Below are 72,089 nucleotides of genomic sequence, written 5' to 3' on the forward strand. Positions count from 1 at the left end.
CTAAACAAGGTAGTTGCTTCTCTAAGAGGAATTCTGCAGAAAGCTGGCTAAAACATTTTCCTTACTTCTCTATTTTTATTGCCCCTATTGAAAGACACCTGGCTCCCAGAGTCTGCAATGGGGCTTAACATACAGGTACATTTTAAGTGGTTCCTAATATGATGGGCAGAGGAGGGGTTATTAGCGCTGGGCTGTTCCAGTGACCTTCTCAACCAGGGCTTGGCTCTTACACGTTCTCAATTTTGGGCCCCCTTAGCGACTTCTCTCATGGGAACTTCCAGACCACCTGTGTGCTTACTCTTGGAAAATGCATCAGCTTGTCTTTTATTCACTCTCTTTCAGGTAGCAGACTGGTCCTCCCTCAGTTTTCTCTCTCTCTCTTTCTCTGAACTCCTAGCTCAATGATATCTTCCTCCTTTCTCTCCAGGAGGACAGACACAAAGCAGCTCTTTGCTTAAGGCTTGAAAACTCAGTGTCTCTTTTCACCTAATTGGAAGGAAGTATTTTTCCGTTCACTTCATTTTCTCATTGGAAATTTTGCTAACTGGAGCTGAGGAGCTTAGTTTGCACACTGAGTTGTTCATTAATTAACAGCCTCCAGGCCAGGTTGTCCTTATCAGTACTTAATATCTAACTCAGCACTGGCTAAACCAGAAAGAGTGCTGGAAATTGCTGGTAGCTGCTGCTATGCTGGGAAAGGACCTCTAAGGTGGTAGCAGCTCTCTTTTCTGGGCTGGAAGCTATTCTGAAGACTAAGACTCTCCAAGGACTGTAAGCTGAAATGTTTGGGGATCCTTAACAGAGATCAGGGATGGCCACCAGTTTGCCAGTTTCTTGTAATGATGAAGTAAGACAAATATCTCAAGATTTTAAGAGACAGAAAATAGTCAAAAGAGGTTTTTAAAAATTATTTTTTCCAACAAGTCCTTTCTATTTTCTACTCAAGAAAGCACTAAGTAATTGCCAGCTATTGCCTCACTGGTTTCTCCATCCTCTGCTGTCTGGTTGTGATAGGCAGAATTTTGGCCCCCAGATTTTTGATCCCTGCTATTACTCCTGTGGTTATGCTATATTAATTGGCCAAAGAGACTTTGCAGATGTAATTAAGGTTACTAATCAATTGACCTTAAAATAGGGATACTATCTGAGTAGGTTCAGTGTAATTATGTGAGCCCTTAAAAGCTGAAGGCAGAAGGGCAAGGCAGAGAGATTCCAAGCATGAGAAGGATTTAATGTGCTGTTGCTGGCTCTGAGATAGAGGGGCCATGTGCAAGGACCAGGGAGAGGCCTTTCAGAGCTAAGGGTAGCTGACAGTCAGAAGAGAAACCTTAGTCCTACAACAGCAAGAGACTGAATTTTGCCAACAACCTGAATGAGCTTGGAAGTGGATTCTTCCCCAGAGCCTCCAGAAAGGAATGCAGCCTGGCTGACACCTTAACTTAAGGCTTGTGAGACCCTAAGCAGAGAACTCGGTTGACTTATGCCATATGCAGACTTTTGACCTACAGAAACTGTGAGACATATATGTGTTGGCTTAACCTTCAAAGTTTGTGGAAATTTGTTGCAGAAATAGAAAATGATTACATGGGGTTTCTGTTTTTTTGTTCAAAAGCTGTGAGCAGTGGAGACTCTAATTTCTTAGGAGGAGCTGACTAAGCAAGGGTCTTCATGGCAAGGTTCTGTGGGCAGACTTGGTTACCATGCTCAAAGGGGCGAGGTGGCTTGGCCTCTTGTTTTATAATCTAGATCTGTGCAGTCCAATATGGTAGTCACTAGCCATAGATGGCTTAAACTGAAATTTAAATGAATTGAAATTAAATAAAATTTAAAATTCAGTTCCTCAGTTGTATTAGCTGTGTTTTAAGTGTTCGATACCCCTATGTGGCTAATGGCTACTGAATTGGAAGTCACAAATACAGAACATTTCCTTTATTGCAGAAAGTTCTATTGGACGGTTCTGGTCTAGATGATTAACAGTGATGACATTCAACTGCAACTGTTCTTTTTCTCATTTGGGGCACTGAGAAGTAGGGTTCCTCTCCTCTTTCGTAGAATTATCACAAAGTAGATGCATGCAAATTTCTCCCAACTGCAGCAAGAAATGGATGAAGTTTGTGAAAACTTTCATGTCTCTACTTTCCTTATCACTTGCATAAATTATCTCCTGGAGATAAAAAGCCCTGGACTTTCAGTAGAACACTTTAAGTATACCAACGACAGGGTATTAGGCATCACTTCTTTCCGGATGAAGGAGGGGTTACTGTGAGACAGACGGCCAGAAGGCCCCTGGCTCTGACTGCAGGATTTTCTAAGGGTCTCCTGTATAGTAAGACAAGGTAGCTGCTGGGGCAGGCCAATAAGGTACCCCCTGAAACAAATAAACCCCAAAAGGCTATAGCTGTTAGACTGTCCTCCTTCTGTTGGTTTCCAATGCCCCAAAATGACACTAACCTAAAGGGGAAAAAGAGCCTTATTCTCTCAGGAGACTGAAGCATCTTCTGCCTCAGGCTCAAACAACAAAAGCTGAGCCATAAGACTTCGTGGCAAAACACCCTTGTAACTGGTGGTTGTGGACTAAAGCTTGCAGGTGATGCAGTTGGAGAGGTATGGTACAAGCCAAGGGAAAGGACCTAGCTTTGGGGTTAGAAGACCTGACTCTGAATCCTGTATCCATATTGCTTGTTACCCTGAGCTAGTTAATGAACCTTTGTGAACCTCACTTTTTTCATCTGGGACACAGATGAAACAATTGGAGGATAACAACTTCTGATTCTTGGCGTTGTTGTAGGGTTATTGTGAGGATTAAAGGAGAGAATTGTATAGATTGTATGAGACATGGGAGTTGCTCAGGGAATAGTAGCCAATGTGGTTACTCACACGTGTGTCAGCCCCGGGTTACATCAGGAAAGACCTTTCATCCAATACCCTGGCCAGTTACATATGTGGTCTTGTCTCTGTTCCCACCTCAATCACTGCTCCTATGACCAGAGCCTCACACGAGGCAATCTGACAATTGTACTCCTCACCAAAAACCCTACAATTTCAAACACCCCACTCGCTCACCTCTACTCAATACATTCCTCTGAACATCTGATTCCCTATGGTCCTTGCATATCACTAATACCTCCAGTCCATTATTTCACTGGAAAAATAGAAGCAGCCAGAAAAGAGCTTCCACAAGTTCCTACCACCACATCTTCCCACCTTCTGGCATCTGTGCACATAGACTCTGCCTTTCCTCCTGTTGTGATGGGTGAACTGTGTGTGCTTCTATCTAAGTCAGCCTCACCACCTCTGCACTGGATCCAGCCCCTCTTCCCTACTCTAGAATTTCACTCCTGCAATTATCCTTCTCTCCTATATCTTTAAATTTTTTTCTTTTTCACTGGATCATTTCCATTGCATCAAATATACCTTAATATTTCTCATATTAAAAAAAAAATCCCTCCTAAGCAACCTAAATGTCCATCAACAGATGAATGGGTAAAGAAGATGTGGTATATATACACAATGGAATATTACTGAGACATGAAAAAGAAGGAAATAATGTCATTTGCAGTGACACGGATGGACCTAGAGATTATCAGGCTAAGTGAAGTCAGACAGAGAAAGACAAATATCATATGATATTGCTAGCATGTGGAATCTGAAAAAAAAAGATATAAATGAAGTTATTTACAAAACAGAAATAGATCCACAGACATAGAAAACAAACTTATGGCTACCAAAAGGGAAAGGATGGGAGGGATAAGTTAGAAGGTTGGGATTAACACATACACACCACTATACATGAAATAGATAACCAACAAGGACCTACTATATAGCACAGGGATCTATACTCAAAATTTTGTAATAAGCTATAAGGGAAAAGAATCTGAAGAAGAATCTATCTATCTATCCATCCATCCATACTGAATCACTCTGCTGTACGCCTGAAACTAACACAACATTGTAAATCAACTATACTTCAAAAGAAAAAATCCTTCCTAGATCCCTATCCTTCTTCAGCTGCTACCTCTTTTCTCTGCTTGTTTTATAGCGTCCTTCACTGGTGTTTCCTCATCCCCCTGAATTCTAAATGTCAGTGTCGCAGTGTTTGGCCCTCGGAACTCCACTCTTCTCTGCCTACACTCATTCCAGGGGAATGGACACAGTTCCATGACTTTAAACACCTTCCATGTGCTGCCGGATTTGTATGTCCTGCCTGGACCTCTCCCCTGAACTGCAGACTCTTATGTCTAACTGCCTTCTTAACATCTCTACCGGATACCCATTAGGCATCTTAAATTTAATATGTTCAGAAATGAACTGTGGATATTCATCCCTCAACTCCCAAATCTACTCCTTCCATAGTTGTCCGTGACTCAATAAATGGAACTCCGTTCTTCCATTTGTGCATACTAAAAATCTCAGTTTCTCCTTGGTCCCTCTTTTTCTCTCTCATATCTCATCTAGTCCATTAGAAATCAAGGGGAGATCAAGAATCTGGAAAGGCTATTTCAACCAGGCCAGAGAAAAGTCCTGAGTCACCAGAGAATACTCCCCTCCAGTGATTAGAATTATTACATACATAACTTAGGTGTATTCAGCCTTAATTCAGCAAATATATTTGGAACATTTACCACATTCCAGGCAATGTTCTAGGTGATAGGGATTTAACAATGAACAAAAAATTTCATGGAGCTTAGCTTCTACTTCAGGGAGACAGAAAACTTGTCAGATGGTTAAGGAAAAATACTTTAGGGTAAGGGGACCTAAAGTGAAGTCAGGGTGCTGTTTCAGGTAGGGTGGTCATCTATGACTTCTACAATAAGATTCCAGTTAGGCATAGATATTTAGGCATTCAGCATAGTGAGCCTTGCAAATATCTGGGAAGAGATTATTCAAGCAGGAGGGGAATTTGCAGAGGTCCTTAGGCAAAAGCACTCTTTGGGTATCCCAGGAGCAGGATGAAAGAATCTGTGGAGTGAGTGAGGAGGGTAGTGGTGGGACACGACAAGATCAGAGAGAGAGTGGGGGTGAGAGCACGCAGGTGTAGCCCAAGAAAGACATCTGGGCTTTTATTCTAACAGGTAGGAAGCCAATGGAGTGTTTTGAGTGGAAATACATGATGATCTTTTACATTTAAAAGGATCAGCCTGACAGCCTGATCTGTGGCAGGGAGACAGTGGAAACCGGGAGACCAATTAGGGGGCCTAGTCCATTAATCCAGGTGCAGGAAGATGGTACTTGAATTAAATGGTTACTGTGGAGGTAGTAGGAAGTACTGGATTTAAAATTTATTTGAAGGTAGAGCTGACAGGGTTTGCTGAACACACGGTAGGTGCACAATTTATATTTGTTGAGTGATGGATACACACAGTGTATTCTGGGGTGAGGCAGGACTTTTCCCTGACCTGGTTGAAATATCCTGGACATTGACACCCACACCCTTTGCTCTCTCTCCATGATTATTTGCAGCCCTCTGATGACTACTTTGTTCCACATCCCCTGACTCTAGGGAGGGATGTCCTAAACATTGAACACTGGGTTATTGTCACTGGAAAATATCTACAACTCTAACTTAGTAAATTGGGATTCTGTATATTTGCAATTCTCTTGCCAGTTTTCCTCAATTGGATCATCTCTCTTTATGCTGATAAAGTTGAGCTCCAAGTCTGAAAACTTGAAGCCCAAACTCTGGAGCATGGTGGTCCCACATGGTCCTTTTACACTGTCGGCCCATTCTGACCCATTAATTGGAATTCTTGTTGAGAGGCTTCTCTCATTTTAGCAATACATGCTTCTCATGACTCTTTGAATTCATATTGTTAAATTTCTAATAGGTAGAATAATATTACTGGGTAGAAACCCAGTTATCACTATCGGAGATTTATAGGGTTCTTCTTTACTTCCAAGCCCTTTTCTTCAGTTCCAAGGGCAGCAACAATGCCTACCGGGGCCAGGACAAGGGTGAGGTAAGTGAGGAGCCTAGAGTGCAACATTTAAGGAAGTGCTCACTCTCAAGGCCACGTAAGTGCAGGTGGGCACATGGGAATGAGGGCCACCTGAGACGTTGTGATCTGGGCACCTCAATTGCCTCACTCCAGTCCTGGCCCCTCTGCCTACAGAGAAGCATTTTGGTTTATTCACCAGGCAGCTGTAGCATCAAGAGAAGACCAGTTCCCCACTGTTTGGCCATGACTGTGCAACAGAAATCTGCTCTCAGAGAAAGCAAATGGCATGGAGAGGAGCCATGTTCTGGGAAGCTCTGCCAATTTAGACATTAAAACCAGTGGGAAAATGGTGACAAACATTATGGAGTTTTGCTTTGTAATCCACTCAACAAGCCACTGGCATTCCATTTGTTGAGGGCTACCTGGATCTAGTCATTCTATCTATGGCATTTCTATCTTGTTAGCAATTCCTCAGATACAGCATTTAAAAAACGTTTATTCTCCACTCTGTGCCTTCTTTTTACTTGTTACAGAAATTAGCAGAACAAATAATGGCTGCAGTGTAAATGCTTTGGACAGTCAGGTAAGGGCTTATTTTTAAGGTTGAGTTAACAACTTCCATTTTCAAAACAAGCCCAAACTGACTGAGTGATTCTAAATTAGCTCCATAGTTTTTACCCTTAGCCACTGATAATGCCACTATTAATTTCAATTATTTAGAGGCAACATTAATATGTGTGAAACAAGAACAGCAATAAAGACAGAAAGGAATAAATTACTCACTGCAAGACAGAATGACATTTTGACTGGCACAGAGATTTTTTTCTTTCACACACTTTGTGCTTTGACATTTCACTTGGCACAAACATTTCACAAATTCTTGACCTAATCTGATGTACTGTTGTTTAGCAATTGCTGACATGACATGTTCTAACCTCAAGCTCACTGGATTCCAAATGTTACCTTTTCCTGTCAATCAGGGTTGGATGACCTCCAAAAAACAGTCCAGGCAAAAGTCTGTGTACCTAGGAGGTTAAGTGTATTTGCTCAGAATGGAGAAAGAGTAGCTTGAAGTAGGATTTGGGGGAAAGGCAGGAAAGGAGGTGTCATTCAGGGAATTGTGGGGTGAAAAGAGGCCAAAGACTGATCCCTAGGGAACCTTAACCACTTGAGAGAGATAGCCCCAAACATAAAATACCTAGGAATAAACCTAACAAGAAATAGGTGGGGGGCTTCCCTGGTGGCGCAGCGGTTGAGAATCTGCCTGCTAATGCAGGCGACACGGGTTCGAGCCCTGGTCTGGGAAGATCCCACATGCCGCGCAGCAACTAGGCCCGTGAGCCACAACTACTGAGCCTGCGCTCCGCAACAAGAGAGGCCGCGATAGTGAGAGGCCTGCGCACCGCCATGAAGAGTGGCCCCCGCTTGCCGCAACTGGAGAAAGCCCACGCACAGAAACGAAGACCCAACACAGCCAAAAATAAATAAATAAATAAATAAATAAAATTTAAAAAAAAAAAAAAAAAAAAAAAAAAAAAAAAAAAGAAATAGGTGGGGCACATACGACAAAAATATAAAAGTTAGGAATAGAAGAGGTTTAAATAATCGAGAGAAATACATTTTCTTCCAACAAAGGAAAACCGTATTGTAAAAAAATGTCACTTCTTCTCAAATTACACTTTAAGCATTACTTGACTGCCTCTAAGCCTCACCGCCTGTGGATACTGGAAAGAGGTCACATTCTTATTATTACTCAGATTTGCTATCTCATTAGCTTCTGTTGACATCTTCTGCCTCCCAGGTCTTTACTGAAGAATAAACCAACTTACAATGCTCTGCTTGAACTCCTTTTTCAAGGGCTCTATCATTTAGAAATGCTTTCAGTAGCAAGTAATAAAACAACCCCACCAACGGTGGCTTAAATAATAAAGATTTTCATCATCTCCATCATTAGACCAGAGACAGGCAGTTCCAGGTGTGATGCATTGACTTCCTGAACAAAATCATCAAGGACCTAGGCTTTTTCTATGTTTCCACACTTGCCAACCTGCGAAAATTGCTTTTGTTGGAAGAACCACAGCTCCAAGCAAAACGTCCACACGTAACTATGTTCAAGGCAGGAAGAAGGGTCAGGGGCCAAGGAATTTCTTTTTGCAAGCCTGTGTCTTTTTATCAGACATACAAAATTTTCTAGAACCACTCCCAGCAGACTTCCCCTTACATCCAATTGCCTACAGCTGGGTCATGCTGCCCGTCAGACTAGACCAATCACTGGCCAATGTGGACTGCAATTGCTGTGATGCGCTTTGACCAAACATGATTCATTCATGGGTGCTGGGAGCATGGCTGCCGGAACAAAACTGTGGTTCTGTGAGCTATGAAGAAGGGGACGGGATGTGGCTGTTGGGTAGGCAGCCAACAGCATTTGCCCCAAGAAGCAATACCCACAGGCATTTAGAGAGGCCCCTCACAAGAGCACTGCTCTGCTGGCTTCTCCAGACTCTTCTTTGATCTGCAAGGCACACTCTCCCAAGTGGTTGCTCCCAGTCGGGAGTGTCCAGGCTGCATGACCGCCTGCAGCAAGGAGGGGCAGGGTGGCCTTCTCAGCAGTGTGCAGTGTGTTGCTTGGATTCCACGGCAACACTGCTGGGACCAGTCTTGCACATGTGCTCCCAGAAACAGCTCCTGCAGCTCCTGCCTCTAATCCCTCTTCCATGGTGACTTCGTGGGAGTCCCTGCCGGTGGGCTCCCTCCTTTCTCATCTTCCTTCTCCCACCTCCATTTTAGAGGCTGGAACCTAAACATCATTTTGTAGCCTTCTTTTCAGGGGAGGGTAGTCATGTGTGTGACAGTTTTGCGTAATGCTACGGAAGTAGACATTTGCTGGGGGTTTCTGGAAAAATCTTTGCTTTCCTGATAAAGGCCTCAGCTTCACCTTGGATCATAGGGCTACTTAAGTGTAACATGACCTCAGGCAGCGTATTAATGGGATTTTTAATGTGTGGGGGGATGACAGCAAAATTTTTCTAAAGTTTACCTGGAAGAAGGCACAAGTGAGAATAGCTGGAAATATGAGCTTTATGAGGGCAGGGATTATACAAAAGTAATTTCCTTATTGTTTCTTCCAATGCTTTTATGATTTGAAGACTTCCTAATTCTGACATCCATGAAATATTATTCTCATTTTTTTCTGGTTTCATTTTTTATATTAAAAAAAGTATGCATCAAAAATCACTCTAAGCAAATTTGTGAGGCAGTCGACAAACTGGGAAAAGTCTCCCTATCTCAGCATGGTGACACAGGAGCATGATATCAGGGGGTGGGGTGCAGGCTAGTGTTACTGGGGTCTGGGGTCTCCTTTCTACCATGGGCTGGTGGTAGTATCATCCCCCAATACTACTGTTGTCATTTATCTCCATTTTGTCAATAAGGAAATTAAGAAGTTAGGTAATTTGCCCAAGATCAAGTGGGAGGGACTGAAATCCAAATCCAGGTGTTGTTAATGATAAAAAGCCAAAGTCTGTGCTGTCTCTACTACACCTCACTGCCAATGAATACTTAACTGAGAAAAGTTAACTTTCCACTGAATTAGAAATAATCAGAGGAGTGCTGCAGAAGAGGGCGATTTGAGAGATATGGAGAACAGGAGGGGTATATATTAACAGGGAAAGATGAAAATGAAAGTTATCTGCACACATAGTCCAAATTGGGTCTGGGATCATTGGGAACAGGCAAAGTAGGAAGGATGGACCGCAAATCCGTGTTGCTTGTGACCTGGATTGAATTCTTGGTCAAACATAGCCAAGGTAGTGTATGATGGAAAGTCCAGACCTTTTATATCTAACAGATCTTTGTTGAGCCCCTTTCATCACTTACTAACCACAGGTCAAAGTGAGGATGAAACTGAATCCTTAAGTAATCCAACTACAGCCTCTACCAGATTGCAATTTTCTCTCCTCAAAGGATCCTGAGGTTGGGGCTCTTGCTCCCAGTGTTCTGATTCCTGCTAGATTGCACTCCCAGACACCAGTGGTATGTCCCAGAGCTACATTTAAAGCTGTAGGTATGGAAGCTTTTGTTGCCAACAAGAACCCAATAAGCACAATTTAATTCTGGTTGCAAGTATCCATCAAAACTCCATGCATTTAATACTCCACACTGTTTTCCCTGGCTTGATATTGCATAAAGATTGCACAATTGCACCCACAGCCCTCCAGAGAATAGTATTTTTTATAAGTATATTATATTTAAACAGGAGTGGCCATTGTGTATTGACGAAGGTAAAATGTAATTAAATAAAAACGATTACGCTCACCATGGATAATTTCTATCGGCCCTATTCATATGGGTGAATAGTAAAATCCACGATGGGATAGTTCCATTTAAAACTAATGTTGCTCAATTGATGGCCAGCTTTTCAAAATCTTAACTTCAATCACTTTCTTACTCAACACAATTATAACCATAAGTAATTCGAATTGATTAAATTTGAAAATGAAAAATTCAATTTATGAAAGTTAATAAAGCACAGTAAAATGTGGCAAATTTATAAGTACAGATCAGATAACACATGGAAATTGGCTTATATAGTTTGCAAAGAAATTCTTAATACAAGTAATATGATATATATAATACCAGCTTATCAAACTGATCAGTAGACAGAACTGAAGATTATCACAATAATTTTTTTCATAAATAAAAGTGACTGATATGAGAATTTATATTATTTATCCTCTTCTTTTTTTAAAAAAATATTTATTTATTTATTTGGCTGCACCGGGTCTTAGTTGCCGCACACGGGATCTTCTCTGCGGCATGCGGGATCTTTTTTTTTTTTCAGTTGTGGCATGTGGGCTCTTAGTTGCTGCATGTGGGATCTACTTCCCTGACCAGGGATCGAACCGGGGCCCCCTGCATTGGGAGCGCAGAGCCTTAGCCGCTGGACCACCAGGGAAGTCCCTAACCTCTTCTCATATTTAGTAATGAATAAGAACATGCAATTAAAAATGGCCATATTCTTTCCTAGTTTAGTGTATTTGCTTATTATTTTACAATCGCTGTGTTATTGCTTTGATGTCTGTAAAAGCTTTAATTTTGCTACAAACCTTGAAATTAATTTAGAAACAGTTTGATGTTCAATTTTTCAGTAAACAATTAAAGAAACAAGCCGGTAAAACTAATCATAATGCATCGGTATGAACATATTTAATGAGTGTGTATGGGTGGAAAAACATATTCTTGCTTCAGATGGTTCTTAAATATTTATAGTACCATATTTAAATATGAGCACACATATCCTGGTACATAATAGGTACTTAGGAAATGTTTGCTGATAAGGGATTAATACACTTTATCAAGCAAATAAGTGCACATTATCATGTCATACCCATACTCTCTAAAAATCATGGAATTTTAAACATTAAAAAAGTATTCTAATGATGTTGGCGTATTTATTCAAGGGAGTAAGGCACAAAGTCCTCAGACAAATGTGACCTCACATCTGTTTGTTGCACAGCATGTCAATTCTAACCACCTTTTCCAGACCCCCTCCCATTTCTGCACCTGTGAACTTAAATTCCAATATTATTAGAAAGGTTCCATCCTTCCCCTAGGGAAGCCACATTTTTCACTTCTTATTTTAGAAAGAATCTCTGTTGGATTAGATGCACTTGTACAATTTTCTCTGGCTTTTCAAAACTTCTTATAAAACTTCTTCCATCATGGGCTCCCAGACCTGAAAAAACCCTCTAAACTCAATTATACTTTCATCTCCCAGTTTGTCCTACTGCTTCTTAGTGGGTCATAACTTTTTCGTTTCCTACATTCATTTTAAGTCTCTCAAATCCATACAATTTTGACTCAGACTTCATTCGAAATGTTTAGTGACCATCCATCAATCCAACTTCATGTTGGTATTTTTAGAGTTAAAAAGGACTTCCTTTATTTAACTAGCACATTGGCCTAACATATGTTCGTGCTTGAGGACACAGAAAGCATCACTCCTGCAGGGCGTGTCACCAGGGACCACTATGGACCCCGAGCCAAAAGGGCTCCTGGTGGCTGGGGTAGGGATGGGGTACAATGAGCAGGGCTAGAGCATCTGAGGAGTCAGCCAGGAAGAGCTTACATCAATTTCTGAAATATCAGTAGAATTTACTCAAGATTCTTACTTTTTTGGGGGGAGGGAGGGTGGTCATGGGACGTGCCACATTATGGAGCCCTTGGCTTCTGCCTCTCAGCTTCTCTCCTGAGGACCTTGGGAACACCCACGTAAGTGCCAGACAGTGTAGTTCTGTCCTACTCACAGCCTATGTACTAGATGCTGAATTGTCCATTCATTTCTCCCTTCCCCCTTCCCCACAGGCCCACTTTCATTTAGGCACCCATCTCTCCTTCCCCACTTCCCCGACCGCTCACTGCCTCAAGGAAGCTGACCCTCCTTCGGTTCCAGGGCTGCACCTGATTGGCCCAATGGGACTCTCATCCCCTTTGTCAGGAAGTGGGTAGTGAGCCAATGAGGCTTACTGTGACTTCTGGGGAAGGACTTCTTCGATTTCAGGAAGAGCTCCTAGCAGCAGTTGGCTTTCTCTTCCTACAGCTGTTGTTACTCACAGTTGGGAGGCCTCCAGCCTGAGGAGGAAGCCAAAGCACAGAGGAGCACACTGATGGAGGGCAGAGGAGGTGAAAGCATCCCTGCTTTTTCACCCATAATTTGGGAAGGCAGTCTTTGTCCTTTTCCTACCTCCTTTCCTCCATGAAGAGTGACTTAAAAAATTACCGTAAAATATACACAACGTAAAATTTTACCATGGTAACTATTTTTTTTTAAATTTTATTATTTATTTATTTATTTTTTAAACATCTTTATTAGAGTATAATTGCTTTACAATGGTGTGTCAGTTTCTGCTTTATAACAAAGTGAATCAGTTATACATATACATATGTCCCCATATCTCTTCCCTCTTGCATCTCCCTCCCTCCTACCCTCCCTATCCCACCCCTCTAAGTGGTCACAAAGCACTGAGCTGATCTCTCTGTGCTATGCGGCTGCTTCCCACTAGCTATCTATTTTACGTTTGGTAGTGTATATATGTCCATGCCACTCTCTCACTTTGTCCCAGCTTACCCTACCCTTCCCCCTCCCTGTATCCTCAAGTCCATTCTCTAGTAGGTCTGTATCTTTATTCCCGTCTTGCCCCTAGTTTCTTCTGACCATTTTCTTTTTTTTTTAATATTCCATATATATGTGTTAGCATACGGTGTTTGTTCTTCTCTTTCTGACTTACTTCACTCTGTATGACAGTCTCTAGGTCCATCCACCTCACTACAAATAACTCAGTTTTGTTCCTTTTTATGGCTGAGTAATATTCCATTGTATATGTGTGCCACATCCTCTTTATCCATTCATCTGCTGATGGACTCTTAGGTTGCTTCCATGTCCTAGCTATTGTAAATAGAGCCACAATGAACATTTTGGTACATGACTCTTTTTGAATTATGGTTTTCTCAGGGTATATGCCCAGTAGTGGGATTGCTGTGTCGTATGGTAGTTCTATTTTTAGTTTTTTAAGGAACCTCCATACTGTTCTCCATAGTGGCTGTATCAATTTACATTCCCACCAACAGTGCAAGAGGGTTCCCTTTTCTCCCACGGTAACTATTTTAAGTGTACAATTCAATACCATAAAGTTCATTTGCATTGTGGTGAAGCCATCACCACTACTCATCTCCAGAACTTTTTCATCATTCCAAACTGAAACTCTATACCTATTAAACATGAAAAGGGACTTTTATATAGTATGTGTGTATGTATGTATTTATTTATTTTAATTGAAGTATAGTTGATTTACAATGTTGTGTTAGTTTCTGGTGTACAGCAAAGTGATTCAGTTTTATATCTATCTATCTATCTATCTACCTATATAGATAAATATATAGATATATATAGTCTTTCTCTTTTCCATTATGGTTTATTACAAAATATTGATATCTTGTTCCCTGTGCTATACAGTAGGACCTTGTTGTTTATCGATTTTATATATAGTAGTGTGTATCTGCCAATCCCAAACTCCTAATTTACACCCCCTCCCCTTTTTCCCCTTTGATAACTATAAATTTGTTTTCTATGTCTGTGTCTGTTTCTGGATTGTAAATAAATTCATTTGTATCATATTTTAGATTCCACATATGAGTGATATCATATATTTCTCTTTCTTTGTCTGACTTCACTTAGTATGATAATCTCTAGGGCCATCCATGTTGCTGCAAATGGCATTATTTCATTTTGTTATGGCTGAGTAATATTCCATTGTATATATGTACCATATCATCTTTATCCATTCATCTTTCGATGGACATTTAGGTTGCTTCTGTGTCTTGGCTATTGTAAATAGTGCTGCTATGAACATTGGGGTGCATGTATCTTTTTGAATTAGAGTTTTCTCTGGATATGTGCCCAGGAGTGGGATTGCTGGATCATATGGTAACTCTATTTTTAGTTTTTGAAAGAACTTCCATACTGTTTTCCATAGTGGCTGCACCAATTTACATTCCCACCAACAGTGTAGGAGGGTTCCTGAAAAGGGACTTTTAATCCCACTGGATTCCAGGGTATAGACTGGGCTCTTGCTTCCTGGAGGAGGAGGTCACAGTGTGTTTGAATGTCATACACAAAGGGGTGTCTCTCTCTCTGGCTTTTCCTTCCACCCATCTAGCAAGAGGATGAGCTCAGTCAAGGCCCCCTCCCTGGAGGAGGCCTGGACATCTTGGTCCCTCCACTTCTACTTCTATGAGAAAGTACTGAGAGAAGGCTGGTGGTTAGTTGGACCAAAAAGAAAAAGAAAAAGAAAAAGAAAAAAAAATTCATTGTTTACCTGAAATTCCACTTTAACTGGGCATCCTATATTTTTATTTGCTAAATCTGGCATCCCTAGGTAAGGAGAATGCAACCAATTGATTGTGGTGAGTGGAGGCCTTGAAGGACCCCTGGTGGCAGCAGTGGACCCCAGTGCATGGCAATAAGGATTGAGCAAGAAGCTGGCTATCTCAGCAGAGACCAGCATGGAGAGAGGATTGTGGGCCCAGCTGACCCTCTATATCCTCATTCCTGTTGTCAGGATGGGACATAAACTACACCTCACATCCCACCTGAACTTAGATTTTGGGGGGCGGGGATGGGGGAGGAGAACAGAGAGAGAATCCTTAACTGGTGGGTATTTTTTTTTTTTTTTTTTATAGAACAGATTTTTTTTTTTAACACTATTTTTATTTATTTATTTTTATTCATTTATGGCTGTGTTGGGTCTTCGTTTCTGTGCGAGGGCTTTCTCTAGTTGTGGCAAGTGGGGGCCACTCTTCATCTCAGTGCGCGGGGCCTCTCATTATCGTGGCCTCTCTTGTTGCGGAGCACAGGCTCCAGACGCGCAGGCTCAGTAATTGTGGCTCACGGGCCTAGTCGCTCTGCGGCATGTGGGATCTTCCCAGACCAGGGCTCGAACCCGTGTCCCCTGCATTGGCAGGCAGATTCTCAACCACTGCGCCACCAGGGAAGCCCTAACTGGTGGGTATTAACCCAAAAAGAACTGAGGGGGGAAAAACATGAAAGTGACTGAGTTATTCTGCATTGGCAAGATTGAATAGACATGAGAACTTAAGAAATAAGTTCATTTATAATGTAATCAAGTCACATTTTCACATCTAAGTCTGGGAGTGAAAATTTGTTCCTGCTACAGATTAAAAAATGGGACTGATGAGAATGTCTCCAAGGTCCCTTCTGCACTGACAATTCCATAGCTATAGAGATGAGGCTTGAGGCCCTGAAAGGAAAAGTAAGACACGAGTTAGACAAGGGTGGGAATATTTCAAAACCCCTATTGAGGGCCTGGTTACAGGAGACCCAGCAAATGAGCCTGGGTGGGAAGAGGCTTGAGGAAAATCATAACCATTGTGTGTTTAAGCTGTCCCTGTGTTTTGAGTTTGTTACTTCTTAAACATTTAAAGTTGAGAACTTGCTGGAGTTAATTATTATTAACAGTGAGAGGCAGCTGATTTATGCTGATTAAGCTGATTTAAGAGCTGTTTTCTTAAGAGAACTATGAACGGGCTTTCTAGGGAACCAACTGGTGAACAAGCATGTTTTTACAGGGAGAGCCACATAGGACTCTTGACCCAGGAAGTCTGAAAGCCGAGGGAATTGCTGCAGAGTACACCATGTTCAGCTTCCTGCTTAAGCAAGCAGTATGTGCTGCAAGCACAGGGTGTTCCCCCTGCTTCCAGAGAAGGTGAAAGGCTTCATCTGGGGCTTCCCTATCCCTGCAGAGGAGAATGTTTACCTAGACAGTGGGGAAGACACATACCAGGCAGGAAGTCAGAAGGAAAACCTTCCTAAGAGAAGCAGGGGTTTAGCCAGTTTCAGGAGGCTTGATAGAATGACAGTAATCAGGGACTTCCCTGGTGGCACAGTGGTTGAGAATCTGCCTGCCAGTGCAGGGGACAGGGGTTTGATCCCTGGTCCGGGAAGATCCCACATGCTGCGGAGCAACTAAGCCTGTGTACCACAACTACTGAGCCTGTGCTCTAGAGCCTATGAGCCACAACTACTGAGCCCACGTGCCACAACTACTGAAGCCTGCACACCCTAGAACCTGCCTGCTGCAACTACTGAGCCCACATGCTGCAACTACTGAGCCCACATGCTGCAACTACTGAAGCCTGCGTGTTCTAGAGCCTGTGTGCTGCAACTACTGAGCCCATGTGCTGCAACTACTGAAGTCCATGCACTTAGAGCCCGTGATCTGCAGCAAGAGAAGCTATCACAATGAGAAGCCCGTGTGCTGAAACGAAGAGTAGGCCCCACTCGCCACAACTAGAGAAAGCCCGTGCACAGCAACGAAGACCTAACGCAGCCAAAAGGAAAAGAAAAACAGTAATCCAGTGGAGGGGCTGGTGGAGGAGAAATATCTCTACCTGGGGCCAAAGAGGCAGTTTTGTGCTCCTGCCCAGTAGTGCTCCACACTTATCTGCCGTCAGACGGCAGGCTGTGCCCTGGCAGGAGCAGGAGTGAGCAAGGCTGTTCCTACCCAGTAAGGAAGAGATGAGTCACAGATGTTGGTGAACAACTCCCTTTGGGGCAACCCTGTGGCCTGACACAGACAGCAGGGGTGAACTGTCATGCTGGAGCATGTAGGCAAGCAGGACATGGCTGACACCCACCAGTATATATCAGTCCTACTGATCAATACTCATACCTACAGAGTTATATATAAAGGAGTGAGTGAGGTAGAAGAACTCTGCCATGTATATCTTTTTTTTTTTTTTAAAGAGGGTGGGGGTGGGGAGGGGAAATGGGGAGGTTAGTGGTTTTTTGTTTTTTTAAAATTAATTAATTAATTAATTAATTTATTTTTGGCTGTGTTGGGTCTTAGTTTCTGTGCGAGGGCTTTCTTTAGTTGCAGCAAGTGGGGGCCACTCTTCATCGCGGTGCGTGGGCCTCTCACTATTGTGGCCTCTCGTTGCAGAGCACAGGCTCCAGATGCGCAGGCTCAGTAGTTGTGGCTCATGGACCCAGTTGCTCCGCGGCATGTGGGATCTTCCTGGACCAGGGCTCGAACCCGTGTCCCCTGCATTGGCAGGCGGATTCTCAACCACTGCACCACCAGGGAAGCCCTGCCATGTATATCTTTATTGGCTTTGAAGGCCCTTATAAAATCCATGGAAGGCTAAAGTAGAGGCAGGCAGAGGTCATAATCATGTCACACTGCATTTTAAAGGTTGCCACTTGTGAAGAATAATGAGGAGTGAAAACTGAAGTATTGGCTACTCCTGGTATTAAGTAGCAGGCTTTAGTTTTCTAGATTGTGGTTTTTGATACCAGAACTTCTGGCAGAGATTTTGAGTGCTTTGCACTAAATCTGGGAAGACCTGTTTGACAGGAAATGCCTACTTAATTGAGAGATTCCACCCAAAATTGGAAAGAGTGGGGAGAAATTGGTCTAATAACACCATGGAACCAAGTGTCATGGAAGATAATCACTATAGCACAAAGGGAATATGAAATCAGAGAAATTTTCAGGTGGAAGTATCCAGTAAATGGGTTAGAAGCAGTGTCCATAGGCCTTGAGATCTAGTCTGTAAGGTGCAGAATCAGGGAAACAAACAAAATGTAGTTAACATTTTTACACAGTGAGGTAAACATAATCCCATAGATATGAGGTGCAGTGGGAAGCAATGGCTAGTCCAGGCCTGTTATACCCATGAGAAGAGCGTCAGGAAGGCTAAAGCCAAGAAGGAGCCAAAACTTGTTGGAAGAAAGGACTAAAGACAAGCAAAATATTTAAAAAAAAACTATGTTTGGAACAAGAAGTACATAGAGGGCGTAGGCTTGCTGTTTGGGAAATTTAGTGCAATATTTGCAGACGAGAAAGACCAAGGGAAAATATATAATAAAGGTAGTGGATCAATAACTTATAAAGCAAGCACAAAGGTTAAAAGATGAAAGTAGCAAAATTAACTAAAATTACAATAATTAGTTAAGGGATGCATGAAATAAAAAGATGTAAAATATGTCATCTAAAGTATAAAATGTGGAGGGGGTAAAATGATAAAGCTTTGGAATGTGTTCAAATTTAAGTTGCTACCACCTTAAAACAGGTGACTATTTACATAGAATGATATATGTGAACCATGCAGTAACCACAAGGAAAAAACTTAGAGTAGGTACACACAAAAAATGAGAAAGGAATCTAAACATAATGTTAAAGAAAATCACAAAAACACATGGGAAGAGAAAAAGAGAAGAAGAAAAGGACAAAGAAGAACTACAAAACAGCCAGAAAACAATGAACAGAATGGCAATAAGCACATACCTATCAATAATTCTTTAAATGTAAATGGACTAAATTCACCAATCAAAATACATGGAGTGGCTAAATGGATAAGGAACAAGACCAACCTATATGCTGCCTCCAAGAGACTCACTTCAGAAGAAAAGACACACACAGTCTGAAAGTGAAGGGGTGGAAAAAGATATTCCATGCAAATGGAAATGTGGAGTAGCTATACTCATATCAGACAAAATAGACATTAAAAAAAGACTTAATGATAAAAGGGTTAATCCAGAAAGAAGGTATAACATTTACAAATGTATATGCAACTAACAGAAGAGCACCAAGATATATAAAGCAAATATTAATGGATTTAAAGGGAGGAATTGAAAGCAATAAATAACAGTTGAGGACTTTAACACCCTGCTGACACCAAATGGATAGATCATTCAGATAGAAAATCAATAATGAAACATGGAATTTAAATGACACATTAAACCAGATTGACTTTATACACATGCATGCACACACACATGCACACATACACACACACACACACACACATACACACACACACGACATTCTATCCAAAAGCAGCAGAATGCACATTCTTCTCAACTGCACATGCAACATTCTCCAGGGTAAACCACATGTTAGGTCACAAAATGAGTCTCAATAAATTCAAGAAGATTTGAATCATATCAAGTATTTTCTCTGACTACAACGGTATTAAACTAGAAATCAGTCACAAGAAAAAACAAAAAAACCCACAAAAATGTGGAGATTAAACAACATTTTACTGAATAACTAATGGGTCATTGAAGAAATCAAAGGAGAAATTAATCTCCTAAAAAACCTAGAGATAAATGAAAAAAAACCTAGAGATAAATGAAAAAAAACCTAGAGATAAATGAAAAAAAACCTAGAGATAAATGAAAAAAAACCTAGAGATAAATGAAAATAGAAATATAGCATACCAAAATCTAAGTGATGCAGCAAAAGTGGTTCTAGGAGGGAAGTTCATAGCAATACAGGCCTACCTCAAGAAACAAGAAAAATCCCAAATAAACAATCTAACTTTATACCTAAAGGAACTAGAAAATGAAGAACAAATGAAGCCCAAAATTAGTAGAATTGACATATATACACTACCAAATGTAAACTAGATAGCTAGTGGGAAGCAGCTGCATAGAACAGGGAGATCAGTTCAGTGCTTTGTGACCACCTAGAGGGGTGGGATAGGGAGGGTGGGAGGGAGACGTAAGAGGGAGGGGATATGGGGATATATGTATAGGTATAGCTGATTCACTTTGTTATACAGCAGCAACTAACACAACAATGTAAAGCAATTATACCTCAATAAAGATGTTAAAAAAAAAAAGATCAGAGTGGAAATAAGTGAAATAGAGACTAAGAAAACAAGAGAAGATAATCAATGAAAGTAAGAGCTGGTTCTTTGAAAAGATAAACAAAATTTACAAACCTTTAGCTATATTGAGAGGGAGAGAGAGAAAGAGAGAGAGAGAGAGAGAGAGAGAGAGAAGGGAAGGGAAGAGAAAAGGCAAGAGAAGACTCAAATAAATAAAATCAGAAATTAAAAAGAAGATACAACTGATACCACAGAAATGCAAAGGATCATAAGAGAGTACTATGAATTATATGTCAACAAATTGTACAACCCAGAAGTAGATAAATTCCTAGAAACATACAATCTTCCAAGACTGAATCATGAAGAAATAAAAAATCTGAATATACTGATTACTAGTAAGGGTGTTGAAACAGTAATCAAAAATCTCCCAACAAACAAAAGCCCAGGACCATATGGATTTACTGGAGAATTCTACAAAACATTCAAAGAACATTTAATCCTTCTCAAACACTTCAAAAAAATTTAAAAGGAGAGAAAGCTTGTGCACTGAAAACTATGACACTGATGAGAGAAACTGAAGAAGACACAAATAAATGGAAGGATAATCTGTGTTCATGGATTGGAAGAATTAATATTGTTAAAATGTCCATACTACCCAAAGCAATCTACAGACTCAATGCAATCCCTATCAAAATTCCAATGGCATATTTAACAGAAATAGAACAAATAATTCTAAAATTTGTATGGAACCTCAAAAGATCCTGAATAGTCAAAACAATCTTGAGAAAGAAGAACAAAGCTGGAGGCATCATGCTCCTGATTTCAAACTATACAACAAAGCTATAGTAATCAAAACAGTATGCTACTGGCACAAAACCAGACACACAGACCAATTGAGAGCCCAGAAATAAACCTATGCACATATGGTCAATTAATTTACAAAAAAGGAGCAAAAGACATACAATGGAGAGAGGATATTCTCTTCAATAAATGGAGTTGGGAACACTGTACAGCCACATACAAAAGAATGAAGATAGACCACTATCTTTCACCACACACAAAAATTAACTCAAAATGGATTAAATACTTGAATGCAAGTCCTGAAACCATAAAACTCCTAGAAGAAAACATAGGTGGTAACCTCATTTATAATGGTCATAGAGATGTTTTTGTGGATATGACTCCAAAGGCAAGGGAAACAAAAGCAAAAATAAACAAGTGGGACTACATCAAACTAAAAAGCTTCTGCACAGCAAAGGAAACCATCATCAAAGCAAAAGGGCAACCTACAGAATGGGAGAAAACATATGCAAACCATATATCCTATAAGGGATTAATATCCAAAATATAATGAACTCATACAACTCAGGAACAACAAAAAGCCAATTAAAAAATGGGCAGAGGGAGGCTTCCCTGGTGGCGCAGTGGTTGAGAATCTGCCTGCCAATGCAGGGGACACAGGTTCGAGCCCTGGTCTGGGAAGATCCCACATGCCACGGAGCAACTAGGCCCGTGAGCCACAACTACTGAGCCTGCACGTCTGGAGCCTGTGCTCCGTAACAAGAGAGGCCGCGATAATGAGAGGCCCGTGCACCACGATGAAGAGTGGCCCCCGCTTGCCGCAACTAGAGAAAGCCCTTGCACAGAAATGAAGACCCAACACAGCCAAAAATAAATAAATAATTTTTAAAAAATGGGCAGAGGATTTGAATAGACATTTTTCCGAAGAAGACACACAGATGGCCAACAGACACATGAAGATGTTCAACATCACTAATTATTAGTGAAATGCTAGTCAAAACCCAGTGAGTTACCACCTCACACATATTAGAATGGTTATCATCAAAAAGACAAGAAATAACAAATGTTGGAGAGGATGTGGAGAAAAGAGAACCCTTGTACACTGTTGGTGAGACTGTAAATTTGTGCAGCCACTATGGGGAACAGTACAGAGATTCCTCAAAAACTTAAGAAAAAAAACTATCATATGACACAGCTATTCTACTTCTGGGTATTTATTCAAAGGACATGAAAACACTAATTTGAAAAGATATACACACCTCTATGTTTATTGCAGCATTATTTACAATTGCCAAGATAGAGACACAACCTAAGTGTCTGTTAATAAATGAATGGGTAAAGAAGATGTGGTATATATATAATGGAATACTACTTAGCCATAAAAAGAATTAAATTCTGCCATTTGTGACAACGTGGATGGACTTTGAAGGTATTAGTGGTTACCAGAGGGGAAGGGGGTTGGGTGGGTGAAACAGGTGAAAGGGTCAACTGTAAGGTGACGGATGGTAACTAGACTTGTGGTGGTGATCACTTCGTAGTATATGCAGATGTCGAATTTTAATGCTGCACACCTGAAACTAATATAATAAAAAAGAGGTTAATCCCAGGGAGACAAGTTGAATTGGAAGGTGAAGGGTATGGGAAGGTTTTCACTTTACATATTTCTGTATTCTTTAATTTTTTTTTTTTTTTACAAGAATGTGTTTTATATATTACTTAACTGAAAGAAACATTTAAAAATACATTTTAGGGACTTCCCTGGTGGCACAGTGGTTAAGAATCCTCCTGCCAACGCAGGGGACACGGGTTCGAGCCCTGGTCCAGGAAGATCCCACGTGCTTTGGAGCAACTAAGCCCGTGCGCCACAACTACTGAGTCCGCGCGCCTGGAGTCCGTGCTCCGCAACAAGAGAGGCCACCGCAATAAGCCCACGCACCACAACGAAGAGCGGCTCTTACTCGCCACATCTAGAGAAAGCCCGCATGCAGCGAAGAAGACCCAGCGCAGCCATAAATAAATAAATAAATAAATAAATAAATAAATAAACACACTTTAAAAACTGATCGGGCAAAGCAGAATGAGTTTAGTGGTTCGATTTAAAAATACTGAAATAAACTCATTCTTAGTTTAAAAAAACGACCGAGGAAGAATACACTGTCTGAGTGTTGCTTCTGTCTCCTCCAACAAGAGAATGCTTTTCAAGCTCCATAGAGTCCGACAATACACAGAGGAGAAGGAAAGATAAGAGAAGTGATACAGGCTCCAAATACTTACCTGTCAGCGTTGTGCTTGCTGAAAAATTGTTGTTAATTAACTTGGTGCAAAAGATGAAGCATGGCGAGGAGATGAAAGAGGCCTTTACACAAAGGGATTTGAGTACTTATTTTAGACGATTCTCTTTATGTGGACTATCCTCTCCTAGCGCTCTGGGGAGTATCTGCCCAGCTTAATGGGTGTTCTTGCCCTCCCAACTGCAAACCCTCTTAATGCCAGATTACAGAGAAAGAGCATAACAGAGTTAAAACTGCACATTACGATCAAGGTCAAAAGTCCTGCCAACTTCCCATTCTCAAAGGTAGGAGCGGAAACAGTGGGAGAGCGATAGGAGGTCCTCTGGTCCTGGGGGCAGGGGAGGGGGCTACCATGTCATTCTCTGCTAAGCTGACACCTGTTCTCAGCAGGTGACTTAATCACTAATCCCTTAAAATAGCAGCTTGTTCCCTAAGCATTCTGGGTTCCCGGTAAAAAAAAAGGCTCTTCAATGATTTGTTTTAAAGAGCCATACATAGTCATAGTATGAAATTTGGGAAAACATTTTGGAAAACACACAGAATTAAAAAATCAAATTTGACCTCATTTTCTAGAAATAGACTCTTAATATTTTCTTTTATAATGTTTATTATTTTTCTCTGATAATAGTGGGGCATACATAGGATTCAAATTTGGAATATAGAGAAAAGCTTACAGAATAAAATAAAATTGCCTGTAATTCCACTACTACTGATATTTTGATCTTTTTCCTTCCAGTCTTTGCACACACACACACGTAAATTTTAAATAAAATGTAAATCATATAGTATATGTAGTTTTGTATCCTATTTTTTGTACTTAATGTTGTATCATGAACATTTTCTTTATCATTAAGTGCTATTCAAGAGGATAATTATAATTGGTCATCTGCTATTTTACTAGATGCATTAGTCACAGTTCATCTAACCGTTAGACGGAGTGTTGGAATTTGACTTCTTTCTACTTCTTTACCATTTGAAGATAATGCCATTATAAACATCCTTACATGGAAATCTTCACTTAGGATCAGTTTCTAAAGGTTGAATTTCTAGGTCAAAGACCATGGACATTTTTAAGTCTTTCAATACATATTGCAGCCTTGTCCTTCAGGAAGGCTGTGTCCTTTCACACTCCCCCAATGGGCAAGCCAGTGCCCATTTCTTGTCAACTGCTATTAGATGTGTAGTTTCTGTCTGAGAGGCCTCCCTGCTTTGTGCAATCCCATCGCACCACTGCCATCTTGTGTTCTCCCTCTGTGGCTTTTCTAGGAGGGAGGAAACGTCTGGTCCCTGGACTATTTGAAACGTTCTCCCTATATTCCTCTGAAGATCTTAACTGCTCCGTAGTTATTTCTAAGTTTGCTTTGAGGTGATATGGGTCCCCCTTGTTTGACCAGCTGAGTAACCCTGTCCTGCACTCAGCTCACACCTTGTCTCCTCTGCAAAGCTTCCTCTGACATTCCAGGCTGGTTTAAGAACCTCTCCTTGTTACTCCCCTCAGTCTTTTCCCTGTCAAAGTTCTTGTCACATTGTACTGTGTGCTCTGCTGTCTCCCCTCCAGATGTAAGCTCCTTGAGGGTACGGGCGTGTGCCTTTTCCCACTGTATCTTCAGTGCCTGATTCTGTACCTCGCAGATGTGGATATTCCATAGATGCTGAATACATGCTTTATTTTAAAAATTCTTGAATGTTCACCTCTATTTCCATACCATGTATTCTATCCTATTCCCCCTAAACATTTACTGAGAGTTTTTCTGATTACATAAGCATCTTGTAGTTCTATTTATTTATTTAATCTTATTTTTCTAGCTTTATTGAGGTATAATTGACATGACATTGTGTAAGTTTAAGGTGTACAGCATGATGATTTGATACATTTATATATTGTAAAATGATTATCACAATAAGCTTAGTTAACACATCTAACACCTCACATAGATATTATGGTGAGGTTTTTTTGTGGTGAGAACTTTTAAGATACATTGGGTTGGCCAAAAAGTTCATTTGGTTTCCATAAACTCTTACACAAAAACCTGAACGAACTTTTTGGTCAACCCAATAACAAGTGAGATCATACAGTGTTTGTCTTTCTCTGTCTGACTTATTTCACTTAGCACTATGCTCTCAGTTTTCATTCATGTTGTTGCAACTGGCAGCATTTGTTTCTTCCTTATGACAATAATATTCCATTATATACATACCTGTATATACTTTTTCTTTATCCATCCATTCATCAATAGGCCTTTAGGTTGCTTGTCTTGGCTATTGTAAATAATGCTGCAGTGAACATGGGAAAGTAGATATCTCTTTGAAATAGTGATTTCATTTCCTTCTGATATATACCCAGAAGTGGAAATGCTGGATCATATGGTAATTCTATTTGTAATTTTTTTGAGGAAACACCATACTGTTTTCCATAGTGGCTGCACCAATTTACATTCCCACCAACAGTGCACAAGAATTTCCTTTTTGCCACATCTTTACCAACACTTGTTATTGTCTCCTGGATAATAGCCATTCTGACAGGTGTAAGGTGTTATCTCATTGTGGTTTTGATTTGCATTTCCCTGATTATTAGTGATGGTGAGTACATTATAATGTGTCTGTTGACTATATTTGTTCTTTGGAAAAATGTCTACTCAGATCCTTTGCACATTTGAAAATTGGATTATGTGAGGGGTTTTTTTTTTTTGCTATCAAGTTGTATGTATTCCTTATATATTTTAGATAGTAACCCCTTATCATACATATGATTTGCAAATGTTTCTTCCCATTCTGTAGATTACTTTTCATTTTGTCAATTGACCATTTCTTTTGCTGTGTGGAAGCTTTTAGTTCGATGTGGTCCCACTTGTTCATTTTTGCTTTTATTGCTTGTGCTTTAGATGTCATATCCAAAAAATCCTTGCCAAAACCAATGTCGAGGAGTTTTTTCCCTATGTTTTCTTCTAGGAGTTTTATGGTTTCAGGTCTTACATTCAAGTCTTTAATCCATTTTCAGTTAATTTTTGTGTATGGTGCAAGATAGTGGTATAGTTTCATTCTTTTGCATGTGGCTGTCTAGTTTTCCCAACTCTACTTATTGAAGAGACTGTCCTTTCTCCACTGTACGTTCTTTGCTCATTTTTTATAAATTAATTAATCATATGTGCATGGGTTTATTTCTGGGCTCTCAATTCTGTTCCATTGGTCTGTGTGTCTTTTTTTGTACTAGTACTATACTGCTTTGATTGTTGTAGCTTTGTAGTATAGTTTGAAATCAGGAGATGTGATACCTCCAGCTTTGTTCTTCTTTCTCAAAATTGTTTTTGCTATTTAGGGTCTTTTGTGATTCTATAGGATTTTTAGGATTTTAGGATTGTTTTTTCTATTTCTGTAAAAGATGTCATTGAAATTTTGATAGAGATTGCATTGAATCTATAGGTGGGCTTGGGTATCTAGCAGTTCTTTTTTTTTTTTTTTTTTTTTTTTAAATATTTATTTATTTATTTATTTATGGCTGTGTTGGGTCTTCGTTTCTGCGCGAGGGCTTTCTCTAGTTGCGGCGAGCGGGGGCCACTCTTCATCGCGGTGCGCGGGCCTCTCACTATCGCGGCCTCTCTTGTTGCGGAGCACGGGCTCCAGACGCGCAGGCTCAGTAGTTGTGGCTCACGGGCCCAGCTGCTCCGCGGCATGTGGGATCTTCCCGGACCAGGGCTCGAACCCGTGTCCCCTGCATTGGCAGGCAGATTCTCAACCACTGCGCCACCAGGGAAGCCCCTATCTAGCAGTTCTTAATCATCTTTTGATAACCTAGAGTTGACCTTAGGGCACCAAAAAAGGAAGAAGGGAAGGAAAAAGAATGAGGAAAAGAAAGAGGGAGAGGAGATATATAATAGAATATAAAGTTTTTTTTGTGTGAATTGACAGTGGAGTCTTTTTATTTATTATTTATTTTAATATTTATTTATTTATTTGGTTGCACCGGGTCTTAGTTGCGGCAGGTGGGCTCCTTAGTTGGAGCAGGCAGGCTCCTTAGGTGTGGTTCACTGGCTCCTTAGTTGCAGCACACGGGCTCCTTAGTTGTGGCATGTGAACTCTTAGTTGTGGCTTGCATGTGGGATCTATTTCCCTGACCAGGGATTGAACCTGGGCCCCCTCCATTGGGAGCTTGGAGTCTTAAACCCTGCACCACCAGGGAAGTCCCAGAATATAAATTATTATACTTTACATTTCTGTATGATTTTACAGTTTACAGTGTTCTTTCATACACTTGTGGAAATTCTAAGTCCCTTCCCAGAAAGGTTGGACCTTCATGCTGGATGCTGTGATAGTACACTGTATCTTCCATAGCACCTCTTGCGATTGTTGGCATATCATTATTAGTGTTCACTGATGTATCCCCAATACCTACCAGAGTGCTTAATGCATTGTAGCTATTTAGTAAATATGAACTCTGAGAAAAAGCATTATTATCTCCATTCAAAGACATATCATTAGAGAACTGACATTTTAATCTAGGGAGTTGGATTCCAAGTTTGGTGTTCTTTCCATGTCAGCTAATGTAGTGGACATTTTTTGCCCATGGGAAAAAATGGAAAGGGAGAATAATTGAGAGAAAGAAGAGAGGGAAGAGAGGAGGAGAAAATCATAGAGATGGAGAGAAGCGGTCTGAAGTTGACACCTGATGATGAAGGGAGGATAAATGCAGAGCTTTGATGCACATAGGATGTAGCATTTGTGGCTCCATCAAGCTTAGTAAACCAAGATTCCATTCAAAACTGAAGTATTTTTAAAACAAGTCAAACATGAAAATTCAATAGTACTTCCCCCCATTACAGCTTTTTATACTCTCAAGCTAATCAGTGATTGAATTTCCACAGCTTTGAGACTGCACCAAGTGGTAGTGGGAGAAAGGGTTCTCCCAGTGATGTCCTCCAGAGAATACATGGACAGGATCAAGCTGCTTCCTCCTGGCTTCATACACCTGAGTGTACAGGTTAGATGAAGCTTTTCTGGAGACAGGGAGATGTGCCCTCTGGAGTGGTACAGATGAAGACCAACAAATGCTATGACATAGATATCACTACTTTTCATCTGTAGCATTTTTGGAAGGCAGCAGAGCATAGAGGTTAAGAGCATGGGCTGTGGAGCCAGAGCTTGAGCTGGAATCTTGGTTCAATCACTTCCTTGTTGTGTAATCTCGGGCAAGTCCCTCAACCTGTCTATGATCTATTGATAGTTTCCTCATTTGTAAAGTGGGAATAATAAAAGTACCTAACCCACTGGGATGCTGTGAAGATATAATGGGATAATGCATGTAAAGGGCGTAGAACAGAGCCTGGTCCATGGCCAGCACTTAATAAATGTTGACTATCTTTTTTAAGATTGCCTTCCAATTGCAGACATGGAGGAAAATGTCTGCAGTTCTTTTCAGTAAGCAGTGAGCATTGGGCCATTTTCCATTGCCTGGGATCCTCTAAGAATTCCTAGGCACCTGAAAGCACACACAAGAACATACCTTATGGTATGTTCTAGGACTAGGGTAAGCTAGTCCTAGAAAATTCAGCAATTGGAGTTCAGTACTTTCTTAGACACACTAATTACAAATGATCTAAGTCAGAGCCAGTAAGTAGATTCTTTGGCCAGCATGTTATCCATTTGGTGGTATCTATCTTAACTATCTATCTATCTGAATTTCAATACTTTTAGTCAGGGCATGTACTACGCAATCTATTGACACATTTGTTACTTGCTGGAGCAGACAGATGCCCCTATTCTAGATTCAACTCACCAACAATTTCACCTACTACTGGCATTTATTTGTCATTGGTAAATTTTTTTTGTTACAGTGGGCTACATGCTCCTCTGCAACTCTTCTCTTACCCTAGGTCCCCATTGAATGCCTAATACTGTCTGAGTTTCTCACCAGTGCTTACCAGGTCCTCCATGACTTGGCCCATGATCACACTTCCATCTTCCTCTCTTACCCTTGCCCACTCTTCCATCTATTCTAGCCTCAAAACTTTAAGTTCCAGCCATAGGAGCTAAGGTGGTTCATGGCACTCTTTATGCATATATTCACCTTCTTTGCTAATATTGTCTCTTCTCACATCATCTGCCTAACACCTCCTAATATTTTGGGACTTAGTTCAGGCCTTATATCTTTTTGGAATGTTTTCTGATCCCGTTGTGCTGGATCAGATTCTCCCTTCAGTTTTCCCATAATACTCTGATCAAATGTCTATCCTAGTCCTTACATATTGTGTCATAATTTATGTACTGTGTTTTCACCCTTATACCTCCTTGACAATAGAAATTATGTCTTATCCACTTTCCAATGCCCACAGTAACTGATATATACTAGGCCCTCAATAAATGTTGAATGAATTCCTGGATGATTATGACTAAAGATATAAAAACAAGCAACAAAAAACATGAGAAATTTATGAGACACTATTAAAAAGGCAGACAAAACCAAAAGGCAGAATTAAATACACTTTCTAGAAATGACATTATAGTTATTAAAATAAAAGACCTAACAGATGGAATAAACAGCAAATCAGACAGAATCAAAGGGAAATTGATGAACCGAATTGCAGCACAGAGAAGCTAAGACATAGAAAACATGAAAGAGAGCTTAAGACACACACAGACATATATACATACACGTGTGCACACAACAAGAAAGACTAAAGTAAAATGAATTGTAGAAAAAGAATATTTGAAGAGAATGGCTAACAATTTTCTAGTATTGATAAAAGACAGGAATTCTCTCATTCAGGAATCATGAGTCTTGACAAGATAAACAAAAAGAAAAATCCACACCCAGACATATGAAAATGAAAAACATTAGAGAGGAAAATGTCATAACTGCAGAAAGTAGACTTCACCTACAGAGAAATGATAATTAGAATGACAGCAGACTTCTCAACCATTACAATGGAAACTAGAACACAATGGTAGACTAAGAGTTAACATGGCACAGGATTAAGTAACCAAGTACAGATCTGAGAGCCTGGGGCTATATTTAGAAGCAGAAAGTGATATCGTTATGGCTTCATCCATAACTTAGAGGAAGTCCTTAACTGGGCTCACATTTGGGGGAAAGAAGCAGATTATGATATCCACATCCAAGGACTCCCTCTCTCACCTCAGAGGCAGCTTAGGGTATGAACTAGAAATTGCATCCCTCTAATGTGCTGCTTATATGGCAGAATGGGCCACCAGCAGGATGGTGGCAGTAATTTTGCCTCTCTCTCCTGCTGTTTCAGGGCCCCAGTATGGGTGAGATGGAACCTAATGTTTGGCTATTAGGAGATGGCCTCACACTTGCTTCCTTTAAGGAAAACAAGGAAATCTTATGATTGCTTATCTCCAGGCATACTGTCCTCTCCATAGTCCAGAGCCAAGCCCCTCTGCTGGAGATCACCTTATGTTAATTCCGATGTGACTCCAAATCCTCTCATTTTCCTCATGAACCATGATGTGCAAGAAGTTATGAAACATAACCTGAGCCAAGACTCTTTTAGGGAAGGAGGATTATGTATGAATATGTATATCTGCCTGGGAAATTTCCCATTACCTAGTATTAAGATTTATTAGAAGGGGCTGATCAATCCAGGCAAGTTCAGTTGGTGGCACCCCACAGGTACAAGAGAGTAATGGCACTCAACTCTGTTAGACTGGTGATTCCTAACACCTAGTGTGAAGACTCTCCTGGCAGGCACATTAAGACAGTTTTCTGGACCCTTTCCCCAGAGATTGTAATTCAGTAGATTGGAGTGGGGCTCATGAATTTGCATTTTTGACCAGCTTCCGGCTGATGCAGTGCCGCTGGTCTGAGGATCCGACTTGGAAATTACCATAAAAAAAGATGGAAAAAAAAGTGGGGGGCTGAGGGGGATGGTGGAGGAGGGAGATACTGAACTGCCAGAGTCCCTACAGCATGTATTTGTATATGAGAGAGGCTTTTCTTTTTTTGGGGGGGAGTGGGTGAATCTATGAAAATTCCCAACTTTTACTCTCCCTTGCCACATAAAGATTGTTCTGGCTTTGCATCCTGCTTCTTGCTATCCCCTGCACAATGAGGGGACTAGTTCCTTAGAGTTTAGAGGCGCAGAAATTGGAGACCAGGGGATGAAGAGAGAGCTGGAGAGGGAAAGGGTGGAGAGACAGGAGGCTCAGGGCTCAGTGATGGAGGACGAGTTTTCTAGGCAGTTTTGGGGAGAGATGTGGGAGTAGCTGTGGGGCATAAGGGAAGTGGATGAGAGAAGAAAGGAATTTCTTTGAGTTCCATAGTCCTCAGGGTGCCAGAGTGTGATCTCAGGCAGCCCACAGGTATTTGAGAAATGCAGGAAATAACTCAAGTTATTTTGAAGTTACTTTCTGATTGTTGGATGGCATGTCTTAGGGTGTGACACCGCTCTGAGTCTTTGGCTTCACTAGGGTTACAATAGCATGATAGTTCTGATGCATCACATTTGTGACACTGGGGGGCCCAGGTGGGACCACCCAGTCCCTCATCCTCATTAAGACCCTCCATGTTTCTCAGTGGGCCAGCTGTTGCAATGGTTTCCTCTTGTTACCCCACCTTGAGACCCTCTTCCCTCTTCCTCCACACACAGCCATTAGGCTAATCAGCCTAAACTGGAATTCTGATAACAATAGCTAGCATTCATTGGCTTCTGCCATAGAGCCCTTGGTCCCCTGGAACCTCAGATTCCCTAGTGATATAGGCTCTCATGTTCCCTCCAAGCCTCTTTTAGTGGCAGGATTGTTAAATGTTCCATCGACTATAGATTTTAACCAAAATTTCTTGCAAGGCATTCAAGGCTTCATAGTCCTTGTTTCAACCTACGCTTCTAGTGTTCTTTCCAGCCACATGTACCTCATACTCCACACCTCTGTTCCTTGGACATTTACTTACAGTTTCCCATCTCTATGCCTTTGTACATGCAGTTCCTGCCACCTGGAATGATCTCCTTACCGCTTCTGTCTAATAAGATCAACCCATGTTTCAAGGCCAGCTCAAATGCCTCCCCTTTAGGAAACTTCTATGGTCATCTCTACTCATCCCTCCCACTATGGAACTTTATTTGTACTTCCCTGTACTACAAACTCTACTGATACTGTAGTTGTCTTAGTCTTATCTGTCTTTCAAGACCTGTGCTGTCCAATATGGTAGCCACTAGCCACTTGTGGCTATTTAAATTAATTAAAATGAAATAAAATTTAAAATTTAGTTCATCACATTTCAAGTGCCCAATAGCCCATGTAGCTAGTAACCACTGTATTGGGCAATATGGATAGAGAACATTTCCACTATTGCAGAAAGTTCTAGTGGACAACACTGGGACCATATACCATTCACTCCCTCTTATGTTTGTTTGTTTATTTATTTATTATTAGATTTTTTTGGATGTGGACCACCTTTAAAGTCTTTATTAAATTTGTTACAATATTGCTACTGTTTTATGTTTTTGGTTTTTTGGCCACGAGGCATGTGGCACCTTAGCTTCCGGACCAGGGATCAAACCCATACCCCCTGCATTGGAAGGCGAAGTCTTAACCGCAGGACCGCCAGGGATGTCCGTCCCTCTTATACTTATTGAATAAAAGTCAGTTACATTGAATCAACTAGAATTTTACTGGTTATTTTGTCTTGATTTCTCACCCAGAACTGGAGCTTTATATTTTCAGCTTCTAAAAAAGGCATGTGGGGCTTCCCTGGTGGCGCAGTGGTTGAGAATCTGCCTGCTAATGCAGGGGACACAGGTTCAAGCCCTGGTCTGGGAAGATCCCACATGCCACGGAGTTGTGGGCCCGTGAGCCACAACTACTGAGCCTGCGCGTCTGGAGCCTGTGCTCCGCAACAAGAGAGGCCGCGATAGTGAGAGGCCCGCGTACCGTGATGAAGAGTGGCCCCCGCTTGCCACAACTAGAGAAAGCCCTCGCACAGAAACGAAGACCCAACACAGCCAAAAATAAATAAATTAATTAATAAAATGTCTCTTTGCCTTTAAAAAAAAAAAAAAAAAAAAAAGGCATGTGGTACTACCTGTTCCTTGCTGTCTTTTTTAAGGATGGTCTATGTTCTCTCTTTTTTTAAAAAACAAATTTATTTATTTATTTATTTTTGGCTGCATTGGGTCTTCGTTGCTGTGCGCGGCCTTTCTCTAGTTGCGGCGAGCAGGGGCTACTCTTCGTTGCGGTGCACAGTCTTCTCATTGCGGTGGCTTCTCTTGTTGCAGAGCACAAGCTCTAGGTGCATGGGCTTCAGTAGTTGTGGCATGCAGGCTCAGTAGCTGTGGCTCATGGGCTCTAGAGCGCAGGCTCAGTAGTTGTGGCGCACAGGCTTAGTTCCTCTGCGGCATGTGGGGTCTTCCCAGACCAAGGCTCAAACCCATATCCCCTGCATTGGCAGGCTGATTCTTAACCACTGTGCCACCAAGAAAGTCCCTATGTTCTCTTGAGATGAAGCCCTGTCTCCTCTTTCTGTGGGTTGCCTTCATTACAAGGCCTTTCCGAGAGTTGTTTGGTGCGCCATCTTCCTCGAGGTATGTCCCAGTTCACTTCCTGTGGCTTACCCGTTGGACAGTATTCTTTAGTAATGAGGCCTCTGCCTTGGAAGAAAGAGCAGAGGCCTGTAACCCTCATTGTTACACTGCCACTCGAGAGAGTCTCCCTGTCCTTCTAGATAGACCCTCATGCCTGCAGGGGGCAAACGACACAGACACAAGGACACCAATGGCAATTAGCAATGGCATTTGGCTTTCTCATTACCTTCTTGGCAAAATCCGTTGTCTGTAGAATAGGCTTCTGGGAAGAAACCACAAGGCCATAATGACCACAAGAGGGCACCAGCGCACCTTCAACAGCCTTTACCTCCAAAAACCCTGGGAAGGTCTCCCGGTGCAAGGGTAGGATAGAATGAATACACATTGGATTGGAAAGGAATAGAAAAAGAAAAAAGAAAAAAATTTCATCATATTGTTATGTCTAACTGGAAGGCCTGCTTACCAGGCTTTTATTTATGCATCCAGAACCTCCTTAAATGTAGGAATAACAGGAACATTATACAATAATAGCCAGACAAGGGATTAGATTGAAAAATATTCTAAATAGGGATGTGAATAGGTCAGTAGACTTTAAAACAGAATAAACCTCACTTCGAAGCAAGGTAGCTATGGAAACATTACCAAAATCATTCTGTTACTTCATGGCTGCAGTGGTTTCTGCAGCCAGGAAATGCTGTCAAGGGAGGGCAGAATATTATTTTCTTATAAATAATACAACATAGGATCCTATATGGAAAGTTGCAAGAAATTAGATTTCAGAGGTAGAGATGTTTCAACAAAAATACCCAACAGCTTTAATTTGGTTTCTGATAAATTGGTCCTGGGTTTGCAGTTGTTAAGTTTTTCTCTATTTCTGTTTTCTGTTGCAGAAAGAAAGGGAGCCTGTGAGAGGATATATTTCCATGTCTCTGGATATATTATATACACACATATGCGTGCACATTTAGCATGGCTGATAGAAGTCACCTGTTCATCCCTGGTGTGACCCGCCTGAGGGCAGGTGACCTATATTTAGCCCTTAGACAAGGGGCTTACTTTCTTGTAGGGCGTGGAGCCATGCTGCCTGAGGCCACAGGGTCCTGCCACTGACTCTCTGAGACCTTAGACCAACCGCCCATGCCCTTGAGCTTCCCAGCAACCCCAATGAGCACATAAAGGCCATTATACACAGCTGTGCCCTGACCATGCTGATCATGTAGGTGGAGGTGTGGGTAAACAAAGTAGGTTGGTGTAAGAGGGGTAGATGTTTGGTAAGTAAAAGTGGTACTTGCCCTGGAGATATGGTCAATGTCATGCTGGTAGGTGCTCAGGACTAAGAGTGAAAATTTGATGCTATTATGAGGTCATTCATCCAGAGACCAGTCATGCCCCCATCCTGGCCTGACATGCATCCCTTATCCCCACAGAGTTTCAAGGGAGCTGTATTCGCAAAGAACAATAACAAATTGGGACTCAAATACCCAATAACAACAATGCAGCATGCTTTGGTAAGAGACCAAGTTGTTCATGTGCTTGAGGTCTCAAGACTAAGAAGTGGGCTCTCCTAGCTCCCACTGAACCTAAATATTGGTTTGTTACTTATGGCCACATAGAGAAGGGAATTCCGAGAGGTGGGGGTGGGTAGCATCACACAGAGGAAGCCATGGCTTAACTGTATGTGTGGGGAAAGAAGAGAGGAAAGGAGTAGAGTATCCCTGACTATTATTTAAAAAGAAAGTGTCCCATTCAATATCATGAGGGTGGAGGTGGGTAGGAATTTTGTACAGTCAAACTTTTCTCGGGACAAGAGATCTTAGGTTCCTCCTCTTCCAGAGAAGTGAGTTTAACACTTTAGTGACCATCAGAATCACCTAGGGGGCAAACACCTGTTGCTGGGCTCCACTTCAGTTTCTGATTCAGTAGGGCTGTAGTGAGGCCAAGGACTCTGCTGACAAATTACTGAGGATGCTGATGTCACTGGTTCAGGGACCATGCTTTTTGAACCACAGCTCTAGAACACTGTAAGTGGTTTAGGTCAAGTATCAACAATGTAGGTGTGACATGGATTTAATTCTGTCCCTGAAACAGAAAACTAGTTGAGGGCTCATTACTTAAAGAAAAACTTAAAATTCACACAACATACAATTCCTCCAATTGAACGTGTGTAACTTAATAGGTTTTGGTATATTCACAGAGTTGTGTAACTTTCATCACCCCAAAAAGGAACCCCATACCTATTAGCAATCATTCCCTATTCCTCCCCACTCCTTGAGCCATAGGCCACCACTTAATACTTTCTTCTGGACACTTCATGTAAATGGAATCATACAATATGTTGTTTTTTGTGACTGGCTTCTTTCACTTAGCTTAATGTTTTCAAAGTTCATCCATGTTGTAGCGTGTACCAGTACTCCATTTCTTTATATTGCCTAATAATATTTAATTGTATGTGTATATACCACATTTGATTTATCCATTCATTAGCTGATGGACATTTGGGTTGTTTCTACTTTTTGGCTATTATGATTAATGTCACTATGAACATTCATGTACAAATTTTTGTGTGGATAAATAATTTTATCTTTCTTGGGTATATACTTAGGAATGGATTTGCTGGGTTATATTATAAGCCTATATTTAGCATTTTGAGGAATTGCCAAATTGTTTTCCAAAGTGGCTGAAATTTTACATTTTACATTCCCATCAGCAATGAGGGTTCAATTTCTCCACATCCTCACCAACTCTTGTCTTTTGATTAAAGCCATTCTAGTGGGCCTGAAGTGGTAGCTTATGTTATTTTCATTTGTATTTCCATGATGGCTAATGATGTTGAGCATCTTTTCATGTGCTTATCAGCTATTTGTGTATCTTCTTTGGAGATATGTCTATTCTGATCCTTTGACCATTTTAAATTGGGTTACTAGTCTTTTTATTGTTGAGTTGTAAGAGTTCTTTATATTCTATAATATATAAAATCCTTTATCAGAGATACAACTCAAAAACATTTCTCACCCTATGTGTGTGTTGTCTTTTCATTGTCCTAATGATGCCTTTTGAAGAACAAGGTTTTTAAAATTTTTGATGATGTCCAGTGTATCCATTTTTTCTTTTATCACTTATGCTTTTGGTGTCATATCTAAGAAAGTATTCACTGCCTAATCCAATGTCATGAAGATTTATTTCTTTTTTTTTTTTTTTTTTAAATTTTATTTATTTATTTATTTATGGCTGTGTTGGGTCTTCGTTTCTGTGCGAGGGCTTTCTCTAGTTGTGGCAAGTGGGGGCCACTCTTCATCGCGGTGCGCGGGCCTTTCACTATTGGCCTCTCTTGTTGCGGAGCACAGGCTCCAGACGCGCAGGCTCAGCAATTGTGGCTCACGGGCCTAGTCGCTCCGCGGCATGTGGGATCTTCCCAGACCAGGGCTCGAACCCGTGTCCCCTGCATTGGCAGGCAGATTCTCAACCACTGCGCCACCAGGGAAGCCCTGAAGATTTATTTCTATGTTTTCTTCTAAGAGTTTTATAGTTTTAGCTCTTACATTTATGTCTATGATCAATTTGGAGTTAATTTTTGTGTATGGTGTAAGGAAGGGGTCCAACTTCATTCTTTTGCATGTGGGTATCCAGTTGTCACCCATTTAAAATATGGTAAATAAAAAAAAAGTAGAGCAACAAAAAAGCTCCTTTTTTGTGGGAACTTTTGAATATTGATATGGTTTGAACAGTATTTATTTTTGTGGCTTTGCTCATACCTGATCAAGTACATTTATTCCTCCAATAAATACTTTCAGAGCATCTACTTTTTGCCAAGCATGTCTAAGTTCCTGGTGATACAGCAACAAATAAAGCAAAGATCTTGCCTACCTGTAGCTTACATGCTAGTGAGGAAGATGAGCATAAGCAAAATAAATGAATAAATATATAGTATACTGCAGTCATGATAAGCATTATGAAGAAAAAGCAGAGTGAAAGGATAGAAGTGATGTGAGGGCTGGGGAAAGAATGTTATTTTATATTGAGTAGGAAAGTCAGGGAATGCTTCTCCAAAGTAGCCACATTTTTCAGTGACCTGAATTACATAAGGAGGCAAGCCATGTAAATATCTGGAAGATGTGTTCCAAGCAGGGGAAGAGAAAATGCAAATGCCATGGAGCGAGAGTGTGCTTGGGTTCTTCTAGGAAGAGTAAGTAAGGCAGTGAGGCTAGAGTGTGATGCATGAGGGGAAGATGGGTGGAAAATAATGTTGGAGAGGTAGTCATGGGAAAACCAGACTTCCCCAAATTTCTGATCTTTTGCCTGAGAATGCATTTTTCCCTACAATATTTGTATTGGCCTTGAACAAAAATCAATACCATTCTTTTTTCCCCAATGAATCTAGTACCTGCCTCAAAACATTTAGCAAAAAAGTTAAGAATAGGGACTTCCCTGGTGGTGCAGCAGATTAGACTCTGCACTCCCAATGCAGGGGACCTGGGTTTGATCTCTGGTCAGGGAACTAAATCCCACATGCATGCCACAACTAAGAGTTTGCATGCTACAACTAAGGAGCCTGTGTGCTGCAACTAAGGAGTCTGCCTGCCACACTAAGGAGCTGATGAGCTGCAACTAAGGAGCCCTGGAGCTGCAACTGAGGAGCCTGCGAGCTGCAACTAAGACCCGGTGCAAATAAATAAATATTAAAAAAAATTAAGAATAAAGAATACAAATAATTGTATGAACATAATTCTAAGGCATAGATTTCCTTGGAAATAAACAAACAAACATCAAAATAATTCAAAAGAAAAAAGTAATTGAAATAAAGAAACTTTCAGAGTCCTTCTTTGTTTTCCAATGTGATTTCCATTAATCAAACCTTCCCCTTTTCTTTGTTTAAGGTCCATGGCCAGGTCTGCAGGCTGCCCAAAAAATCTCTCCTCTACAACAGGGTAATAGGGAGCTGCCCAGACAGGGATTGCAATTCCCATACCCTCTTGCAGTAGTTGGGGCCATGTGATCAGTTCTCAGCGATGGAATATGAGTGGAAGTGATGTGAACCACTTCTAAGCTGTGGCCTTTAAGAGGCAGGTGAAACTTCTCTAGGTTCTTTCCCTTTACACCAGCTGGATGCAGAGGTTGCAGAGAATGATGGGGCTCTAGAGCATGGTGTAGCCACAAACTGGAAGGAGCCAGGATTCCCTGAGTCATTATGTGATGAAGAGCTTCCTGCTGACTCAGAAATGCTTGCCTTGGATTGTTATGTGATTTGAGCTATTACATTTGTGAATACATTTGCTAAGGCAACTTAGCCTACCATAACTACAGTAAATACCCTACATACTAACCTTCAAGTTGCAAACTTTCAAAGACAGAAATGTGTGTTTGCATGTCCAGTCACGTAAGTTAGTTCACGTGTCTGGCGTACATTGTCATGTGCATGCATCCTCTACAAGTGGTTGTGCTTTTGTGTACTTTACTGTACAGTACTGTATAGAGATACAGTAGTATGGCATCTTTATTTCAAGCCCAGGATGTTCGGAGCAAGAGTAAAAGCAGCAGTGATGTAGCTGCTACTGCTAAGAAGCACCAAGTGATAACGATGGAATTTGCTGTGCAACATGAGCTGCTTACTAATGAAGACCTGATGGAATTAGAGACGCAGAGAAAGATGAAGAGAGACAAGAGGAAGAAGTAACTGAAGAACTGAAGAGATTCATGATGCAGGAAGGCAAGGGGATTTTCTTTATTTGAGGAGGCACTGTTAGTTTTTGAGGCACAGGACCCAAACATAGAACAGTAAACAAAGGTTGCAGCAGTCGTGAAGAAAGCAATCCAGTGCTACCATGTCATCTATGACGAGAAAAAAAGAGCTACTACCCAGACATCACTGGATCATTTTTTCAAGAAGGTAGATAGAATTGAATCCAGCAAGGAACCAGAACCTGTGCCATCAAAGTCAGGTGTGAGTGAAATTGCATCTTGCGCTCCATCTCCTATGGCTCACGATCCTTCAGCTCTACCATCTCCCACCTCCTCTCCCTCCTCCAGTCAGTAACTCTTCCTGCCTGTTCACTCGATGCCAGCCCCTGTATGCCAGCTGTTGTACTGCAGTACTGTACTTTTCAAGGTACTGTACTGTAAGATTAAAAATGTTCTCTTTATTTTTTGTGTTTGTTTTTTATGTACTATTTGTGTGAAAATGTTATAAACCTATTACAGTACAGCAGTATATAGCTGATTGTGTTAGTTGGGTACCTAGCCTAACTTAGTTGGACTTACGAACAAATTGGACTTACAAAAGCACTCTTGGAATGGAACTCATTCATATGCAGGGGACTTACTCTAATATAAATTCAACTTAGAAAGACAAAAAATAGACTACTTGGAAAGCCAGACTTAAGGGGATTAGGGTTGAGAACAATGTTAAATTGTGCTCTGAGAAAGAGGCATCTGGACTGAGGAGGTCTGGGATTGAATGGTTCCCCTCTCTGGTCATGTGCATTGGTGTTGCATGGCTAAAGATCTTTCCATTTTTTTCTGTGCCCTTGGCAGTAGAGGTGAAGGGGTAGGTGTGTGTGGTAGTGGGAGTGTGGCAGTGGTAATGGGGCAGGGGATGAGCCCTTGAATGTGTCTTTAGGAGCACCTGGACAAGTGGCTTGAGATGGGACCTGACCCAGCGAGGGTCACTGGGTCCTGAGTTCGTCCATCATCTCTGTTCTGCCAATGTGCTTAGGATTGCAGACCCCTCAGTAGACTGTAAATGGGAACTTATTGGTTCAATAGCACACTGACATTTTTTTAAACTAAAAGAATAAAGATTTTTATTAGGCATTGTAAGCAGCATTAAATAATTTTCAAATTCACCTCATCAAAATCAAGCCACAATCAATCAAACAGAACAGTAGTTCATTGTCGCACAATTCACAAGTTAGGGCAAAACGCCCATCACCTTACATTAGGACGTTAAGATAATTATTTAGCTCTTGAGGACAGGGAGTGAGGTGCTATACCTCATTCTTGATCACATAAACCAACTGTTATGGAAAGAGTGGTCATTTGTATGAGGCAGAGAATTCTGGGCTCATGACACTGGCCACAAAGGTCAAATGGTCACTAGTGAATCTGGGCCCAAACTTAGCTGAGAAAAATAGATGAAGGCACATTAACTTTGGGCAAGTCAAATATGTTAGAGCTGAGGTGAATTTAGATGAGTGTAGTAAATGATGACATCAACATTTTGACAAGTGTTTTGTAATTTAAAGATGAGAAATCTGCCTGTAACTTGTGTTTGTACTTGTGTTTTCTACTCTTTTTCTTTTTCCCTAGATATTTTTAAAGACAAAAATTCAAAAAACATTTTCACTTTTGTCTCAGCTAGACTAAGATGAAGAAGATACTTATTAAAATCTAAGCCAAGATTGGTAGGGAGAGTAAACTGCCACCAGAACAGTTATGGTGACAGTGGTCATCTCTCCTAGAGGAGGGAGGGGGATGGGGTAAGTGAGGACAGTGGTCCTCCCTGGGAGAATGTTAAGGATGGAGATGGTTTGTCCTCTTACTCTCCTTGAGTATTCCCTCACAAGATTTTTGTGTGTGAGTGTGTGTGTGTGTGTGTGTGTGGTTGTTAACTTTTTATTTGAAATCATTTAAAACTTATAGTAAAGTTGCAAGAATAAGGGGAGAACACAGAACACCCATATACCCTTTCCCCATATTCATGTATCTTAACATTTTGTTGGATTTGCTTTATCGCTTGTGAGCGCGCATGTGCTAACACGTAAATACACGTACATAATTTCTTTTTTGAACAATTTGAATGAAGGTGGTATACGTCAGTGTGTATTTCCTAAGACTAAGAATAGCCTCTTAACCACAATACAGTTATCAATTTCATGACATTTAACATTGATACAATACTTTGATCTAATCTCTAATCTAATCTTTTTTCAGTTGACCCAGTAATGTCCCTTGTGGCATTTTCTCCCCACGGCTCTAGCATTCCAATTAGTTGTTATGTTTTTAGTCTCTTTATCTGGAACATTTCTATAGCCTTTCTTTGTCTTTGAAGACTTTGTCCTTTTTGAAGAATTCAGTCCTTTTTAATATATGTATACAGAATGTTCTTCATTTTTACTTTGTCTGATGTTTCTTTTTTTTTTTTTTAAACTTTGGGTTTATTTATTTATTTATTTATTTATTTATTTATTTATTTATGGCTGTGTTGGGTCTTCGTTTCTGTGCGAGGGCTTTCTCCAGTTGCGGCAAGCGGGGGCCACTCTTCATTGTGGTGCGCGGGCCTCTCACCATCGCGGCCTCTCCTGTTGTGGAGCACAGGCTCCAGATGCGCAGGCTCAGCAATTGTGGCTCACGGGCCTAGTTGCTCTGCGGCATGTGGGATCCTCCCAGACCAGGGCTCGAACCCGCGTCCCCTGCATTGGCAGGCAGGTTCTCAACCACTGCGCCACCAGGGAAGCCCTGTCTGATGTTTCTTGATGGTCAGCTTCAGGTTATAATACAGGCATAATCTTCAGATAGCATCACATCTGGAGGCACACAAAGTCCAGCTGCCTCCCATTGGTGATGCTAATTTTGTTCCCCATCCTCCTCTCAGGAGGCCCTTTAAGACCATGAAGACATTCTGTTCCTCCTCAACAATTCCCTCCAGATTTAGCAACCATCGATGATTCTTGCTTGGACCAATCTTTGCTCTGGTGGTTGCAAGATGATGATTTCCCACCTCCAGCCCTCCCCTCATTTGCCAGTCAGCATTTGGCACACCCTGTGATTCTGATTCTGTTATAAGAGCACCTTTCTTTATAGACCTCAGAAGGAATTGATTCTCATGATGTACAAATTTGAATTCTATTTTTGTATATAGGAATAGGATGTTTTACCCTTATACCTGAAACCTACTAAAATAAGATATTAAAGAAAAACATCTCCATCTTGGTTTTAAAATATTATATTCTGCTTAAATATGGTTTAGGTAGAACAACGATTGTGAGTGAATTGGAGGTCTTTAGCTCTTATTAGACAAGCAAGTAAGAAAACGAACATTTGACTCTCATGGACAGAAGGGCTGGTTGAAGAAGGACTTCCTCTTTATGTGAAATCATACCCTTCTCACTAGATTAAAAGAAAAACTACTTGTGTGTGTGTGTGTGTGTGTGTGTGTGTGTGTATGCTCCACACCATGGGTGGTAGTATGTGGCATGAATCTAACCATTTTCTCTTTTTGGCTGTTGGCAAATGGTGTGGAGTAGAAGATCAGTCTCTCACACAGAAGAGCAGAATGATTAGACAGCAAGGCTGTTAATTAGAATGTTAGGACATAGCAGGGCACCACCTCAATGAGAAGCTGTATGAAGGCAGCTAAGATTGTGGAAAGCTGGAGAGAAACCATGTGAAATATTTATGGGTGCCCAAATCTCTAACGCCCTGAAGAAACAAAAAAAGCCAAGTACCAACCCCAAACAGGATTTAAACTCTCAGGAAAGACACAGGGTGAATTCTAGCTGAAGTTTTGGGCAAGTGCCAAGATTAGATTAAGCAGTGAATGATTGCTGTTAAAAGTAGCAATGAGGTATATGTATTTCTTTAATCTTGCTCTAAATGCTGTAATCAATTTTTATCTATAATAATTTGAGATGAATTGTCACGCTTTGTTAACATAATAAAGTATTCTATTTCTATAGAAAAAGCACAGAGGCATGGAAAAGCATGTTAACGTCTTTCTCCTGTGGGAAGCCTTTTGTTCCAATTTATGGTCACGGTCCAAGGCTGGGTCGGCCCAGGAGCAGCCAGCTCAGACTGTAGTCATGGTTATACGAGGGAAGGGTCCACATGTGCAAACTCCAAAACCCAAACCTGGAAAAGAAGGTAGCAAACAAGTTCCTTGGAGGAATGAGAGATGATGCCAGGGGCCATGAAGGGGCCAGGAGCCCATGGAGCCAGAAATCCTGCCCTGCACCTGATGGGTGTGTGGGGCTCTGCAATCAGGGAGATGACTTTTGGCATAGAGATCAATTGAAAAGTTGGTGAGGCCTTGAATACGCCAGCCTCTTCTTCTAGATGTCTCCTATCCTCACAATGGGGCCAATCTGTTCCATTTTCCAAATCGCTTCCGCCATGTTCCTGTCCTTGCTGATGCCACACAGTCTAAACTACTAAGGACTGGGGCCCCATTAAGAGAGTATTTTCCCCTAAGTGTTAGAAAAAGGTAAAGCGGCTTCCAGAAGAGATGCCTTAGAAACCGTTGATATACAGTGCAAAGGGTAGAGGCAAAAGCCCTTCTTCTTTTTTTTTTTCTTAAATTTTATTTATTTATTTTTGGCTGTGTTGGGTCTTTGTTGCTGTGCACGGGCTTTCTCTAGTTGCGGTGAGCGGGACCACTCTTCGATGCGGTGCATGGGCTTCTCATTGTGGTGGCTTCTCTTGTTGCAGAGCATGGGCTCTAGGCGTGCGGGCTCAGTAGTTGTAGCACTCGGGCTCAGTAGTTGTGGCTGGCGGGCTCTAGAGCGCAGGCTCAGTAGTTGTGGCGCACGGGCTTAGTTGCTCCGTGGCATGTGGGAGCTTCCCGGACCAGGATCGAACCTGTGTCCCCTGCATTGGCAGGAGGATTCTTAACCACTGCGCCAACAGGGAAGTCCCCAAAGCCCTTTTTAATTAAAAAGAAAGCTGTTTGGAAGCCAGGCAGGGGACAGGAAAGTGTAAGGTGGAAGCACTGGCCACAACAGCCATATTGTTTGAATTGTAGCCCACCATTTCCAAGCTGCGTGATCTTGGGTATTAGTTACCTAAACTCTCCAGTCATTGCTTTTGCCATTCTCATCATAGAGTTAATAGCACTTACCTCTTGGTGCTGTGAGGAGTAAATTTAATAATTTATGTAAATCTCTTAGTACAAAGCTTGAAACACAATAAGCATTAAATAAGTGGTGGCCAGTGTTAGGAGCTATTATTGTCCTGCCTAAATTACAGTGCCTGGTATTGAAATGCCTATGCAATCTGTCTCCAGCCTGCCTACTTATCTTGTTTCCTGCCATTCATCCATTCATTCCTGCTGTATTTGTTCATCGTGAACTTGCACCTGGCTCTAGCTAGACCTGTGCCCATTTCTTCTCCTTCTTCTCACCTTCGTTCTTACTATGGCTTCCGGATGAAAAGCCCCTTCTCATGCTTTCATCTCACCCTCTGAGGCTCAGCGTAAGTCCCATTTCCTCCCTGAAGCCCTTTACAGCTATTTCTGCTCACTGTAGGCTCTACTGTTCTCTAAATCACGGTTGTAATTACTGTTTGTGTCACAGAGTTTGGTGCTGGATTATATAGAGAAAAACTTTCTGTGATGGTGGAAATATTCTATAGTTGAATTGTCCAAAAAGTAGCCACTAACCTTATGTGGCTATTGAGCATTTTAAATGCAGCTAGTGTTATTAAAGGAGTTAATTTTAAATTCTTTTTCATTTTAATTAGTTCAACTTTACATTTTTTTTTTAACATATTTATTTATTTATTTTTGGTTGAGTTGGGTCTTCATTTCTGTGCAAGGGCTTTCTCTAGTTGCAGCGAGTGGGAGCCACTCTTCATCGCGGTGCGTGGACCTCTCACTCTTCATCGCAGTGCGCGGGCCTCTCACTATCGTGGCCTCTCTTTTTGCAGAGCACAAGCTCCAGACACGCAGGCTCAGTAGTTGTGGCACACGGGCCTAGTTGCTCCGCGGCATGTGGGATCTTCCCAGACCAGAGCTCGAACCCGTGTCCCCTGCATTGGCAGGCAGATTCTCATCCACTGCGCCACCAGGAAAGCCCTCAACTTTACATTTTTAAGAAAATTTTTTATTGGAGTATAGTTGACATACAATGCTGTGTTAGTTTCAGGTGTACAGCAAAATGAATCAGTTATACATATACATAGATTCACTCTTTTTTAGATTCTTTTCCCATATAGGTCATTACAGAGTACTGAGTTGAGTTCCCTGTGCTTTACAGTAGGTTCTTATTAGTTATCTATTTTATATATAGTGGGGTGTGTATGTCAATCCCAATCTCCCAGTTTATCCCTCCCCCTCTTCCCCCCTGGTAACCATAAGTTTGTTTTTTACATCTGTGACTCTATTTCTGTTTTGTAAATACATTCATTTGTGCCATTTTTTTTAGATTCCACATATAAGCGATATCATATGATATAATGCCATTTGCAGCAACATGGATGGACCTAGAGATTGTCATACTGAGTGAAGTAAGTCAACTTTACATTTGAATGGCACCTTTGCCCAATGTGTCCACCATCTACCCTGATAAAAGCTCTTGTAAGAGGTACTACTCATGTGTTCCCACTGGCCTCCTGGGGCCAAACCAATTTTCTCTTCCCATGGTGTCCCTTTTGCCCATGGAGAAATCAGGGGTGGATTTCGGAAAAAAAGGAAAACATGGGATAGAGGGGCAGTGCTCAATCAGAGGAGGTGGGTGTGAGCTAGACTGAAGCTGGGGTGAATGGGACGCAGTCTGATGCCTTCCATCTGTTTGTGAGTAATCCTGTAGAATTGTCTTCATTGTTCAGCAGGATTTACAGGAGCCCTGGTGACCTACTCGCCTTACAGCCTCACATGTGAGTGAAGTCTCTTGTGGTGGCCACTGAGTCATTGTGTCCGACCCGTGGACCTGACCCTTTCAGGGATCCCTGGAGATGGTGCTATAGCATCCCATTTGGCCTGGACCAAGCCTCTGCTTGGCTCTTCCTTCCAAACTTGACCTTTCTTAGAGAATCCTCAGATCTGGCTCTGATTTCAGACCCTTCAGAGCTGCCTCAGTCTCCTCCCTGTCTATCTTGAGTCTATTCTTCTGTATATCCCAATAGTTCATGAACCTTTAGAGATCACAGACCTCTTTGAGAAGCTGATGAATGCTATGGACACTCTTCTTAGGAAAATGCACACGGCCATATTCATTATGCAATTTTGCTGACTGTTTTGGGAGGGTCACAGATCCCTTGAAGCCCAGGCCCAGGTCTGAGAGCCTTGGTTAAGAACACGTTCTTTAATCTGACCTTAGAGGTTTTTATATGCTATTCCTTCCTTCCTCAGCACCAGCTCAGCTCTAACTAATTCTGTACTTGTTGGGCAATATTTGTATGACTGGTTGAGGGCTCTAGTTACCTCATGACAGGAACAGTCACTCTGAATAGCTAGGGGGAGTATTTCAGTTTCTATAAATATCTACCCTCATTTGTAGGTTAATAGATGAGCATTATGGCTTCTAAATCCTTTCTCCACCTTACAAAAGAGTTTTTAGAGCCTGGTGATATCTAGGTGAAATGATGAAATTCATAAAACAGCAGTACTGAGCTGCAGTCTCGGGGCTGAGCATGCCCTCTCCACACCCACCCTCATCACCTCCAGTTAATTAGAGGTTTCCAGCCCTGGATCTGTCATGTAGGATCATTCCTATCCTCAGCTGAACTTTGAATGTGCACTTCTCTAACTTGGCTGAGCTTTCTTCTGATCTCACCTGATCCTCTATCTCACAGACCACAAAACTTTAGAGTTAGAGGACATGTTGAGACCATTTCTTGCAGAGGCCCAGGGAGGGAAGGGGCTGGTCCAAGGTTCCACAGCTGGTGGTGACAAGGCAGGGCTAGAACCCAGCTGCCTTCTTTTTTTGTTTTTTTCTTTTAATTTTTTGGCCACGCAGCATGGCATGTGGGATCTTAATTCCCCGACCAGGGTTCGAACCTGCGCCACCTGCATTGGGAGCATGGAGTCTAAACCACTGGTCTGCCAGGGAAGTCCCCAGCTGCCTTCTATACCTGCTCAGTCTCTCAATTTCTCTATGCTTTATGAGTGATTTGTCCTTGAGTTTTGGCTAAAATGACTTAGGAAGTAGAGTCTGTATCATATGTGTAGAGACATCCCATTGCATGCCTTGGCTATATTCTTGCAAATTTGATAATAAAGTGACTTTCAGTAAATTATATATTCTATCATGTCTTTCAAAGATTAGAGATGTATTCCTTCTGTAAAAGCTTTCAGCCTTGGGTATACACATGGATATAATAGGAAAAAACCCATGTGCTTAGAGGGAAAATAATTTTCTGATGAAATATTCAAATAATGTTCAGAATAAACCAACACATATTAACATGTGAGATAACAATCTTTTTGTCTAGAGGAAGATATAGCCTATTTCTTTAAATTGAATATGCATTTTTCTCTATCCACAGGTAAATATTCCTTTTGAAAATCTTTCTGCTCTCTGAGGGGTTTATCTTGCATGATTACTTTTAATTGTTTATTTAACAGCCTGGATTAGCTTGCCGCAATGTTTGCTTAGTATCTTGTGTAAATTCTTTGTCATTAAAAGTCAGTTTTCCTGATAGCATTATTAAGATTTATTATTTCTATAAGTATGACTTTCTCTGCAGTGGGGTTTCTGTAAGTGGAATAGACAAAGAGGGAAGCAGTTATTTTGGTTTTTACTAGCCATGGGATAGTTTATTTTACAATTTAATTTAAAAAAACTCTAAAAGTTTATATGAGATAACATAAAGTTTTGGATGCTTTAGAAAGAAAGTCTGATGTCAGTTTTCCCTCAGTTGCTTGCCATGATTATCTTTCCCGGGGCCAAAATGATCATAGTAACTTTCTTAGCCTGGTCCTGCAGCCAGTACATTTTGTACTATAGATGATTCCAAGAGGAAGGAAGAGCTTAAACAAATGAGCTGCAGATAAAATCCTCAAACTTTATATTAATTAATCATTTCAGCCTGCTCCTGCACTAAACTTTTAACTAGAGCAGCTAATAGGAAGCAAATGGATGGGTTTGAATTTCATCTCTTTTTGTTTTCCCTGCTCACTCTCTGGAAAAGGGGCTAATGAGCAGTGAAATGGCCAGGCATGAGCTGCAGAGGAGAGGACGCTCTGCCTGGGGAGCCTGCCGCTTTGTAATCGGCTCCTGAATTATCACAAGGTGCCCCATGGTTTTATGAAGGTGTCTGAAATGGCCAGGATCCAGCTTCAAGGGGAGTCAGGAGAAGAAAAGATGGTGTTCCAAAGGGAATGATGTCCCCTCTGTCCACTGGATTGAAGCTGTACTCCCAAAGAAGGCTCCTTAGAGGAAAAACAGTGAAAGGCAAATATGGGTGTGCAAAGTATGTGTTTACAGTACAGATGCTGACACTGTTTAACCTAATAGCAAGCTGTTGCCTAAGCATCTTTCAGAGGGTAATTAAAAGGCTCCTACATGCACCGAAACCAATTATATTAAAATTTTATTTGTAGGGAGTGCTCAAGACTTAAGGTAAAAAAAATCAGAATTCATAACCCAGTGGAAGATGTCTTCCTGCCACGGGCAACAGGAATGCTGCCGAGGAGATCCCAGTTAAAGACCAGGGCTTGGTTACAAAGGCGGAGACCTCAAATCAGCTTTCCTCTGACCCAATCCAGGGCTACTTTAATGAGGGAAGGAAAAAGTTCACTTCTGCAGCATTATTAAGTAGAAACTGGAAGAAAGAACTCGTTATTCCTTTGGAAAAAAAGACCAAAGAAATGATGTGGGCCTGCCTGAAGAAGTTTCAGTGGCAGAAGGGTTTGGAAAATCAATGTTGAGAGGCTTCTAAGAAGATGCTTTTTTTCTGGAGAGCTGCATTCTTTGGGCATAATAAATGGTTCATATTTGTTGTTTGTGTGTTTGTTCATTGTCAAAAAATCCAGCAGGTCAATCTGCATGCCCCAGCTGAATCCAGGAGAGAGGCATCCTTATTCAGATGCTGAATAAGGAGATTCAGCTCCTTATTCTCAGACTGTCACTGACTGACTGTGTGATCTCAGAGAAGTCACTTTCCTGCTCTGAGCCTCAGTATCCTAGGATCTGTAAAATGGAAGGAACACTTCCAGCTCTAAAAAGCCTCAATCCTGCTGTAATAATACTCTGGATTCAGAAAATGGCTCCTCTTCTAACCCCTAAATAATTTGGAAAATGCTGCCAGCCTTTAAAACCCCTCTATAATTCACCGGTATTAGTTTCTTCTTATTGCAGTTGGAGTTATGGAGAGTCAGTGAAGTTAAGTGGCAGGCACAAGGTGACCTTGCCATCTTTCAGAGGAGCATAAAGAACTGTACTCCTGACTTCAGCCCAGAACTTAAGACATTCAGGCCCAAACCGCATGGAAAATGATAAAGATTCTGATGGAATTTGATGTATGGTGTTTTCCTTAATTAACCACGTCACATCAACTCAGTCATATGGGTCTGTCCATTTCCTCATCAGGCCTCTCTGCCCTTTTTGTTCTTTGACCAGAGTCCATCAACAGTAGCTGTAGCTAAAGATACCAGGATGTGAGTGATGTCATCTTTTGCTATATCTTTTGCATATATGGGGTGAGGGATGTGACGTGAGTGCCTGCGTATGTGGGGACAACTCATATATCACAAACTTCCTTCCCTGGAGGATGTTCTGATACCCATTCTCCACATTCCCAACCAGGGCTGTCTCCAAAGTCTGAGTGAAGAGACGTATTGGGCTGAAAACTTGGGGCGCTTTGCAAGGATGTATCTTTGGCTGGCAGCTCCCACCCATGTTTCTTGTCCCAACCAGTCAGCATTCTCTGCTCCAGGTCCCTGCCACAAGTTCTGTCAATGACTCTGGGAGCTCCTGGGGGAGTTTCAGGTATGACTGGTACATGGGCATTTGGTACTTTCACCACTTTCTCTCTCCAGCTCTGACTCATAGGATGCTGACTCTTGTCACTGCTGCTCTAGGTCTTGGTGTAAGTCGCTGGGCCTGCGGCTGAGAATGACTGAGAGTGTCATCTCTGGTTGTAGCCCATTACGCTTGAACCAAACTTCTGTACCTCCTTTCTCTCTTTTCTCAGGTAGGACTTACTTTATTTTATTTTTTATCATCCTTAATTATAGTTTACATTAATGTTTATATTGATTTTTAAGAAAATTTTTATTGGAGTATAGTTGATTTACAGTGTTGTGTTAGTTTCAGGTATACAGAAAAGTGAATCAGTTATACACATACATATATCCACTCTTTTTTAAGATTCTTTTCCCATATAGGCCATTACAGAGTATTGAGTAGAGTTCCCTGTGCTATACAGTAGGTTCTTATAGTTATCTATTTTATATATAGTAGGGTGTATATGCCAATCTCAATCTCCCAATTTATCCCTACCCCCTCTTACCCCCTGGTAACCATAAGTTTGTTTTCTACATCTGTGACTCTACTTCTGTTTTGTAAATAAATTCATCTGTACCCTTTTTTTAGATCCCACATGTAAGCAATAGCATATGATATGTCTTTCTCTGTTTGACTTACTTCACTTAGTATGACAATCGCTAGGATAGGACTTACTTTAGAGGGTCCTTAGTTCTCCACATGAAGAGACCCCTCATATCTGAGTCTTCAGGCTCAAGCCGAAGTCCTCACCTCCGTGGATTCTAGATGTGGAGTCAAAGCTGCCCTTGAGCTCTTGATATCGGGGTCCATGATGCCCAAAGACAGTAAGGAGAACCCTCAGTTAGCTTGCTCTTCCCCCTGGTGGGAGAGCCTGTCTCTATGAGACAGGAGGAGAGGAAGGTATTTGGTCCCCACTTCTGTGGCTTGCTGCCCTCCCAGAACACACTCCAGGCTCCCTTTGACCAAAGAAAAAAGTGGAGAACTTGCCTCTGTAATGACCCTCTCATCTTTCTCTGCTTCTGCAATTCTTCAATGCCCGTTACTGGAAGTATGGTGTGTCCTTAAGCCCCACTTGCCTGCTAGGACTCTCCATCGTGCTGCCTATCTTGGCCTGGCCGCCATAGACAGGGCCTTGTGCTGGGAGCCTCTCCTCTTCCTTTCCTCCCCATCTGTCCAGGGTGCCACTTCATCAAGAGCTGATCTTTTCTGGAAAATGATAAGCTGAGATGTTGGATAATGATCATGACTATACCCTACCTCTTTAGCTGGCTGTTCCTGATGGAATGTGGTCAGAGCCGAGAGGTGATACCTACCTTTTGGGTTTCAGGACTGAAGACCAAGAGCCTTGCCATAAACATGAAGATGCTAGCTCACCTGGGAATGGGTGGGGACCCTGCCTGTTGAGACAATCCACACAGGTGGCCCTTCACTTATCTCTTTGCCATCCTCCAGGGATCGTTATAACTAAAACTTATGGTTGGATGACTATTTATTTATTTATTTAATTTGGCTGCACCAGGTCTTTGTTATGGCATGTGGGATCTTCACTGAAGCATGTGGGATCTAGTTCCCTGACCAGGGATTGAACCCTGGCCCCCTGCATTGGGATTGCAGAGTCTTACCCACTGGACCACCAGGGAAGGCCCTGGATGACTGTTTAGACCCAGAGCGTGCTGCCGCTCTGGGAAGGCACTTGTGCCTGATGATATTTAAGATAATTCATGTAATCTGTCTGCTATAGAGTAAGGAAAGCTGACAGAAGAGATCAAGTCTGGGCTTCATTCAGTAGGCAACAGGGGAGTGGAAGGTGGATATAATAGAATTAAAACGGTGACTAGTGGAAGCCACGGAGGCAAGAGAAGTGGGTGAGGATACAAGCAGACAGAAGAGGGTATTGGAAACATTTGAGCCCAGTTATTTTAGGGAGATCTGGGTTATGGACACAGAGAGGTTTAAGGAGAAATAAGGCAAGTAGGTGGAGGGAAAGGTACTGAGTAGATTGGAATGAACGTTCTCCTTGGAGGAATCAAGGTGAAGGTCATTGTTAGATTTAAGGACAAGGGCAAAGGGACTGCTCTGGAAGTTCCAGACACTCATGCTCCCAGCAGTCCTTGGTGAGCAGATGGGAGGAAGGATGACTGAAAGAATGAATGAACACTGCCAGTAGACTCTCTGAGCTTACGAAGACTTGTTGGGTGAGTCAGAGTTATTAATATAAATAGTTACGGTGGCAACAATATGTCCCAGTGACAGTCCTATTTTAAAAATTAAATTAAAAATCTATTTAAAAATGTTGTTCTAAATCCTATGTGCATTCTCTTTTGCATTCTTTTGAGGACTCGAGTCTGTTATTTACAGTGTTTATTACTTTTAAGCATATGGGAGTACATATGATGTCTGTCCACTTGTTTTTAGAGCTGGTAAACAGACGGGGATCAGGACCAATATAATCACGTTCATTCTGCCACTGACCTTGCGCAGTGCTCTCCAAGGTCAGTAATGGTGGTTGGATTTTTGTCAGAATTGACTTGTTTTCAGCAGGAGCTGGGTCTCCCGCCTACTAACATTTGTATCCTTACTATCTAGCCGGCTGTAAAATTACTAGTACAGTTCCACCAGACAATGACTTTGTGATTTTCTACTTTTTTATTGATCAATAAACAGTTTTAAACCAAAAAACTCCGCAGTGAGAATGGAAACTTATTTGGTACTTGTAACTACCTGCCTTGGAGAAGAGAGAGGGATTGGAAAGATAAGAGCCTTAGGCTCCTGCTGCCTTCTTCTTTTTTTAAAAAATAAATTTATTTATTTATTTATTATTTATTTTTGGCTGTGTTGGGTCTTCGTTGCTGTGTGGGCTTTCTCTAGTTGCGGTGAGAGGGGGCTACTCTTTGTTGCGGTGCACGGGCTTCTCATTGCGGTGGCTTCTCTTATTGTAAAATGCAGGCTCTAGGTGCGTGGGCTCAGTACCTGTGGCTCGTGGGCTCTAGAGCACAGGCTCAGTAGTTGTGGCTCACGGGCTTAGTTGCTCCGCGGCATGTGGGACTTTCCTGGACCAGAACTCAAACCTGTGTCCCCTGCATTTGCAGGCGGATTCTTAACCACTGTGCCACCAGGGAAGTCCCTCCTGCTGCCTTCTTGATGGCAACACCAATAGATGAAAATAGAGAAATGCAGTCATAGGTTAACAAAACGACTGACTACACTATGCTAAATAACCGATTGCTTTGCATGAAATTAACCCATTGTTTCCTTGTCCCCTGGATATATGTATCACCCTCTGTAAACTTCAAGAAGGCAGGATTTGGCTGTTTGCCTTGTGCCAAACACAGTGCCTAGCCTAGAGTTAGTGTTAGGAAAAAATAATAGAGCTATCAGGATTGACGATAAGAGGGTGAATTTATGTCTCTGTTATATTGAGACTTGTTTCTAGGAATTTCCTTGCATAACTTCCATCTCTTCAGCTACAGTTAAGGAGAGACCCTGGGCCCTGTGTATTCTGTGTTTCCTATGGCAGCAAATTTAGTTTACAACCATGGAAATACCTCTAGGTAGTAATGACTGTGTTTCCAATGGTTATGGCTTCCCATCAACTTATTCATTTTCTTTTGGTTTTGTTTTTGGGTAAATAGAATTTTCTAAATAAGTTTAGAAAATAAGGCAATATTTTTTAGTAAAACCAAATCAGTAACCAGCTAAGGATAACAGAAAATTTGTGATTTGAATAGAAAACTGTTCACATGGGTGCATTTTGAAAGATGGCAGAGGTTTCTTCTCACATTTGTTGATATCATATGTTTTAACCAAGGAGCATTTGGAGGTAGGTTGAAGTGAAAGTGTGTGTGTGTGTGTGTGTGTGTGTGTGTGTGTGTGTGTGTGTGTTGAGCAATGCTGAGTCATTTGATTTTCTGATAAGAAATGTTGAGAAACAGTCGACTTTTGGTTTTCCTCTTTTCCATGGGGACATCACTGACAAACACCTGTTGTCTGTGTAATGCTTAGAATTCAGAAATGGCAAATACAGTGATGACACAGCAGGGTATCAAGGAAAAGGGAAGGATAGAAGAGCTAGTTTATAGTTCATCAAAGTAAGAATAGTCTTATCTTCCTTGAATAAAACATGTGCTTTAACTCACCAAATATGGAATCACAGACACTGGGACCTGGAAGGGCCTTGGCAGCCTCTCTTTCAGTCTGCTCATTTACACACAAGGAAACAGATCCAGAGCAGCTCAGGACTGTTTGAAGTCACACAGTGAGTCAGTGACAGAGCCCTCCCACTCTGGACTCCAGCCACACGTTGTGAAGAGGGATCGCCACCCCCGATTGTCCTCTACCAGGACATCCGCAGGAAACAAATCTGTGTTCCAGTTACAGATGGGACTCAAGTGGCCTTTCCCTCCATGCCTTTGCTGGTCTGTTTTCTCCAAGTGGCTTCCTCAGGTTGCTGGGTACCTTGGGGGGGCCCCTTTCCAGGACATTGACAAGAAGCCTGGGGATAGAGCCTGGAGGGAGGTTAATTGCCATGCGACACTCAACCCACTTCTCCACATTGAGAAGGTTGTCCAGTGCGCATGGGCTCTGTGTGTCACGGCTGCAGCCCAGCAGACCTAGTAGCAGTGAGGCATAAGGCCTTTCACTTAGCCAACTGATGAAAACTCTGTCCTTTTCAAAATGTCCCAGAAAGCTAAAATAACTCATATTTCCCACGCAACGTTAGAGCAGATTTATGCCCCTTTAAGAACACATGTGGTGCAAAAAGATGAAGGGAGAGAGGGCCTAAAGTTTTACATATGGCACCAAGGTAATCCTAGCCGAGTTGGCTCCTCTCCGGAGAGCGCCTGCAGGGTATAATTAGAACAGAGATAGCCATCCCCACAGATCTACACTTGAGCAAATTGTGGCTATGACAAAATTGGAACCAAGGCTAAATTTATCAATAATGGGGTTTAAAAAAAGAAGACAAATGAATTTGAAATTTCTCCTTGTTTATTTTAATGTGCAGAAAATTTTCTAGCTGATTTATGCCACGGCTTCAGTGTATTTTTCATTTTTTATTTATTTTGCAGTTAATTGGATTTCCAGCTTTTGCAGCCAGCCACTGCAATTGATCCCTGCAAAGATGGATTTATTGCTTAGGCAGGCAGAACTCTGACAATCTTCAGAGGTTGGAAAATAAAAGAAAACAGCGCATACGGAGAGCACTGTGGGTCACCATTGGGTCAGATCAGCAAGATATGTTACAGCTGGCAGGTTTATGCTAGAACTTCAGCACAAGCAACCTTCCTAAATGAGCAGCACCAGGATCCAGTGGAGTATTTTGTAGGATATTGTCAGTGATCCACGCTTAGGAGGAAATGTAGCTTAAGTTGGAGACACCAAGGTAGATGTCAGATCCCAGATAGGTTGGACCCATGGTTGGAAAATTATTGATAGCTAAACTTGAATGTCACACCTTTGGTGGCTCAATAAGGAATGGGACCTTATTTTTGCTGTTAGGTGGCTTTGTTTGAATGGCGTAATGGCTCAGGGGGCAGAACCAATATGGAACTCATGCCTTCAGCTACTCTTTGCAGAAGGTTCTGGAAATTTGTCAGCTGATAAGCAGCAGAACATTGCCCTCAGCCTGCAAAGGTCAGACATCCATTCAACCATTCCCCTAGCCATGCATCCATGCAATAATTTTTTTTATTGAGCCCCTACTATATGCTAAGCCCTTTGTTTGGTGCTGAGCATAGAAAATGAATAATAAAAAAATATAATCCCTACCCTCATGGAGATTCTAACCTATTGGGCAAGTACTAATTACAAGTTTGCTGAGAATTAGTAAAGAGAAATTCAGGAAGCTGCAGTTACATATTACAGGTCGACCTACCCTGATCTGGGGGTTGGGGAAGTCTTCCAGGAGGAAATGCTGTGAGCTGAGAACTGAGAGACTGAATATACAAATAGACAATTGTCAGATCATATGTAAAATAGAACTCTGACACATCATCTGCAGCAATCAGCCCAGGAAACCAGCCTATTATCTACAGTAACCAGCCTGGGCGGCCAGCCTGCTATCTATGTCATACTTATAGGAAGTCAGACCACTCTCTCTAACAACCAGTCCAGGAAGCCAAACAATAACTCATATAACAGTTGACCCCAAATGGCCAGGACTTGATTAATAACTGACAGCTTCCCTAATTTTTGTCCTTACTTCCAACTTAGGATCAACCAGAGAAAGCCAAATCTGTACTCCTAACCAATCACATAGAATGCCCTACTTCTAGTTTTCCCACCTACAGCTTTCCCTTGCCAACAGTCTCCAATAAGGGCACACGTGAAACCTTCCCTTTTTCTGTTATAAAGCTTTCCTACTCCTCTGCCTGCCTTTGAGACTGTCAAAACTCAAGAGGTAGTGGCTGACTCTCTTGCTATAGCAAGCTCTGGATATATAGCTTTTGCTTGTTCTCATTTGGTTGGGCTTTGTGTTTTTCCACAGACCTGAAAAATGAGCACGTGTGGGCCAGACGGTGGTAGGGAAAAGAGTGTTCCAGGAGATGGAACAGCACATGCAAAGACTCTAAGATAAGAACGACTAAGGCGGGCTTCCCTGGTGGTGCAGTGGCTAAGAATCTACCTGCCAACACAGGGGTCACAGGTTCGAGCCCTGGTCCAGGAAGATCCCACATGCCATGGAGCAACTAAGCCCGTGTGCCACAACTACTGAGCCTGCGCTCTAGAGCCCATGAGCCACAGCTACTGAAGCCCATGCACCACAACTACTGAAGCCCATGCACCTACAACCCGTGCTCTGCAACAAGAGAAGCCACCTCAGTGTGAAGCCCGTGCACTGCAACAAAGAGAAGTCCCTGCTCACCGCAACTAGAGGAAATCCCACAGGCAGCAACAAAGACCCAACACAGCCAAAAATAAATAAAATAAGTAAATAAATTTATATATTAAAAAATGACTAAGGCACACTTTTCAAATTGACGAGTAGAACATGACTGAAATGTGGAGGGTGTGGGAGAGACTGGCTTGAGATGTGGCTGGACATACGGTTTTTGGGAGCAGGGTTGGGATCCTGCAAGGCCTTGTGAACTGTGTTGATGATTTTGGCCTTTTTCCTAACCAGAGCATCATTTATGGCTGATCCTTGGGAGTTTTCTTCTTAACTAGTGCATTTCCATTGTGACTGGTCTCCAGCTCCTGTCTGCTCCTTTTTATGTGAGCTGCTTACATCCTATCTGTGGGCCTACCTGCTTTGAGAACTCCTTGTTTTCTGTTGCCATTGTTTTTGTGAGGCAAATGTGTCTTGCTGTGTGAGTCCTGCTCTATGCCAGGACCAGCTTCCCTGTCCTTCCGGGCAGTGATAAGGTGAGCCCTGGCTTGTCCAAGCTGCTCTCTGGGCCTGGGCCCAGCTGAGCCTAGGGGGAATGGTCAGCGGAGAAGAGACTGGGACTTATCCCCATATCTGTTCTCACCTTCCTCTACGGTCATAGAACACACCGTCAACTAGATTAGAGGTATTTCCCAGTCTCCTTTGCAGTTCAGTAATAGGCTTTTGTCCAAGGTCTGGCCAATGGAATTTGAGGGGAAGTGATACATACAACATCTGTTTCTTTTTCTTTCTTTTTTTTTGACCGTGCCATGTGGCATGCAGGATCTTAGTTCTCTGACCAGGGATTGAACCCGTGCCCCCTGCCTTGGGAGAGTGGAGTCTTAACCACTGGACGGCCAGGGAAGTCCCTACAGTATCTGGACATGCACGTGAAAGACCAGGGAGTGCCTTCCCCTTCCTGCTGGCTGAAGTGTAGGGGTGGTACTGGGGAGTTGTTTTGGACCATGTGTACCAGGGATGGCAAAACAACCAGAAAGAGCATCATGACTGATGGGGGCTGCTTACATGTGGAAAGTTAGGCAAGAGAGAAATATATTTTTATCTTATTCAAGTCACTGTTATTTTAGTCTCTGCAACAACAGATGACCTATACTGTATCTTAATTCAGTAGTTTTCAAAGTGTGGTTCCAGAACCTCTGGGGCAGGGGGTTGTGTCTCTGAGACTCTTTCATTAGACTCATCACAGTACTGACACTTTATTTGCCTTTTTTATTCTCATTTTCTCATGAGTATATAGCTGAGTTTTCCAGAGGCTACATGATGAGTGATATCACAACAGACTGAACGCAGAAGCCGATACGTGAATACAGCTGTCTTCTATTAAGCCAGATATTAAAGAGCTTTGCAAAAGTAAAAAAAAAAAAGTCACTCTTCTCAATAAAATTTTTCTGAAAATATAAAAATATTTATGTTTACATCTTTATTATTGCCATTTTAAAACAAATGCATGAAGAAACAATTTTTTTTCCATTTTAATTTTTAATGGTAAATATGGAGAGATATAACCCACATGTATAAAAGCACTTTGGGATTGTTGCTAACAAAGTCCAAAGTGTGTGAGAACCACTGTCCTAACTAATCCAGGCAGCCAGACATTCGCTGTTCATCAACAGTTAGCAGCTCCAGGTCCTGTGCACCTGTTGTTTTGGGGTCAGCTGGGGTGGTTGCCCCTCCTTCCGCTTTCTGCTCGCTGCTTCTGCTCTCTTCTCTCCCGGTGTGCTTTGATTTTCCAGGAATTGACTTCAGTTGACACAGAATCCACTGAGTATTTCCTCCCTCCTCCTCCATCCTTCATTGCTTCATCCATTCACTCAATAATGAAGCCCCTAAGACGGGCTAGGGCTGTGCTAGGTGTGGAGGTCAAGGATGACCAGAACACGGTGGCTACTTTGGTTTGGCTCACACTCGGACAGTGGAGAGAGGCTGTGAATGAGCAGTGGCGGCCCAGACACTCAGCACAATAGTGGATTGTAGAGGGCGTGGAAGTGATGCAGAGAAGGGGACGATCAGCTTTGCCCGGGGGCGTGGGACGTGGGGTGGTGCATCAGGAAAGCTTTAAGGCAGAGGTGACTGTGCGGGAACCTGAAAAATAAATATTAATTAGCAAATTTCTGTGTAAGGAGTGCAAGGAGGGGGAAGGGCACACAGGCAGAGGAAAGCACAGGGGGAAGGGCACGGTGACTTCATAGGGCAAGGTGTTTTTTCAAAAGTCTAAGTGGTTCATTATGGGCTGAGAAGCTGGAAAGGGGCCAGGACCCATTACGTAAGGATAAACAATTTGGCTTTTACTCTTAAGGCAGTTGGAAATCACAGAATAATTTTAAGTGGAGAGCGATGTGATCATATTTGATTTTAACAGCTGTAGCGAAGGTTTTTTTCACCTTGTTTAGGGGCTGTGTGCATTTGCTTCCAAGAGATGCTGCTATATTTCAGCATGACTAGTGGGTGGGGCCTCTCTGGAGAGAACCCTTTATTCAACTCATAGCAGGCAATTAAAGTCCCTCCATTTTTGAGGGGAGGAGAAGGACAAATGATTCTGATTACTGATGGCAAAGTATGTGTCCTTTTGATTCCCCTGTTTGCACAGACCCCCCCAGGCATCAGTGTCTAAACTCTAGGGAGGGAGGGGTTATACAATAATTAGAAAGAACTGTTTTTGTCTGTAATTATGACTACTTAGCAGTTAAAGCTAATTATGCCTTTATAAGTTTGTGATTAATTATAAACCTTTTCGAGCACTTTAATATGTCTAGGCACCTTTTATGCTACATGTATTAGTGCATGTAATCCTCACAGCAGCCCTTTCAAGTAGGTCCTATATTATCTCCCTTTTTATGAATAGGGTATTGAGACACAGAGAATTTATGGGATTAAACGAACATTGCAGCCTGGACCCTGAGGCTGCACTCTTGACTGCCACCTTGCACTGCCTTCTGGTCCAGAGCAGGGGACTCCATGCAATAGGCTGGGGGATCTGCAGAGGCTGGAGGTCCTGCAGGGTAACTTCGTTACTGTCATAATTTTTCTTTACTCACCAAGACCAAAGTGACTGGAGAACATATGGCTTAGAAGTCTGACCAGCAGCTTCAACATCACCTGGGAACTTGTTAGAAAGGCAGATTCTGGGGCCCCGCCTCAGACCTATTGAATCAGACATGCTGGAGTTGGGGCCCAGCAAACTGTTTTTCACAATCCCCCTGGGTGATTCGGATGCATAGTAAAGTCTAGAATTATTGGATTTGAGATACATCCCGGGGTGCAGGTGTGTGTGGAGGAAGGGGTGGAGAACAGATCGGAGGGAAAGACTGGAAGCCAGCAGCCCATTTCTGAGGTTGTTGCCGTTGCCAGGATGAGAACTCAGAGCCTGAAATCAGATTCGCAACATGAGCTGCACTTTAGAATTATCTGGGGAGCTTTTAAAACATACCAGCACACTGGCTTCACCCCAGACCTATTAGATCAGAATCTTTGTGGGGGGGATAGAACCCTGGCATCAGTTTTTTAAGAAAAATTTCCCCTGGTGATACTTATGTGCCACTAGGGCTAAGAATCAGTGGTTCTCAAACTTGAAGATGCATCAAAATCTCCTGGGGAGCTTGTTAAACAGACGCTATTGAGCCCTACTTCCAGAGTTTTTGATTCAGCAGGTCCGGGCTGGAGTCTGAAAACCTGTATCTCCAAGCTCCCAGATGATGCTGAGGCTGCTGGTCCAGGGACCACACTTTGGGAATCACTGCCTTATAAGTTCACCAATAGCCCTAGCAGGTTAAGCAGAGTGAAGGCTGTGGAACCAAACCTGGAGGGGAGCTAGAGGGCCCCTCCCTCTGCAGTTAACTGGGTCGAGCTGATATATCAATGTGCCTATGACATGATTTATCTTGCTGAAGATGTGAAAAATTGTAGTTAATTGTCTAGATATTTTTACCTGCCAAACATGTTTATTACTTAAATTTTTAGACCTAAAATTTGCCTTTCCCCAGTACAGTGGCTGCTTGAGATTTGATAAAGAAAGCCTAATTTTCAGATATTTCTCAGTTTTGTCCTTTAAAGGATTTCTCCTACATATGAACTTGCAGCATGCAAGTATTCTGAGGGAAGTGCTAAGGTTTGAGTTATCATTTTAGATGTATAGTCAGAAATCAGGCTTTTAGAATGATCACAGTTATGGGGCTTCCAGTATAATACTCATTGCTCAAACAACTTATGAAAATAGTCCAAGGCAATTTAACTTTTATTTCCTCTATAGAGCTTGTCACCATTTATTAATCTTAATTCCCCTCAACATCACATATCAGATGAAAGAGCGATTTTTCTCCTTTGTTTCCATAGCATTAATATTTAAATGGCAGAGTATGATACTCATAAACAGCTACAGAGGGGAGGAATATTCCTAGGAAGGAAAACCTGGACTAAATGCCACCTCAAGGCTTCTTCCTTAAAAAACGCCCCAAACGAAGCCAAGAAAACATGCCCAGTACACCTCCCAGTACAGGATAGAAAGATGAAGAAGCATCACTTGTGAAATGAATAACATTACGTAAAATGAATAACATTGTTTCAGAGATTTCCCTTATAAGACTGAAGAAACATTTGGGGAGGTGGAGGTGGAAGGCGGTGCAGGTGGCTATGCTGGCAGAAGTCCTTCTGCTTTGAACGTGAGTGCAGCTCACAGAAGAATACAAAGCACGTTCCCTACTTGTTTTGTGGCTCCAGGAGGGAATTCAGTTTTATTACTTTAGATATCTATCTGGCATCACTCATGTGCTAGGCTCTGGGCTACATGTGGCAGGAACACCAAGATAGATGAAGCACAACCTCAGCCTTCAAGCAGCTGGTAGAGAGGATCAGATAAAAGCCCAAGTCGGGTGGGACACACGCCAGGGAAAGATGTAGACAAAGTGGTGGGGTACATCATGGGGGCAGGGGGGAGACTGGGAAGGCATTGGAAGATAGGATACTTGCAAATGGAGATCAGAAATTTGGGTAAAGGGAGCAGAACTGATTCACTATATGTTTTCAAAACATTCATTGAGCCCTTACCTTATGAAAGGCACTATGCTGGGTTCTGAGGATATAAACATGAGTAAGACTTTTTCCTGCTTTCAAGGAGTGGGGAAAACAGGCAGGGTAAATTACAGTGCAGCAAAGGCTTCCTGGAGGAAGTCCTAAGCTGGGTCCTAAAGAATGAGTGGGGCTTATTCAGAAAAAGATGGAAGGAAGTGGGGAAGGGAAAGCACACTATTGAGAGAGGAAACAGCAGGTACAAAAACCTTGAAGAGAGAGAGAACCAGGTGATTGTGGAACTGCAAAGGGCCCAGGATGGCAGAGGATAGAGTGTTAGGACAGGTAAAACAGGAGATGAGGCTGAGGTGTCATGGCGGCCAGGTCAAAAGGGGCCTAGCTTTTAGACATTTGCCCATGCAAAGGGTTTAGGCTTTTTCTACAAATTATGGGGAACCACTAAGGGATTTTAACATGGGTATTGTGTGAGAATATTTAAAGTTTAGACAGACTATTCTGGTTACGGCCTGGAAGAGGGTTTGATAGAAGGCAAGACTGGAATCAGGTGATGATTTAGGAACCTATGGCAGTAAGAGAGGTAAGAGAAGATGGGCCTTGGTAGAGTGGGTGGAAAGAAGGGTTGGGGTAAAGTTATATCAATGAGCTAGAATCAATAGGATTGATTGGCTGAGAGGGTGTGTGGTAGGAGAGAGAGGCTCAAAAATGACTCCACATTTTTTGGCTTGGGCCACATGATGGTGGTGTCATTTATAAAGTCAGAAAATAAAGGAGGAATGGGCATGAGTTGAGAGAGGAGACTAGATGATGAGTTTTGGATGTGCTGAGTTTGTGGAGCATTCAGATCAAAAGGTCCAACAACCACAGTTGGATACATGAGTCAGGATAGAGATCTAGACAGTGATTGAAGCCGTGGAACTAGAAGAGATCACCCAGGATGAGTGTAGAATGAAAAGAAATAAGAAAAGCATGCTTTCTACTACCACTTCTCTTTAACACTATGTTGATGGTTCTAGGTGGTTCAATAAGGGAAGAAAAAGTTATTAGAGGCACAGGGATTGGAAAGGAGAAAACAAAACAGTCTTTATTTGCAGATCATATAATAATTTACATAGAAAACCCAAATTACCCTAAAGACAAGTTATTAGAAGTAATAGGAGAGTTTAGTAACGTGGCTGGGTATAAGATTAATATAAAAATCAGTTGCATTTCTCTATACCAGTAAAAACTATAAAACAAAATTAAAGAGAAAACAAAATCTACAAAAATTATCATAGAATATCGAGTATCTAGGGGTAATCTAACATAAGATATGAAAGACCTCTGCAGGGAAAATTATAAAAGCTTATTAAGAACAACTAAAAAAGGCCTAAATAAGAGAGGAAGATATTATATTATGAATAAGACAATATTATAAATATTTCAATTATTATCTACAGATTCAGTGTATTTCCAAACAAAATCCCAGGTTTTTTCATGGTACTTGATAAAATTATTTCAAAATTCACATGAAGGGATAGAAGGCCAAAAGCAGTCAGGATATTTCTGAAAAAGGAAAAGTGGAGAGGAAGGATTGTGTGAATTGGTACAGGAATAGGCAAATAGACCAGAAGAATAGACTAGAGAAACACAGATGAAACTTTGCTTTCATGTGACAGAGGTGACATATCAGATCAGTAAGAAAGAAAGAGCAATCAATAAAGGGAGTTGGGAAAAACTAGTTATCCATTATCCATGTGGAAAAACATAAAACTGGATCTTTGTCTCATGTTATATGAATTCCAAATGGATTAAAGGTTTAAATATCCTTAAAGAAACTGATAGACAAGTTATAAGCTTAGGTAAATATTCATATATACAGAACTACAAAGGATTAACATCAAAATATGTAAAAAAACTCCTACATATCAGTAAGAAAAGCACAGACACACACACATCCCCTAGTAGAAAAAAGGGAAAAATATGCAAACAGAAAAATTACCACATGACCAATAAACTTGTGAAGAGATGCTCAGCATCATTAGTGATCAAGGAAATGCAAATCACAACCACTATGAGGCATCATTTTACATTCATTTAATTAGGTAAAAATTAAAATGTTTGATAATGCCAAGTTGGAGTACAATAACTTTGGAAAAGAGTTTGACATTATCTCCTAAAGTGGAACATGTGATCAGTTCAGAAAAGAGTGTAGAATTCTCTTCTAAAGTTGAATATTCACATTTCCTGTAGCCCCAGCGATTCAACTCATAGGTGTATACCCCAGAAAAACTCTCGTACATGTACAACAGGATACATGTAGAAGAATGATCATGGTGGCATTGTTTACAATAGGAAAAACCTGGAGACAACCTAAGTGTCTAACGTTAGGAGAGTGGGAGAACAAATGGTAATATATTCACACAACAGATTATTATCTGTTATTATCCCAAAATAAATGAACCATAGTAACTTGCAACAATATAGATGAATCTAAACAACATCACCTTAAGGAGAAAAAGTAATTCTCCAAAGGTTATTTACAGTATGATTCCTCCTTAAAAAAGTAAAGTAAAAATACTGATATATATGTATATATATATATATATATATATATATATATATATATATATATATATTATATGTGTATATATATGCACAATGTGTATGTATAGTATACATTTTGCATATAATATCCATTATATATGTACATATATAATAAATATAAATGCAGTAAAACTATATACAAAGGAAGGGAAGGGAACGAACCTGGGATTCAAAAGGATGCTTATCTTAGGCAGGGAAAGGAAGCAGGAGGATGGAACGAGGGGAAAAGCACATGGTTAGAAGTAGATCTCTGTCAAGATTCTAGTTTTATTTTTTGGATGGTGCATTCATGAATGTTTAATACATTATTAAAAATAACTAAATAAAAGTAGCTCAGGCCTGGACCAGTGATGAGAGAATCATCAATCAAGGATTATGATGAATCCAATACTGTGCATCTGAGGTCCAATTAGAGAAAAATGATTTTCTTGAATGAACGAGTGAATAGAAAATCATCAGTGACAGTGATCAGAGAGAAACCTGATACAGGCAGATCTTTATCACACTACTGAATTCTATAATAGAATGTCCTTGTTACGGCATCTCTTTAGGGGACTATAAGTAAACTCGAGGAAATTTTGGAAAAACAAGTTATTAGGTAAGGTATGACTTGTCTAAAAATGTTCCTGGGTCATTCTTAAAAATGATACCATTTGTCATCCCTGTATAGCTTTAGGGATACAGTCCTTTTACACTTCCTCCTGTGTTTTTGCCCTGAAATTAAAGTGAACTGCTATTAGATGATTTGCAATTGAATTATATGATCTAAGTCATGTGAACCAAAGGAGACATATTTAAAACATGATCTTTCTATTTCTGATTGTTTAAAATAGTGAAAGCATCCAGCGAATTAACAAACCCCCAAATTTCTAATATGGTACTTTCAGAGTATTTTAAATTTTATACAAATCACTTTCCTTTACACCATAATTACCAACTAAAATTTAAACCAACTTAGATTCTACCCCCAGTGTTTTATTAGACTGTTTCTTTCTCTCTCCTCCTGAATCTTGTCATGTTGCAGATAGGTTGCTTCATTTGAAACCCCCGCTGTGGCCTGCCCATTTCATGTGACCATCAGAGACCCCAGTAATGGGATTGTCTCAGCTCATGGAAGTACAGGCTAGCTATGGCTGACTGTTGACCCAACTTTATGAGAACAATTCAGAAATAGTTTTCTCATTACACAGCGATATCGGCCCTTTACTTGCCCTAATGAGTTGTTCAAAAGAATGAAGGACTAGAAAGGAAAACTCTTTAGAAGGAAACAGCCTTAAACATCCCTCCTGTCATTTTTCCCCACAGCTTCCTTTCAAGTAGGAACTTTTCTCCTTATGACTGAGATGCACTCTAATGAGCTTATTCACACACGTTTGCTCTCACCCTCCTATTTTGAGGCAGAAGTGTGCTGGGGGGTGGGGACCATGCTGTGTGTGTTGGGGGTCAGAACACCTTCCTGGGTCTGGACATTCTCATAGCCACACATTCATTGGTTCTGAACTCTTTTCTCCCATTAAAAAAAAAAAAAAAGCCAGCCAATCACCAGCTGGTAGTTTCCATTTCTCCAGAATTGTGCCTGGGCATTTTGGGCTTGAGGTAGAATTATATCCTTTAGTTGCCTATTTAATTTCTACCTGTTCACTAGTTAGTAAAGTTTCTGGGGCAGCACCAAAAAGCAAAAGAATCCTAACTGTGCATGACACAGGTGCCTGACCTCACTGTGGCAAATTCCCAAATTTCTTCAGTGAAATCCCTTTTAAATCTTAGATTTCATTTTAAATGTTCTCTTGTAAAGGATAAATGTTTTTTTTCAGATAATGACAATGGAAATGCCATTTCCAAGGCAGATAAAATGCTCCACTAGATTGTAAGCCCTTGGAGGAGAGGGTTATGCTTTGTATGACTGTCTCATTGGCACCTAGCTCCAGGCATGATATGTAGTAAATTTTAGAGACTGGAGGTGAGATGGTTGAGTTATGTGATGATTTCATAGCCTGGATACTCAAGTCATACTCTGCCAGTCTTCCCTATCTTCCAAAGGTCTTCCTGGGGATGTTAATTGAAAGTACTATTCAGATAAGCAACCTAAGTCCCAATTTAGGACTCTGTGATAAAACTGGGAAGGAGAAAATGGGGCCTCTCACCTCCCCAGCGCCCCCTAACCCGAATCTTAGGACTGTAATGCTCAGACATGCCCATGAAGAGATATAGACAAAGAGCAGAGAAAGGTCGCTTGTCCCAAGAGAGTCTCTGGGAACATTTCCCAGCCAGTTCTCAGAGTACAAGAGGAAGACTAATAAGGATGGCTGACCCACCTCTAGCACCAGGACCTACCTGGGTCTGAGGCAGAAAGGTAAATAGTATGCCTGGAAGCTGACTTTTAGAGCAAAGTAAATCTGCCTGCTAGAAAAAAGTGGCCCCACCGAATATTCCGATCAATCAAGATTAGCAATTCCTCCTCTTTTAGGGGAGAGCTAATAAGAGGAGCAGTTGAATGGTAACAAAGATGGTAGAATCCCCACCCCCAGGGTGAGAACTCAGTAGTGTTTGTGAAAAGAACGAATGAAGTCAGGCAATGTTGCTAGGGAGTTGTTACTATGAGAAATACAATTTGCATGCAAATTTTTCATTATTAGCAGCTAGGAGCCTCTAGCAAGGAGCCTGATGGAAGGGCCGATATGTTGCTTTTCTTAATAAGACATGGATGGAGAGGAGCACCGCTGGTATTCTGCAGAGCCTGAAGGAGAAGCTTGGCTTCAGTTATGTTACATTTAAGACTATGATGTCACGTAGATAAGTTCTGGAGGCACTATAGAAACAGGAATGGATTTCATGTGAAAGTTCAGAATATTGGATTTCCATTTCTCTTCTCCAATCTGGTCTCCTTTTCCCCACAAATGGAAGAAAGAAAATCTAGGCCCTAGTTCCTATGAGATGCCATACTGAGCCAGAACTAGTTGTGATGTTTGGCTTACACATTTTAAAAGCTAATGGAAACTGGAGACAAATTAGGAAAAAATATGCAAATGATTAAAAAGTTCAGAAGTACTTGGAGTGGAAGTTATGCCATCCAAAGGAGATGGTGGGGACAGCTCTATTTATTTGGGGAAGTCTTTATTTCAGCTAAAACACAGCAGAGGAAAAGGTCTGAAATTGCATCAAGATAAATTTAGGATTGGGGGAACTTTCTGATAAGGATTATTAAAAAATCAGGAAATCCACTTGCATATCCTCACCCCAGAGTGTGGTGCCTATGTGGTGATAAAAAATGTTTTTTGAGATCAGGTCATGGAATCATTCTTGAAAACTTTTACAACCAACACACATTGCTTTGCATTTTTGATGTTTAGCAATCATGAAAATTGACCAGATGATTTCTCGCATCCCTTCCAGCTCTTTTATTCTAAAAATGGCCCAAATTGGTTGATTATTTACTCTACACCCTACAGAGTATCTAGAGGCCGCAAGTAATCTCATCTTTGCAGCATATATCCACACTCACACCCTGGTTTTCCACCAGAAACATTGAGACTTTTTCTCCATTGGTAAATTGCTGTCGTTGTTTCCTTTCTATAGTGCCATTATTTATTCTAATCACTGAGGCTGTGTTGCTCAGGTCCCTCTGATACACATCAATGTGAGTTATACATGTGCTGTGAGGAGGGGAAAATGAACCTCTAAGCTGCAGTCATATTGGTTTCCTAAATGATGCTGCATGTTTTAACTGGAATTTCTGTAGTATTCTAGTGGAAAAAAGAAGGTGGGGGTGGAGGGAAGGGTTCCTTTGGTTTTCAGGCTGTTAACTGTAATTAGCCTGGTTTCTGAGATGTAATTATCTTGCAATCTCAAAGCAAACACCCTGGAGGAAACTGCACTGTTAAAGACAGCATGACATTAGAAATAAGTTATTACCCTGGTGCCTGCTATTGCTGCTTATGCTTTGTGATTTGTTGGGGTTTCTGTTAGCACGTGCTTGTTTAGGGCTGGAGTTGTGCAGCCATGTTGCCACTGTTTGTACTAGAGAGGCAGCCGGCGTGGTTTGCTTCATTGTAATAATGGTGTGAAAACTTAGCATTATGGTGGCAAAGGCTGGTGTGGTACCATCTGTGCTTTCCTTACCAATTCCCAATCACCAAAAGACCCAGGGGTCAAGGACAGAGCACACTGGGAGTCCTTTTTAGCAGCTGACATGAATGAATGAGTAGAGAGGAGCATCATAATCCAAAGCTCAGGCAATTCAAACTATCCACCAGGAAAAATTCAAGTTGTTTGGAAATGACTGAGTGGAAGCAAGAATCATCCACCTATTTCAGGGACAAACACTGAGGGATCATGAATCATCATCATTGACCGATCACAGAGGCTGGAAAGACCAAACTGTGGGGTTTGGAATCAGAGACTTGTGGGTTTGAACATATGATTGTGCAGCTTGTATACTGCACAAACGGTCCCCACTGAGGGGACAAGTGGAGGCTGACATCCCACCAGTGCCCCAGACCAAGCTGTGTGTTCACGGGGCTGCATCCACTCAGGGGAAGGGTACTTTTTTCCAACTTGTCTACTCCATGGGAATGATTTATAAAATTTATCTGCCCAGAATATTTTACAGAGATGCCATATAGGCCACTATTTATGCTCTGTGTGACTTTGATCAAATTACTTATTCTCTCCGAAACTCAGCTTTCCCATGTTAAAAAAGATACTCCTCCTCCTCCTTCTCAGGGTTATTTTGTGGACTCAAAACTGAATCTGAAAAGCTTGTGCTCAATAGGTGGCAGGAGTTTTGATGATAATAATGATTATGACCAAGATGAACATTATCATCAATTATTCATCTAGACTGGAGCTTGTACCAAGTCCTGGGTCAGGCACAGGGACCTACAAGAGGCATGAGAACTTGGCTTCCTTTCTCACAGAGCTGAGGGTTTGGTTGGAGGAACAATACACAGACAGCAATAGGGAATTAATTGTGCCACAATTTTGCATGGGTTCTGTAGGGTAAAATTCCACAGCTCCACTGCAATTTATCTTTGCTCTTAATTCAGTGCTGAGGCTAGCTCTTTTAACATATCAGAGGGAAAAAAAGGGGGGAAACCCTATAGAATTTGGAGTTGAAGATATGATAGTGCAAAAAGGGAAGATATGGCTATAGTGAGGAATAGGAAGATGAAAGGGGAATGTGGGACCTATCGATAACTCAAAGAATGCTTTGACTAACTAGAATATTTTTCTTTTCTTCCAGTGGGCCAGGTTGATATGTATTATAAATAATTTGAATAACTGAAATCTACATATTTTTATTATAAGAACTTCATTTTTTCTCACATCACTACTTTTCCCTTAAATTTTATTTGCACTTTTAATGTTTCACTAAATGAATTATGAAATAGAAGACAAATTAAGTCCACCCAGGTTTATATCTCACCATCAAGAATATAAAGTTAAATTTGATCAGAGCTATTAATCATGGGTTATTAACAAAATATACAAAAAAACCCTATCCTGGTTTTATGAGCTTTAATACTAGAATAGAATGTATACTCAAAGATCATTTCCTATGTTGCTTTAACTCTGAGAGTGACTTCACTGCACTGGCCCAATAGATACCTTGTTTGATTGTTAAAGAATAAAGGAAAGGAGGAAAGTTCACAATTTCCCTTTCAGAGAAATCTGTCAGTATTTAATGTAGTTTGAAAAGAACTTTTGGTGTCAAGACTAAAAAATTTTTGGTAGATTCTTAAAAAAGAGATGTACTTTGTGAATTAATAATGTCCTTACTCATTTAACTAACAATAATTAATAAATAATGTTGATGTCCAATAATATGAGCAACAGTATAAATTACAATCCATTCCTCCCAGAAGTTAGAAGGAATATGCATGGGGATTTCCTCTGATGGCAGGATGGTGAACTAATTACCCTGAAAAGCCTCTTCTGACAATGACAACAACAAAACTAGAACAGTGAATAAAATGAAATGAAAATTCTTTTAAATGCATAGCAGAGCTTTCAGGAGGTTAGGAAAGAAAAGACTCAGGGGCCAAAACATGAAAATAAAACTGAAAATCAGAGTGGCATGTAGGCACTCACTTCAGCTGCCCTAGGATGTGTTGCTAGTCTAAGTAAACAGGTGGCTTCTGTTTAAAGACCACAAGGAGTTGAGGCCTTGGACATTCCTGTGGCAGGAGGTTTGAACTGAGACCCTTCTCCCCCATATAAAGACCTCAAAGGGCTATATTCTCAGTGAAATGGTGGTTGAAAATATCCCCCTACTGGCAAAAAAAACAAAGCAAAGCAAAACAAAACAAAACCTTATAGGGATACTTGGTTTGCTTTGCCTAGGGAAAAAAATGTCCCATGAGAATTCATAAGGCCATCCTATTATCCTTACTTGCATGATCCAGGAAATTCAAGCAAAAGCATTAACATGAAGTTGATCCCAGACTAGTAAAACCTATGGGGCACCACTCTGGAAGGACATCCTTTAAATCCAAATTGCACAAGATTCCTACAGCTAAAGCCCTGCCAAACTTCAAGATCACGATTCAAAATTACAACATACACAAGGAACCAATGCACCACAAGTGGACAACCCACTACAAGGGACAAAAGAATTAAGTCCCTAAAGCTTCAGATAACAGAATTATTGGATACATTCTCTAAAAATTGAAGTTGTTTAAATTTGTTAAACACACAAAAGAAGAAATAAAAATATGATACATAAATAGTACCTATATAATTATCAGACAGTTTTGTAAAGAATAGAATAGGACTTCTAGAGGTTAAAACATAAAGTAATTGAAAATGAAAACTCAAAAGACAGGGTAAGTGCAGATTAGGCAGAGATGAATAGTGAACAAGTGAATTGGAAGATCTTTGAAGAGAGGTAAAAATAAGGAAAATATGAAAGAAAGATTAAGAGACATGGAGAATAGAATGAGAAAGACTGAGATGCATAATATAGAATTTTTTGAGAATGTAATAGAAAGAATGAGAGAAAAGTAATACTAGAGGGGATAATGCCTTGAGAATTTTCTAAAATGTTGAAAGACATGAATTTTAAGACTCAGGAAATACAGTAAATTCCAAACATTTTTATTTTATAGTAACTAATTCCCTATTTAGATACATATTAATGAAATTTGAAAACCTCAAAGACAAAGAGAAAATTGTAAAAGCAACCATAA

At 41.3% G+C, this 72,089-nt stretch overlaps 1 long non-coding RNA gene across 1 annotated transcript; it reads left to right on the plus strand.

Annotated features, from left to right (window-relative positions):
- The first annotated feature begins 674 nt into the window (after positions 1-674).
- LOC132365228 (uncharacterized) lies at positions 675-57,333 on the plus strand. The gene is made up of 3 exons (XR_009503057.1): positions 675-771; positions 45,885-45,966; positions 56,896-57,333. It is a non-coding gene; the product is annotated as an uncharacterized LOC132365228 (long non-coding RNA).
- The last annotated feature ends 14,756 nt before the right edge of the window (positions 57,334-72,089 follow it).

The sequence above is a fragment of the Balaenoptera ricei genome, chromosome 4 (assembly GCF_028023285.1).
Source record: "Balaenoptera ricei isolate mBalRic1 chromosome 4, mBalRic1.hap2, whole genome shotgun sequence".
Taxonomy (NCBI): Eukaryota; Metazoa; Chordata; class Mammalia; order Artiodactyla; family Balaenopteridae; genus Balaenoptera; species Balaenoptera ricei.